At 47.8% G+C, this 72,089-nt stretch overlaps 1 pseudogene; it reads right to left on the bottom strand.

The window, feature by feature from the left end:
- Positions 1–34,469: 34,469 nt before the first annotated feature.
- On the bottom strand, positions 34,470–36,092 carry LOC144105469 (uncharacterized; annotated as a pseudogene).
- Positions 36,093–72,089: the final 35,997 nt, after the last annotated feature.

Consider the following 72,089-nt stretch of genomic DNA (forward strand, 5'->3'; position numbering starts at 1 on the left):
CGGGTAGAAAATCTCCTCGATCGGCCAGGGTTTGTACAAGGAAGCTGATGGCTCCTTTCGGTGACAAAAGAAATGATCTGGACGCCTATCTGCAAGGATTCGAGCGGGTAGCTTTGGGGCAAGGCTGGGAGCGCAGTGAATGGGCCACGGTATTAAGCCTGTGTTTAGTTGGAGAGGCGCTGAATGTGTTTCGAAGGATGCGTGCTACTGATTCCATGGACTACGAGAAAGTCAAAAAGGCGCTCTTCCAAAGATTCAGGCTTACGACAGAGGATTTTTGTGAGATTTCGCATCGCGATACCTGAGGATTCTGAAACCGCTAAGTATTTTTCCTGCTGGCTGACTAACTATTTTGGTAGGTGATGTCAAACACGGAAAAGAGTTTTGAAGGGGTGCGTGACAATCTGGTCACAGAACAATTTTTAGCATGTTGCAGCTCAAAGCTGCCGCTATTCCTGAAAGAAATTTGTGTTCATTGGAAAAGTTCACCGACACTGCAGACCAATTCCTCGAAGCTCAATGCCTGAGAAATTTGAGTAAGGCAAAGGAGGAAACCCAAAAGCTCCTAGAGATTGATGGGACAAAACCAAGAGCATATGGCGGTGCATCTAAGGCGCCATTAAGGTGTTTTCTCTGCGCCAAGGTGAGACACCGTGCTGTTGATCGTCGGACGAGTAGCGTTGCCCAAAAAACACAGGTTGTGTGTCAAGGTTGTAAGAGGAGGGGTCATACTCTGGATGAGTGCCGACACAGAACGCAGGACCGAGCTGCATGCGTTGTCGATTCTAGGGTAGAACTTCTAACGCCACCTGAAGTTTCGTAGCTGAAAGGAGAGCAAACGCCGCTGGGAAATGATGCGGTGAGTGGAACACCCAAGTCGAAAGCAGCAATGCCGGTGGTGGTTGGGCAAATAGTTGACCGTCCTATATTGGTGCTTAGAGACAGTGGAGCCTACACAGTTTTGGTTCGGAGAAACATGTCGAAGGACGAGGATCTTACAGGGGAAGCGTCGACCGTCATTCTTGTAGATAACACAGTAAGGTACCTTCCTGAAGCCAGGATTCTAGTGCCCACGCCATATTAAACTAGACAGGTAGTGGTAAAATGCGTAGACCAACCCATCTACGATCTCATCTTGGGAAACATTACGGGTGCAAGAAGTGTCGAACACCCCGATCCCGAGTGGAGGATGCTCGACGGTGAAGAACATCCAAAGGAGGAAAGGCCTGCGACAGCTCAGACGGGTGCGGTCCGGTTCTCGTCGGCAGTGGAGACAAGAGGTCATGTGACAGCACGAGCAACGCAGCGTCCGCTCTCTACTCCTGTTACGATGATGCCTGAGCGTATTACCGGGCGAAATTGCAATTAGGTAAAGAGAAACCCGAGGTTGAAAGTCTGCTTCGAAAGAGTCGGGGAAAAAGTGAAAAGAAAGAAATATCATACGTCATTCGAATATCAATTGGTAAATGGTCTTCTGCACAGGGAATGCATATTTAACTCAGGACGGCGGGTATAGCAGCTGGTTTAATCGAGAGATATGCGTGAGACAGTGCTATGCTTAGGACATGACACCATTATGGCTGGACACCAGGGTGTTCAAAAACGGTGTCTAGGATCACCGAGGAGTTCGTTTGGCCGGGTGTCCAGAGTGACGTTAAGCGCTTTGTTCGCTCATGTGACGTGTGCCAGTGCAGAGATCCAAAAGGAAGAGTTGGTCCCGTACCTTTGGGTAAGATGCCAGCCATCGACCTAACGTTTCAAAGAGGGGCTATTGACATTGTGGGGCCTATCTCTCCAGTTTCCGCCAGAGGCAATAGATATGTGCTTACTCTGGCTGACGTGGTCACTCGCTATCCTGACGCTATTCCATTGAAGGCTATTGACAGCACCGAAGTGGCGGAGGGTCTTGTAGAAATGTTTTCGCGTTATGGGTTCCCGAGGAAAGTTTTGAGTGATCGGGGCTCGAACTTCACATCGGAACTAATGAAGGAGGTTAACCGCCTTTTGTCTGTAAAGCAGTTATTGACAACGCCTTACCATCCCATGTGTAATAAGCTTGTAGAGCGGTTCAACGGCACTCTCAAAAATATGATCAAGAAAATGTGCCAGGAGAGACCTACTCATTGGGACAGATATCTCCCAGCTATTTTTTTTCGCTTACCGCGAAGTACCGCAAACGAGTTGGTTTCTCGTCCTTCGAGATGTTGTATGGGAGAACAGTTAGAGGCCCACCTACAATACACAAGGAGCTGTGGGCTAATCGGGAGATTGCATCAGATCTCAAGACAACATGCACATACGGTAAGTTGCGGGACAAGTTGGAAGAAACATGCAGGCTGGCAAATCAAGGCCTGGAAAGGGCGTGCGAATGCTGTAAGGGATACTATGACAAGAAAGCCACTCACAGAAATCTGAATCCGGGCGACAGGGTTCTTATCCTGCTACCAACGAATCATAATAATTTACGGATGCAGTGTACGGGCCCTTACTGTGCGACGCGCAAGAAAAAATGACACGGATTATGAGATATTCATAGATGACACAAATAAGGTTTTCCATGTAAATATCTTGAAGAGTAATGAAGAAAGAGGTCACGTACGGCGGTACGCCCCCAAGGTAGCATGCTCGGTAGTGGCCCAGGAGACAGATGATGTTGCCCAGAAGCCCACGTGCAGTGGGAAGAAAACGGTAGGATGGGGTAAGGCAATAATGAACTCCAATTTGAATGAAGACAGACGATCACAGCTCTACTCCAAATCAAGGGGGGAGGTGTTTTCAGATGTGTGGGGCAAAACGGAGGTAATATGATGCAAATTATACCTCAATACAGAAAGATCCAACTAAACGGCTCTAGCTATCTCTGGAAAGTATCTTTTGGTGTTGTTGTTGATTTGGTGTTGTTGTTGCTATTGTTATGTGATTATAGAAGGGAGCGTGTTGTGGACATGAACATGTTTATTGGACACCGTACTGACAACGGCAGTGGCCTGTTAATGTTCTGAAAATGCAGTTTGGTGTGCTGTGTTAGTGGTGTGCTTTTGGTGTGTGCTGGACATCCGGGGTATGTTGTGTGCTTGGTCCAGGATCGCCACAGAAGATAGTCGTTGGCTGGATGGCTTGAAGATCAGGATGACGTGAGCTGTTTTTCATGGAAAAGCTCTTGAAAGAGGGGCCCTTATCGCATATAATAGGGAGCCTAAAATAAAATTTTGAAGGAAAGAGGTGTGAAAAAGACGAAGTGGATTAACCTAAGAATAAAGAAGAAGACGCATTCGGTGAGGTGGAGAGAGATGATTGGTAGAGAAGAGAAGGAGAAGACGACGACAAGGCTTACATTGAGTAGCGCCAAGGCTGTAAAAGGGCGAGTGAGAGCGAGGCACGGTTGAAGAACAGAGAAGCGGAGGCTCTGGCGGATCAGGGACGCTTCGGCTGGAAGAGAGCGAAGCCGACTACTGCTCCGGTGAGCTTGCGTTCTACGGCTTCGCATCGTGGATTTCCTGCCGTTCCTGAGCCCGTTCCGCGGAGTTAATTGAGGACGCTGCCACCTCCTACGGCCAGGGCTGTCTCCAGCGCTGTTGCCACCCATCCGGGTGGTACCCCCAACGCCAAAAACACCGGCATCAGCTCCACAGGCGCTTGGACCGGGAGTTTGTACGACGCAGCCAGCGACGCCAGCCCAAGCACGTTGAACGCCCTCTCGACACTGGCTACTGGACCGATACAACGCCGCAGCCGCACCGAACCAACCGTGAGCACGAACGCCGACCGCTAACAGTGCAATGCTAGTAGTAAACGCTAGTAGCAGTGTTTTTGGGTCGTGCGTATTCATAGTCTGTGTTTTCTGTTAGTTTTGTGTGCTAGTCGGTGTGTCACGTAGGGTGTATTAAATGTGCGTCTGTGTGAACACACGTGTCGCCTAGTCTGTTCTTTCGGTCCGAGTGTTCTCCGGGGAGATCCGTGACGCATATGAAGGCCTGAAGGCGTGATACATGCACACCCGCAATGCTGCGGGATGCGGTGCTACACTGACTGCACGGAGGGTGGCAGGACGTCGCGATGGGTTGGAAAAACTGGCGCTGAATTCGGGGCAGGGCGTCGCAGAGCTTCAGAGTATGTCAGGCGGCAGTAGTCTGACTGGATTGGCTGTGGTTCGCCGCGTATTAACGGAGGCGTGATAGCTTGCTGGACCTGTTCACGGATAACGCTCATGAGGGAGCTGGCCGCTGGCTGCGACGTACCACAAATCTTCTCTAGCTCGTCACGGAAGATAGCACGGATCATGTCGCGGAGAAAGTCTGCATTGCTGTTGAAAGCCGGGAGGGACTCCGTAACACAAGCAGCAAGGACAGGCCGGTAGTACTCTGTGGAACGCTGCCGAAGTACCTGCTTCATCGTGACAGCCTCCGCTAGAAATTCGGTAACAGTGCTTGGGGGGCTGCGCACGAGGCCGGCGAAAAGCTGTTCTTTTAACACCGCGCATTAGGTGGCGCAGCTTTTTTGGGTTCCGACATGGCTGGGTAAGCCCATCGGAAGAGCCGCATCATGTCTTCGACGTACATGGCAACCCTTTCGTTGGACATTTGCATGCGGGACTGCATGTCGCGTTCAGCTCGCTTCCGGCGATCAGCGCTGACATACGCGGCGAGCAGTTTACGTCGGAACTGAGGCCATGATGAAAGAGTGTCCTCACGGTTTTCATACCACGTACGAGCACCGCCCTCCAAGCTGAAGAAAACGTTCCTCAGCTTGGCGGCGTCATCCCATTGGTTAAATGCGGCGACACGTTCAAACTGGAGGAGGCAATCTTCCACGTCCTCCAGCTGAGTTCCGTGAAAGGACTTTGGTAGCCGTGGGTTCTGGAGGGTGTAGTACGCCGCGCCTTGCATGACTGGATGAGGGCTAAGCGCCGAGGGAGAGTCGAATAGCCTGAGCACAGGAGGCAGTCGGCCAAGCGTCGAGGTAGTCTCCAATAGCCCATGCTCAGGAGGCAGTCGAAGATTTCGGCTGCTGACCCGGTGAACTGGCTTGTAAACAGTAAAAGGTCTGGGGTCCTCGGTGTTAGGATGGGTGTGTGACATATTCCAGAGCGATTTACCCGGCGCACTCAGCCACAAAATGTCACAAATAGGTTTCAAAACCAAAAGGGCTAGGCACAGGTCACAAGCAGTGAAGGAGTGTCCCAGCTGCAAGGGCACGCGCGTCTCTCAGTTCTTTTTAATCAAGGTGCCGGCCTGGGACACCTGGCGGTAATATAACGGCCTTAACCCGTTAAGTAATCGCGTCGTACCCTTAAGGCGAAGGATAAGCGTCCCCTTCAATTTTTTATCTCTCTTGGGTTGACTCTGCTTCTCTTGCCTTGATTTGCGGATATCTGCGACAACTGCGACGGACTTTAGTTGCACAACCAGAAGGGGTTGGGTCCCAGTAATGACTCTCGCCGTAAAACCGAGCAGCTTGCAAGAAAATCTGCAGAAAATGTTGAATCAGGCGTTGGGAACGCACTCTGCATGCTTAAAGTACCAACAAGGCGACAAGAATACGCAGGTCCGGCAAATCGGTAATATCTCAGCAAGAGCTAAAGTGCATGCTTAACTAACTTGGTAAAAGAAGCAAAACATGCCGTACCAGTGCCTGCGAACAAGACAACTTCTTGCCATTCACTTCGGCCGCCTACTAGATTCCAGCCGCTCGTCCACGATGTGGCATCTATGAGCGCGGCTCACGAACGCACTTAGTTGCTCATGCGCACGCTCCCAAGAAGCGACCAAGCGCAGGGTGCGCATGCGCGCTTAAATCACGGGAATGACTTGCCCATCAACGACAAAAAGTCTACAATTCGGCCAAAAAAAGGCATGCATTAAGCGCTTAACTCAATACGACTGCCCTAGGTATTTTTTTGTGTGTGTGTCACAGCACTATTTGCCTCATAACCTGGAAATACCAGTGTGCGGTGAAGCCTCTGGAGTTAGTTACGTTACACTGAAAATGGCGAGAAATCAACGACATTTTCAATGAGGGTGAACTTGGCCTGACTGGAGAAATAATGAGCACACTTAGGCAGTCCTCAGGAGCTAATCATCGGCATGTTCGAAAAATTATACTGTGAGCACTTCTACATCACAAGTTTTAAAAAACTACCGTTAACTATTCACAGGCTGCCATTGAAAGGCTACAGCTTCAGCTGTAAGTATCTAGCACATAAGCACAACAAAGCATATACGCATTAAACTATCTACAGCCAACTGTCGGACAGAAGTGGACAATAAATGACAATTTTTCCCTAGATGTGCTACACTAAAGAAAAGGCCCGACATATGCATTTCGCCTTGAGATGCTTCACGGCACTGTACAAAAGGATGAAAAGATGTAACACTAGGCCCACTTAACGTGTCTCTCTGGCTGCTCTCTGGCCTACAAACTGACTACCGTGCCTCTACTTGGTTCGATCAGGTGCCTAAGCCGCTCCACGAGACGGTCCAACCTGCACAATGTCATGAGCGGAATGAAACACTTGGCTGTAAAATAAATCTTAATATTGGCATGGACATCAAGCATTTTCTGCAGACAAATACCGCATATGCGGAGCTGAATGGTGCACCTAGCAACGAGATAGACGTGTCGAAATGGACTGGAATGCACGCTATAGCGCCCGCGTATCAGCCCACATTTATTAACAACTACTGAAGCCGCGGCACTGCTGAACGCACGATGATGTGTCTCCACAGTCAAGTCAGAAAAATTGAAATTAAAGCAACAAACTGAGGGTACCGCTGTCAAATCTGATCTTTTTTCATGAGGCCCACTCTCGAGCCTGCCAACGCGGTGTGGGCTCCACTGAAGTAAACGATGCGAAGACGTCAATGCCCGTGTAATAGAAATGTTTACCCGCGTGAACGCGTTTTGCACTCTGGGCCTGCTTCTTTATAATAAACTAGACTAGTTATAAAGTGTTCACATGTTACGGTCGCGCGAAAATGCGCTTCCCCGCTCCTGCATTATCGCGAATATCAGCACCTGCACCTGTCGAAAGCGTCCGCGTGGCAACAACGCGAACACGCGTACGAAAAAGGCAAGAAAGATATGAACTTGCGCACTGTACCTTTACACAGACATCCGAAAGTACTGAAAGGAGTCTGTGCCATCTCCATCCCTCATGTCCCGGACTAACGTGAAGTACGCGGTCAGCAGACGTCGATCTCTCAGAAGACGTCGTATAGGCTAGCGCCTACACCTACGCTGCAGCTGGACGATTGCGTCGACAGCGACTAACTGTGCGACTGATGGCCAGTCCGCTCTGTTTGCGTTGGCCATGTAATCACTCAAAACCTCTACAGCAGACCTACTCATCTGGAAGCTGAGGGGAGCCGCCGACAACAGCAAGAACTTCAAAACGCAGGCCATGGTGATGACGAGGCTCAGTTTTGATGCAGATAACCGAGGAGCAGAAAAATACCACGTGAAAACGTTTTCGCGCCAGTTAGGTTGCCACCAGCGGTACAAGCCTCTTGTACAGACGGAAATTCCGGACGCGCCAATCGGAATTCTGGAACCATCCGGCTCACTCGCAAGCAGCACAGTGATCGCACACCTTTCCGCCCCACGTCTGCGCGGAGGCCGAAAACGGGTGGTCCCAACGCTTGCGGAATCCGCTCAAAAAAGGACCGCACGACGGGCTTTATGCCCCCGTTAGTCGGTTCAGCGTCCTCACAGGCATTGTTGGTGCAACTAATTGTCCAAGTACAATGAGATATGCCACGTGGAAGGCGGCTGCCACAGGAAAATCCGAGAGGGTGGCACACTAAAATACGTGACGAGCTGCTCTTAAACATCGCATTTCCAACTATCTTAATTTTGTGTCATTTTTTTTCTATTTGCCTCTATCGATATACGGCTCCCCAGGTAGGCTCGAAACCTCCATCTTGGGACCAGCAGCCGAACACCAAAGCCGTTTTGACACCTTAGTTTGCCCAGAAGCCGAAGAAGGGCAGTCTCATTCGCAGATGGAGATCCCACAGCGGGCAGGATTGGTCGCAAGAGCCTAGTCCGTCTATGCCTGAGCGTTTTGCTCTATATCTATATCAGCGTTTTTCTTATGGCTCTCAGGAAGGAGTGCAGTGCACTTCGCACCTCTGGACTCCACAATCTGAGGACCTTTCTTGTTTAAGAGGTCTCGCTATCCTATCGTACTCGCCGTGAGATGATAACTCAGTGGTTAACAAGCAGGCAAATGATGGGTTGCGAATCAGCACTTGTGGGTGCAGATGTCCTATTAGCCCAGGTTGGCCGAAGCACATTGCAATAACCACCTCCCACAGGAGCACGTCCAGTAGCGGCGTGTCGGTGAGTGGCGACACCGTGGGTTTCCGAAGCTAGTGCGCGCTCCACCCATGTTCGAAACAGGGCCCCGCAGGAACACCTCTGATGGCACTTGGGTGTCGGTGCGTGGCGTCACCGCGGACTCCGAGCGACGCCAGTGTGTTCCCAACCTTGGCCCAGGGGGGCACCCCACAGGAGCACCGCCAGCTGATGGTTTGCAGCGGGTGTCGGTGAGTGGCGCCACCGTGGGTCCGTCCAGCTAAGCCAGGGGCGTTCCGACGACTGCGATGGCATGGCATCGTCGGAACAGTCCCCGTTCGCAGGAGCGCCGGTGATGGCGTCGGTGAGTAGCGCCACCGCGAGTACCGAGCAAATCGGGCCCTTCTGAGCTCTGGCTGGGAATGCACCCCACAGGGGCAGCGTGGGACGCCGCGGCTGCCGGTGATTTGCGCCACCGTGGGTACCGAGCTGAACAAGGTCCGTTTCGATTCCGGATGGAGCAGCACTTTGCAGGAGCACTTCGGCTAGCCACCGTTGATGTCGGTGTCTTGGCGCCATCGCGAACTCCCAGCCAATGGAAATGTTTTTAGAGCACTGTTGTTTTATTTTCCGCAATCGCAAATCGTTTTCACACCGTGTTGATGTGTTTCACCGCGAACTCCGGGCAATGCTTGCACGAAGTTCGAAACCTGGCAATTACATTTTCCTGAAGCGGCCTCTTGATGGCAGCGCGTGTTTGCAGCATGGGGTGGGCGCAACGACCGGCACCCCACGCAGACGTCAGCCCGAATAGCTGCGCCTAATTTCCCCATTTCTGTATAAAACTTCACTATTTGGTGAAGTATCAGATGACATCATAGACTACAGTATCAAACGTTAAGTACGTTTCAATCGTGATCATCCCTCCCATCTTCACACTTTTCCTGTTTTCCTCATCCCCGCTTCTCCTGAACACAAGGGAGGCGATTGGAGCAGAGCGCCACAGTATAAAAACAGTAACAAAACTATGGAGACGCTTAAGTCACCGTAAGATTGCAATGGCAAGGCATTAGATTTCACCTCTATTGCCGGTTCGGTTGTAACGTGTGTGTGTGCGTCACTCTCTTTGCAATTCTCTGTCGATCAACCGCAATATTCCTACTGCTAGATCCCATATTTGCTATACCGGATTCCTAGGTGGTGGCCTCAGAACCATTGAAGGGGTGCAGATCTTCATGCATCTTTTTATCTGTTACTGGTGGCGGTAGTGACCTGATCGTCATTCTCCATTAACAATTAATTCTTAATTTCGTTCTTATACCCCTCATTCTTCATTCCTAATCTATATATTTAATCCCCGTTAATCAAAGTACTAATCTTTTAATCTGCTTAATGACGAATAATGCACTATATACGTATAAATTACTGATTGTGGATTAATTTTTGGCCTCGCCTATTCTCGCTAGCGGCCTGTAATTTTTTCCTTTGAGCTCACCTGAACTTGTGATGTCATATCTCTTTCGAGCATTAAGTGAGTTCATGACACCGGACAGCCCTGGGTTGATTTTAACGTGATCTCTAAGGTTATCTAGGTTGCTGTCTAAAAACCTGGTTACTCACGTTGCGATGACGTCACACGACAATAAGTGCAATAGTTTCAGAGTTACTCATTATCAAAACATTCCATCAGTGTCAACGAGCTGATAAATCGGCATTTGTTTAGTGCCATGGGCGACAACGCAAAGTACCGGTTGCTCCTCCGGGCACAAAAAAAAATAAAGCAAACATGAACTATGGTACGGTAAACCGATCCATCAAGAATGTGTCATTCAGCTGTTCGCATTTCCATCTAAAATAATACTGGCGCATTTTTAGTTTTCTACCATTCAGCTCTAGAGGCAGAGGTTTGGACATTTTACGAAATGAACAGACCTATCGAGGTATCACCATTTTGGGATGAAAAGCACCCAATTGTGCCGAACGAACACGCAAAATAAGTGCCTAATTCATCAAGCTTACATTGAGCGTCAGCGATTCGGTACAATAACACTGAATACTGTGCGAACCATATGTATCAGCAGCGCGAACACAAAACAGGAAGAAGGTAGTACAGAGCGCTGTACTATCTTGTTCTTCCCGTTTTCTGTTCGCGCTGCTGATACATATGGATCGCAACCAACTATTCCGGCAGATGGTGTTATACCGTGCGAGTCTGTCTTATCTGTGTACTAAAGCCACCCAAAGAAAAAAAAAAAGGCTCAGAAGAGCAACAGATGGACACACTGGCCCTATCAACTGCGATATTATCACAAACACTGGAATTTACGCCTGTTAAAGGGACAATGAAGACAACTCCAGCTATTTTTTGTAGCGATAGCTACACTACGCCAGCCACTTTGCGAGGTCAGCGTGACTGCGAACTGAGCCGTGGCACCACCGCTCCGCCAGCTGTGCGCATGCGCGGAGGGACTTCATAGCCCGCGCCTCGCCGCTGCGCCGACGGCGGAGCGACGCCGCCCGCCTACTCAGCTGTGCGCATGCGCGGTGTGATGTCAAAGCACGGAGCTGGAGTGCGCGCCACGCGTCTACATTACGCTATCATTTCGAACCTTCAGCATGGTGGCGCCGTGGCCACCGTGGCAGCTGCCGGAGGCGCGGCGTGCCGGAAAAACCGAGTTGGGGAGGAATGTAGAAGAGGGCAGGTACCATATAGCCATCAGTGAAGGCATGTAACAAAACGATGAAGGGAGCCATAATGTGGGTAATAAAAACATGAATCCCAAAGGCGACGCCTTGGAGGAAGTCCAAGATTGCAAGGAAAATCTGCCCACGGCTGGCTGTTTAAGCTTGGATACACTTTAGCGCTATTGGATGCAAGTAAAAGCACTAGAAGGCCAGCCTTACATAAGTAAGCGAATCACATGCTTTCTCGAAGAAAAGGAAAAAAGCATCGAGGGTGATGTTGAAGTTAAGCTGCATGTCGTGAAGAACAACAGCAAGTTGGCTATTGCAGGAATAATTTCTACATGTTTGCCAATTTGGATGAAAAAACTTAATGGGCCAAAACAATCTAGAAGGGCAAGAGTACAAAATGTGTTTGGTGATTTGCAGCACATAGCTATGGCACAAACAGGTTCATAGGTGTTGGGCAATGACGGTAACAAACTAGCGGAGATAAGTTATGATGAGGCAGGAAGCTATCCCGCACAGCATGCACTTGATAAGCGTGCGCCCTGTTTCTTGTCCTGTTGTTGCTTTCATTAAATTTCCAAAACTTGATCCGAGTGTCCTCTCGGGTGAACCGATGTCAAGTTGGCATGTTGAAACTGCAGAGGTGTTGTTCCCGTCGTCTTTGTTCCTAACGTAGCTTTACTAGCTCCATAGGGCTCATTTTGCCGTCTGCTGTTTAAAAGTGGTGTCAGGTTAAACCAACTATTCGCCATTCTTCAACAAACAAACTGCTGTCCCATACAACACATCCTTCTAATTATATTCATAATTTGCTGCAGAAATGTACATCGCAGAAGCGAAAAAAGCAATGCTCCTGTTTTATACATACCCAGCGGTCGAGAACAAAACTTGGCACCGTTGCACAGCATGGCATCTGCTAATGCAAGCAGCAACAGCCTTTTCGTTGAATCCGAGGGGTAAGGAAATGATTTCAAATTAAATGTGATCTCTGGCTCGGCAGATCAATGGTTCCAATGATACTACAGGACTCTATGAAACCGTTCATCATCGGAATTGCAGAGCCAACTACTATGCACTAGTGCTTCGCACATTTCAAAGAACTAATATAAGCCTTGTTATGGTAGCTTTGGAATGTGTGCAGAAATGATACTGTCATGAGCAGAGAAATGTGAATGAAAAAGTGTGCCTGCGAACCTAGTCGATCACTGAGGAAGGCGCAAATATGCAGCTGTATGTGGGAAAATAAATTTTGCACGCGAAAAATGCAAGGAAGACTAAGGAAATGTGAAAAGTGTTCTAAACTGCCGACACACAACTGATTGTGTTCACCATCGCAGTCACTCAGCAGGCAAGTAATGTTCGTAGCAAGTAGTCGCAGGCTAATGAAAGTAGCAGATAGGAGTGTGCATGTCTACTGTTGACATCTCTTTCTCAAAGCTTCGAGAATGTATTGTTAAACACAGTGTTGAGGCTCACCTAGGGAGTGCTGATAAACAATCGCTTAACACCAGTAAAGCAGAGTTCGCGAGAAAGACTGCAGCAGTAGCAATGTGCACACACCATCCATTTTCGTACCACTGATCTCACGATCAAAGCGGACCGTAAGCAAAATCAACAACAAACACTGTCATGGCCCATGAGGCGCTTCAAATCACCGCATTTTTCTAATTAGAATGAAAACCAAGATTCCACTTCAGCTTCATATTGCCAAGCATTTGTCAAAGCAAAAAGAGAAAAAAAAGAAATGGGAAAATTTTATTGATATTTTTGTGGTTTTTCATCAAGACTCGTTATGTCCTTCTTGCTCTCTGGACAGTTTTGATCGCATAAGCTGCTGCCAACTTTTGTTTGCATAACATCAAGTGAAATGCTCATTGAAAAACAAACTCATGAGTCGGCACATATTAAGAGATCTCTACCCCCTGAACCAGCTGTGATTTAAATGCAGCAGTGATTCTTATTTGTAATCGCGTAAAATTATGTTATCACAACCTATACCGAAGTGGCTAGAGGAAGCGTTCAGTCATCCCTTTATCACTCAAATATTTTTTTCAGAGAAATGTCCACACAGCCGGCAGGAAATAAAAAGAAATGAGGCTCCCGAAAATACATCTACACAGCACACCGATGTTTTCACACAGGTTACACAGTACCGCCGGCCAAACGTAACCACGAGCAATCATCATCACATAATGTATTGAATAGAGCACCAAAGCGCAGAAGGATGGCGGCGTTGCTGTTGTCGCCGCAGAAAACAGTCTGACGGCTGTGCAGCCAAGATCATGTTACGTCGCACACACGGCAGTTCTCAAGCGCAGTGCCATCGCGAATCACGATTGAAATGATACCTAGCAGAAGCAACGTCGTGCGATCACTCCGGTCGCGATCTCTCCAACCATCGCAACGAATGCGACTAGCTGCACAACGCCGCGATCATTTCAGTGTTCCGAAAGCACAGCGTACATAGTTAGATTTCGCAGGTGCACATTTCGCTGCCTTGGCGTAAAAGCACTCGCTCCGGTCGCAATCAGGTGCATTACGCGGACACTTGTCACTGTGCTATGCAGCTCATGCACGCACAAGCACATCACAGTGAGCAGCTGTTATTCGCCGCCACCCCTTGATGATCCTAGAAGAATTAGGAACGCTTGCAACAACTACAAAGCGTTCATATAAACACTTCGTGACACCACAAACGCTTACGTCATACGTCGGTTTGAAGAGGCGCTCTGTCAACTCCATTAGTGCAGATGATTACAGAATTCAGCTACAGTGGAACTGTCACTCGCCGCTGCTGCACGCAGCAAAGTTTGCAGTCGCTCTGAACACTCGTAATATCAACATGCGGCCATTATAATATGCTTCGCGACATAGCTGCCACGGCCCAGGCCGCGCTCCCCAGTTGTTTACAGACGGCCATCTTACCACAGCAGAAGCGAGGCGGAGGGGTCCGAGATGTCACTGACGTCACGTAAAAAGCAGCCAATAGCTCCAATCTGGTCGCCGGCCGGATCCGCACATCCGTACAAAAGTTGAGGTTGAGCAACTTTCCATCCGGCCGCCGGACGTGGCGGACGCCAAATGACTAGACTGAGTATACCGTCGTCCGCTCGCCGTGCGGAAGGCGCAAAAAAGCGATCGTACAAAGGCCCTGAGCGGATCCGACCGGCGACTGGATTGCAGCTATTGGCTGCTTTTACGTCACGTCTCGAGTCCCTCAACCTCGATTCTGCCGGGGCATGATGGCCGTCCGTCTATTGAACTGGGGGAGCGAGGCCTAGGCGGTGCCAGCGTTGTCGCGAAGCGTATTATATTTTCCACATGTTGATATTACGAGTGTTCAGAGCGACTGTGAACTTCGCAGTGTGCAGCAGCGGTGAGCGACAGTTCCACTGGATGAATTAGGTAACCGTCTTCATTTATGGATTTGACGGAGCGACTCTTCGAATCAACGCAATACCTGTGCAATGGCGGTGTCACGGAGTGTTTATTTGGAGCTGTTCGTGGTTTTTGCAAGCGTTTGTAATTTCTGCGGCGAGTTTTTTCCTGTGCGTGCGTAAGTTTCACAGCATAGCGACAAGTGTAAGCGTAGTGAAAGTGATCACGGCCGGTGCGAGTGCTTTCCCGTCAAGTAAGCGATATGTTTACCTGCGAAAAACTTGCGACGGACGCCATGTTTTCCGAATGCTGAAAAGAATTTGGTGCTGTGCAGCTGGACGCGTCCGTTGCGATGCTTGCAGTGATCGCGACCGAGGCGAGCACACGGCGTTGTTTCTGATACGTAAAAAACTGAGGTGTGTGCGACTTCACAGGGACTTGGCTGCACGGCCGTCGCACTGTTTTCTGCTGCGACAACAGAAGCGTCGCCAGTATTTTGCATCTTGGTGCACCATACAGTAGTAGATTTTATGATCACGGGTGCTTGGCTTAGGACAGTGTGCCAGCGGCCTATGTAGCCCGTGTGAGAACATCGCTGCGCAGTGCAAATGTCAGTTAGGGGGCTTTGTCATTTTGTATGCGTGTGTGCGTGTGTGCGTGCCGGCTATGTGGGCATGTGTCTGCAATAAATATCTGCGTGACAAAATAGCGACTGCACTCAGCTTCCTGTGCACGATCGTGAGCTGAGCCAGAGTTATACTTTTCGGTTTAGGTTGTGACAACATGGTAGCAAAAGACGAACGAAATACTTTTTTTTTTATTCGAGAAGTGTTCAAGAATCATAGCCACAATTATACCACACCTGTCTCACAGTGTGCAAATCGCTAATATGTGCCCGCAGCTTTTGCTTCTCAAAGTATGCAGCCACTCGTTTCAATTTGAAAGGACTCTGTGGTTCCCGATCAAAACTGACCACAGAGCAAATTGCTCAAAATGAGTGGTGATGAAATAGAAACAAAACATCATAGGAAAGCCTTTCGGATACCTTTTGTAGCGATAGCTACATTGCGGTTGCATTTCGAGCCTGTCACGTGGTTGGTCACGTGGCCAAGTTCCACTCAGCCCGCTGTAGCTATCGCATCACTCCAGGTTTAACCACAGCTATACCACCGCCAATTTTTTCTAATAGCGGTATGAAACCAATATTAGACAAATGCTTTACAATTTGATGTTGATCTTTAAACTGAAGTGGGATTTTGGATTCGACTGTCATCAGAAAAGCGCAGTGATCTGAAAGCAGTTAATGGGCCATGACATGGACCACTTAGCTATGAAACAGCTTAAATTTAATCATTGACTGTTACCATGTTTTTTGTTGACGGTCTTGCTGCCAGTCCCCTTACACAGAGAGATCAAAGGTACAAAACTTGACTACGCGTTCTCTATGCTTCTGTTGGAGACCTGTTTGCCAACTCGATTTTGTGAGCGCCGTGCAGTTGTTCAACAGCAGCACTTCCTGGTACCAGCTGCATTTGTTTATTTGATGAGGCACTCTCGAAGCCTTCAGAAGGAGATGTGAGCCATGCACCTTTGCATGTTTAGCTGCTGCCTTCATTTGCCTGTGGCTGCCTGCTATGAACACGATTATTTGCCTGCTGAGTGACAGCACTGTTGGACCTGCGAGAACTTGGGTGTCGGCAATGTAGTATGCTTCCGAGATTTCTTTGCCCTCCTTGAATTTTAAGCATGCAGAAATTTATTTGCTCCTCCGTTCACAATTGTTTCATGGTCATGACAGCATTATTCCTGCGCCTGTTCTCAAACAACAGTTACAAGGTTTACACAGCGAACAGTATGAATTACCAAGTGCAACAAATATATATGATTTATTCTGAGTTTGGCTTGTTAACTCAAATCCAAACATAGGTTGCATTCTTTGTGCTGTAGATTATTGTCTTGTTAGCAGAGTTGATAATTTTTTCGCGCTGCTGTGCAGATTAGAACAAGAATACACTCAACAATGGGCTGTATGCATTTTCTCTGTGTCCGCTGTGTGAACAGCGGCTTTCTGTCGTAGCGAGGCGTACATGCATTGAAAAAGTTTAGTCCCCAGAAAAGCTGACCTTAATTCCTGTCTATATTTATGAGCTCTTTATTACCAAGCGTGAGTGTACAGTTGAAGTTATGGCTAATTATTTAGTTCTCATGATGTCAGAAGCGATAATTTTTTTACTCTACGTGACACAAGAAGTAAATTTACCCGGCCCGGACAATATTCAGTACGAGGTGTGCAAGAACCTGAGTAGCGCTGCACTCCCTCAACTGTTTGACACCATAAACAAAGTATGGCTGGATGGCGTCGGGCCCGAGAGCTGGAAGTCCGCTGTCGTTATTCCTATCCCGAAACCAGGAAAGCCTCCGACGGACCTTGCAATCTTACGACCTATCTCCTTAACTGCTACGCTGTGCAAGCTGGCGGAGAAAATGCTAGCCACACGATTGTCGTGGTGGCTAGAGCAGCACTGTTTTTATCACCCCGCACAAATCTGCTTTCGTCTATATATTCGTACAGAGGACTTGTTGGCTCTCTTTGCATCTGCAGTTTTGTCATCTACCCGCAGCTGCAATGTGTGTACCGTTTTAGCAATGGGCGTTGAAAAGGCATAAGAAAACATCCGTCATGCAGCCATTTTGAACTCCATTGACATTGTTCATCTCCCTCTGAGAGTGCGTAGTTTTGTCGAATCATTTTTGGAAGGCAGAAAATTTGCAATACGCCTAGCGGCGGAGCGGTCGAATCCTTTTTTCCTCTCTGCGGCGTGCCCCAGGGATCAGTATTGTCGCCGACCTTTCTTTTTATTGCTTTCATCCCGCTGGCTTGGCGCTTACATGACATCTGTGACATAAAACTTGTTCAGTACGCTGATGACATCAGGGAGTGGAGTACTCACCAAGGTCTCCGTACTCAGGAGGCTGCCCTTCAATCTGCCTTGGATGCTACCTCTAATTACGCATCATCCATCGGACTTCAGCTATCCGTGCATAAAACTACATAGACGTTGGTAGCTAACCGCTGGGGACGACGTAAACTTGCTGCAAGTCCAATCCGTCTTTGTCTATCAGGCACCCCACTACAGGAAACTCCAAGTGTTAGAATCCTTGGCTTACTGATGCATCAATCAGGATCAGTGACTGCATGGCTGGCTTTCTCAGGCAAAAAAGGCAAGCTATTCAGGCTTTGGGTTGGATTAGAAGAATGGCTCATAAAACGGGTGGCGCAGGCTTGTTCGTTGCACGGCAATTGGTGAGAGCAGTTCTGCAGACACGCATTGTTTATCAAACCCAGTTTCAGCATCCTACAAGAGCCCTATGGGATCGCCTTGAAGCCGTGAACCGAGAGGCTATGAGGACCATTACGTGCCTTCCGCGCATCACACCGGTCATAGATTTACAAGAGAATGCGCAGCTCAATACTATTAATGAGCTGGTGCAGCAGCGCCGTGATGTGCGCAGCCTTAAGGCCAGTCTATCGCACTCCACGCATGCTCTGAGGACTTATGCAACGTAACACTCCATTCTTCAGCCGCCAGTTCTTCCCCATGGAAGTTTGTACAACTCAGCGGAAACAAGCCTACACATAATCGCCGACCAACATTTACTAATTCGGCACCGTTGTTTCGCCAGAAGTTTGAGGAACAAGGTGCTTGCCTGCCTGAAGGATCCATTGTTGTCTACGTAGACGCAAGCATACAAGCCTTCGAAGCAGCAGCAGCAAGCTACTGCCCGTGCAGACATGCCCTGAATAAAACCTCTAGGTTTCAGCTCACAGACCCCCGTCGTCCTTTTGTGCTGAGCTCGTTGCAGTTCAAGAAGCATTATGTTCCGTGGCCGACATAACTACGCTCCCTGCGGCCCGCGTTGTCATCCGCACTGACGCCCTTAAAGTTGTCCGGTTGCTAAGACGTGTTAGCCGCTGTCCAATGATATATTAGGACATCCACCGGCTCGCGGTTCGCATCCTGCAGCCAGTATGTATTGAGTGGGTCCCATGGGATCTGCAGACCTCTGAAAGCCAGGCAGATTTAGCGACCCGCCTTGCGAATCCAGACTCATCACTGCCTCGGCTCCTTCATTTAGACAACTTTACCCTCCTTTCATCAAGAAAGAAACCACTCCGGCGGCGCAGGCGTGTTCTCATTCCTCCATGTGCTGAAACCCTCCCCCGCGGTCTTACCCGCGCAGGGGAGGTTGCGCTTAGGAGGATCCGGGTCGGGGTTGCCCTCGCACCTGCCGTCACTCGGAAGTGGCCTCAGTACCGAGATTTGTTTCCTCGGCCAGGGTGGCCGATATGTAAACATGAGGACATTGAAGCCGACATTCATCACTTACTGTGGGACTGCCCAGCTCTCAAGCCTACAAGAATCCGGCACCGGAAGGTAGTGGGTCTTTCACCAAGCAACCCTGCTTCATAATTGCCTGGACGCAGGTACCGTACCATCGTTCTCTACTGGACTTCATCAAAAAAGCTAGCCTTTTTCTATTTATTTAATCACTGCTACGTCTTTCATCACACATACACCCATCATTGATGCCCTGGCGCAATAAATTTCGCTTAAAAAAGTAGCTAGTGTTTTGTTTGCCACATGTAGCAAACAAAACAATAAACCTATGTGCGCCGCCATTCACTGGCTTCCAATTGTGTTGAGCGATTGCTTTATTTTAACGCGTGACGGCTGGGTGAAGCAGGGAAAGGCAATGATCTTCGATTATTTCATCAAGTGTTTTTTCTGCTGCCGTCTCTTTAGCTGAAGTGCACAGCAAAAAGAAGTGGAACTATCTGCGTGACAAGCTTTTAAAAAAAGCGGAAGAGTGGCTCAGCTGGCGGTGCAAGCAAGCGCTGGGCTTACTTTCACCTGAAGTCTTCCCTTTAGTACCACGTCACTGGTCGGAGGTGCGTAAGTAAATGGAGAATGAGACCTAGCATTTTCGAATATTTTTTATTCAGTTACAACTAAGAAAATAGTGCATACACACAATATAAATATGCCCTTACCTCTACAGCGCCGCGCTCATTGCAATGCGCTCGTAATCTTTAGGCAGTTATGTGTCACAGTGTCTACAGCATACTCAGAATATAAGTGCAGTAGTCATCTCAAGTTCTAAGTGAATTTCAATATAGGTGCACAGTGAACAAAAGGCATGACAGCAGCACCTTGAGCAAGTCAGCTTTGCACTGCAAAGAAAGCTAACATGGCCGCCGTCATGTTTTCTTTAGGAGAGACTTGTATGAAAAAGTGTGCGGCCTGCGTCTCTCGACGTCAGCGCTGCCTCAACAGGAGAAATGATTAACAGTTAAGAAGTTAAATGCATTTCTTCCTTCCTACAAATTGCAACGTGTCAATGCACTGTTTGTTTGCATTGTTATAGAGGCTGGCACAATCCAACTCTTCTGCAGCTGTCATTCCTGGCATGATCACACATTGTGAACCATCGAGTCAGGGCAACTCATTGCTCAGCTGCAGCAGTGACCAGCCACAAGACGCCAATAGCTTAGAAGACCACAGCCAAAATGAGGTCACCTGCGATGGCCATAACGTGGGTAACCTAACTTTAAACATCATGAAAGAGCGAGTAAGTGGATTTCATTCAGCATGAAGAATCGTTTGCCTCTGTGTATATAAAGCTTTGCAATACTAATACGACAGAGAGAAAACTGTTGGGCTGGGGAATCGTGAACACCTGCTTAAATAAAACCGTGACAGAACCACTAATATGTAAACATTTATTCATTGAAACCCTGTCATCAGAATAACATAATGCGTTTCCTTGGTTCTATTCTTAATCAAGCCCCTATATTCATACTCTCTTCCGAAACGAAGAGCCCAAGTATGTCGATAACTTTCAACAGGACAGATTGAAACTGGCAGCAGGTCTTTCCAATGACTCACCACAAGCTGAAAAGAGGCTCCCAGACCAATATGGTGCACCTGGACGGCGAATTCAGAAAAGGAAGCGGCAGACCCCGGAGCCCAACCATGGCGAAGTGCTCCTCCCCTTGTGTGCCAAGCATATAGTCCAGGAGACAACACAAAACAGAGAAGTGTGCACAAAAGCGCCCATTTTGTATTGCACTAATCTTGAATTGATCTTGTTACCGACAACCCACCACCCTCCGGAATGCTCCACAGAGGAAGCAGGCACCGAATTTGGCCCAGTTCATTCAGGTAATTGCCGACCACCAGGACGAACTGCAATGAACGGCAACAGTGCTGTAGTTCCGCTGCCTGTACCAGGTTTCGGCTTGAGTCTGGTTCAAAGGGCCCTTTGAGAGGCACTCGGAGGGCTCAGGTTAAGACCAGGCGGCCACATTTGGGGCCCTCGCCTAGCTGGAGAGCTCGTACCGCATTGTAGCAATTGTTCCGTGCGCTGCATTTAGGAATTCAAGCAATGTCTGGCTTGCAGTGGCAACACATTACTAGGACGCTACATGGGTTAAGCACTTGTAGGCTGGGTTCCCAGTTCTTTAATCCCTAACGGTTGCTCTTTTGCCGCCACCAGTATTCGGCCCGAGCATGGTTCATTGGGCCCTTTCATAGGTGCTCGGATGGCTCAAGTTCAGACTAGCTGGCCACACTTGATACCTTGGCCTGACTGCATAGCTCTCATCGCGTGTAGATGCGCTTATCAGTCTGTCTTGTGAAAGTCGCCTGTAGGTTTTCATCTTTTGCGTGTGGCATGCCTGATAATACCACTTAATTTGTTTCATTCATTTGTCTTTTGGTGCCTGCGTCTGTCGGTTTGTGCCTCTGTTTCTTCTCAGGCTTGTGGCAAAGGTTGCTGTGAAGTTGCATGGAGGGGTTGCAGGTCACAGTGCAGTTGTCTACATATCATTTTCTGAGATTGTTGCCAATGTATATGCCACCCCTGTTCATCTCTGGGCGGTGTCGACTATCACCTCTGTCCCACCATTGTTTATGGGGTTTAATTATGTGTTTGTATGTTTAACATTTCCACATTATTAAACTTTCAACGGCTAGGAAACGACCCCATGCAGTAGCACTCTGCCTGCAGTAGCAGAGTCTGCCTGCTAGAGAGCGCGGTTTCCAGGTGGCGGAGAGGGGGCCCGCTGTAAGGCCGTGCAAGCTTTTTATACATCAGTGGTGCAGGCAGGAGGTATCAGTTTTGAATGTTTTTTAGTTTGGCCCAACCTAATATATGCAAGGCAGTGCAGTAACAAGCAGTCAACAACACGTGCTTGCACCTCGCGGACCAACAGGCGGATGCAGTTTTCCTTAGGAGCGCCGCGGGCGACCATCTTCTGGAGACCTTTCAGCATACTAAGTGAATAAACATGCAGTTTTAAACACATATTGCTCATGTTTCAGATTGTTTCTTTCTGATGAAGCCTCGTGCCATGGTGTGCTTTACTGACACCCATGTAGTGTGGCATGTGCACATAAGCTCTGGAACACTTCGCACAGTGAAGGTTTCTTATAATGAGTGTGGACCGTAAACACCAATTAAAAGAACCTCCTAAATGCAGGCAACAAGTTGAACGCTCCTGTGAGTGTATACTTAACACGTGTTCCAAGGTGCTGTGTTGTGGACAGGGCACGCTTTTGTGTGCCTCAGCAGCACATGAACCTCTTAGTCATATTGGTTGCTATCTGGCCACCTTCTGATGCAGCTACTCAAGCTGATGTTTGACAGTTGCATTCGAGGTGTATATAAAAGTATTGTAATGATCCTAGGCGTGTGTGTCATGCAGTTTTTGTACATGACCATGTATTCCCCTAAAACATTTGACAAAGGCCATGCTGTGTGTTGAATGTACAGTAATTCCAGAAATCTGAATGCTACTGTTATCCTTTTGGCTTCTTTTTGAACAGAAGATATTGCTGGGTGTCAAAATATCAGGTCTCATACTTGGGTAATGCATCAATGCTAGAAATGAGAGCGATACAAAATAAGTGGCGATGGAATAAAATTTATTCCGCAATGCTCCTCCATTACCCAAGCTTTCTTGCATGTTCTGGTTCTGGAGAACGATAGAGGACTACATTACCACAAGTGGTGCCATGCAGGCTTCAATGAAATGCTATTACCAAGTAAAAGATCGCCAGAGCACTGAAAACACGATGCATCATGAGGCTTCATCAGTTCATGTCATGACAATCGAGGCAATACCTTGTACAGTGTTGTAACCATAGTGTGTATGCGCATGCTCGAGGGATTAAGAAAATATGAAATCCGTTGAAAATAGACGCTTGTTTTTTATTGAAAACCAAAGCAGGGCAAACAAAAGAACACCAGAGAAAGAAAGACAAAAACACGCTGACTGTTCGCGCTGCTGTGGTTTTCACTTTGGCCATTCACTGCAAAGGGGAAAAGCAGCGTGTAACGATCAGGTAAAAGCAGGTCTGTTGAAGGACGGAGGTGAAAATGTGCTAGAAAAACTAGTCACCCTGTATACGCAATGCCTTATGACCTCGGCTGTGCCAGAAGCTTGGAAGAACGCAAACGTTGTTTTAATTCATGAGAAAAGAGACGCCAAGGATTTGAAAAATATAGACTGATCAGGTTACTGTCCGTTGCCTACAAGGTAGTTGCGAATGTAATCGCTATTATTGTCAGTGCAACCCTATACTTTAATCAACCAAATGATTAGGCAGGTTTTCGTAAAGGGTATTCAACGATAGATCATATTCACTCTATCAGTCAGGTAATAAAGAAATGCGCTGAATATAACCAACCCCTATATATAGCCTTCATTGATTACGAGAAAGCATTCGACTCTGGAAACCTCAGTTGTCATACATGCATTGCGCAATCAGGGTGCAGAAGAGCCTTATGTGCAAATACTGGAAGATATCTATAGAAACTGAAAAGCTATCATAGTCCTCCATGAAGTCAAATGAAGTTTCAATAAGGAAGGGCGTCAGGTAAGGAGATACTATCTCGCCAATGCTATTCACCGTCGGATTTCAGGAGGTGTTCACAGGTCTGAATTGGGAACAGTCGGGGATAAGAGTTAATGGAGAATAATTAAACAATCTGTGATGGGCTGATGACATTGCATTCCTGAGTCGCTCGGAGATGAACTGCAGTGCAGTGAGTTAGACAGGGAGAGCAGAACGGTGGGTCTAAAAAATAACATGCAGAAAACGAAAGTAATGTTCAACAGTTTAGAAAGGGAACAGCTGTTCACAATTGAAAGCGAGGCGCTGGAAGTGGTAAAAGAATACGCCTACTTAGGGCAGGCAGTGACAGCTGATCTGGATCATGAGAGGGAAGTAACTAGAAGGATAAGAATGGGGTGGAGCGCATATGGCAGGTTCTCCCAGATAATGAATAGCGGTTTACTTATATCCCTCAAGAGAAAAGTGTACAACAGCTGTATCTTGCCGGTACTCACCCATGGGGCAGAATCGTGGAGGCTAACGAAAAGGGTTCAGCTTAAGTTAAGGCATCGCAGCGAGCCTTAGAAAGAAAAATGATAGGTGGAACGTTAAGAGACCGGAAGAGGGCAGAGCGGGTGAGGGAACAAACGCAGGTTAATGACATCCTAGTCGAAATGAAGAGGAATAAATGGGCTTGGGCAAGGCATGTGATGTGAAGGTAAGACAACCGCTGGTCCTTAAGGGTAACGGAGTGGATTCCAAAAGAAGGCAAGCGTAGCAGGGGGCGGCAGAAGGTTAGGTGGGCGGATGAGATTAAGAAGTTCGCAGGCATAGGGTGGGCGCCGCTGGCATAGGACCGGGTTAATTGGAGAGACATGGGAGAGGCCTTTGCCCTGCAGTGGGTGTAGTCAGGCTGATGATGATGATGATGAATTAGATAATTAGCTAAGTTTAGTAATGTAACATTTTCAATATTCATTTTAGGGTCAGGTGCAGTTCATTAAACTGCAGCGGGGATAAAGAAATCATCAAGTCAATTTTTTCTAGCAAAGTATCTCCAACATGTCTTTTTTTTCCAAAATTTAAACAAAGCCCGCGAAATATGCAAGAACCTATATAATTGCGCTCTTCTGCTACCATATTGTACCACAACCAAGCATGTTGTGAACGAATGAAGCATGCTTGCTCACCATCAGAAAGTGAGGGGTCAATGCCGCTGCAAACATTGTAATAATAAAACTTAAAGGAGGACGCCGACCAAAAGTAAAAAACAAAAAAACAAACAAAACAAACTGACGTTTCGGCTCCCGTACGGGAGCCTTGTTCACAATGAGAAGGATTAGGAAGTGCATCAAAATTAAATACGTTTGAAAAGAGGGCGCAGGGAGCGTGCGTAAACATTGTCTTGAAAATGTGTCAACACGTGCTTCCAAGGCAAAATGCTTGCCATGATCTGTGGTAAGTGATAAGCTGGCCCCTGACAGCCAATTCGGACAGAGTTTTTAATGAGACATAGCACACAAAAACAAAAGAAAAAGAAATCATTGAAGTTGCGTAGTTCGTGGTAGCCTCTGTTTTCATTATTTGTGCACTTCGTAGACCTGAGTGGCGGCCACTCTATTGGCCATGGTCAGCATGCACCTTTCGTTGGTTCAAAACACAGAAGGGCTAAAATACGGTAGCGCATGAGCATGGTCTGTTTTTTTAAATTTTTTCCTGGACTTTCTTAAAATGCCGGAAAAAAGGACCACGCAAGAAGGAAGTTCACACAAAAAACTGAATCAGTTATCTCTGGATCTCCACAAAACTTTATTAAATGCACTTGGACCTTAAGTGAGCATTAAAAATTGCATAATTAATCGCACCTAATTAACCAAGTAAGCACAATATGAAAAATACTCTGAGGAGCGTCTCATGACAGAATTTTTATGTGTCAGAATCATTGTAGAGGCGCTCTCATATTGAAGCTGTTGTCAAGGCGTTTATTTGAAGCACAGGTCGGTTGGTCTTGGTTGACCGGCGACACGACGGGCACACTCACAGGCGTCGTTCGAAAAACCCAGGTGCACTTCGTCTGCTACTTCGTTGTCCCGCTTGAACTCGTCCGCTTCTTCGCTGCGCTGCGCCTGTCGGTCCCATTACAATTACTCTCCCTCCGAAAAAGGAGCCATCCTGGCGACTTACGGAGAGGAGAGGATGGGCGGGTCATAGTAAGGCTTGAGGCGCTCAACGTGCACAGTTTCCCGCCCCCGGCGACAGTGGTCCGAAGAGGGAACGAGCGGCTCAACGATATAAGTCACCGGAGAAGTTTGGTGGACAACCCGGTAAGGTCCGTGAAAGCGAGACAGTAGTTTCGTGGCGAGGCCGGGAGTGGAGGAAGGCACCCAGAGCCAAACGAGGGCGGCAGATGGGTATGACGCTGGAGGGTCCGGGGAATCCCGACGGTGCTTCTGATCCAATTGTTGCTGTGTGGTGAAAGAGCGGGCAAGTTGCCGGCATTCTTCGGCATACAGGTGAGCTTCGGAGAGTAAGGTGGTCTCGGAAGGGTCAGGGTGATAAGGAAGGATGGTGTCCATGGTGGATGTAGGCTCCCGGCCATATAAGAGGAAGAAAGGAGAAAACCCCGTTGTTGTCTGAGTAGCTGTGTTATACGCGTACGTGACGAACGGGAGCACTTGATCCCAGTTGGAGTGGGCGGTGTCAACGTACATGGCGAACATGTCACTCAGAGTGCGGTTGAACCGCTCAGTCATGCCGTTGGTCTGGGGGTGATAGGCGCTGGTGTAGCGATGAACGATTTGGCATTGCTTGAGCAGGGCCTCGACGGCGTCCGAGAGAAAAACACGGCCGCGGTCACTTAGAAGTTCTTTCGGGGCGCCGTGACGAAGAACAAGACTGTGTAGAATGAAGTGAGCGACATCGTCTGCGGTAGCAAATTTGAGAGCCGACGTTTCGACGTAACGGGTGAGATGGTCAACGGCAACGATGATCCACCGATTATTAGCCGAAGTAGTTGGAAGCGGGCCATAAAGATCAATGCCGACGCGGTCAAAGGGACGGCCAGGGCAAGGTAACGGCTGCAAAGGAGCGGCGGTGGAGTGGGGAGGTTTCTTGCGACGTTGGCAGGCGGTGCATGACCGAATGTCCTGACGTATGTAGCGGTACATACCTCGCCAGTAGAATCGCTGACGAAGGCGAGCATATGTTTTCAGTACACCGGCGTGGCCGCATTGTGGAGCGGCGTGAAAAGATGCACAGATTGTAGCACGGAGGTGTCGAGGGATGACCAACAGCCACTTCCGGCCGTCGGGGAGGTAATTACGGCGGTATAAGAGGCCATCACGAACAGCGAAGTGGTGGGCTTGGCGGCGAAGGGTCCGGGTCGAATGATGCGGCGAGAGAATGTTCAGGAAGTTTAGCGGCGAGGTGATCCAGGGATCCTTCAGTTGTTCGGAGAGCATATCAGGGATGTTGAACGAAGAGAATTCGTAGGCACAGACGAGGGAAGAGGTTGACTCGCATGGGAGTGGTGAACGAGAAAGGGCGTCGGCGTCCGAGTGCTTGCGGCCGGAGCGATAAATGACGTGTATATCAAACTCCTGGAGACGTAAAGCCCAGGCGAGTCGGCCAGAAGGATCTTTGAGGGAGGATAGCCAGCATAGGGCGTGGTGGTCTGTGACGACATAGAAGGGCCGGCCGTAAATGTAAGGGCGGAACTTGGAAATTGCCCAAATGATGGCGAGACATTCTTTTTCTGTGACCGAATAGTTTGATTCCGCCTTGGTGAGGGCGCGGCTGGCGTAAGCGACGACGTATTCAGGATACCCAGGCTTTCGCTGGGCAAGAACTGCGCCCAAGCCCACACCGCTCGCGTCAGTGTGAACTTCTGTCGGACAGGCGGGATCAAAATGGCGAAGGATGGGGGGAGAGACCAGCAGGCGGCGTAAAGTGCTGAACGCGGTATCGCAGGCGGGGAACCCAGACGAAAGGTTCGGGCTGCCGGCAAGAAGCTGCGTTAAAGGGGCGATGATACTGGCGAAATTTCGGATGAAGCGGCGAAAATATGAGCATAAGCCTATAAAACTGCGAAGTTCTTTTAAGGTGGTTGGTTTGGGGAAGTCAGCGACGGCGCGAAGTTTGGCAGGGTCAGGAAGAACGCCGTCTTTGGAGATGACATGGCCTAATATTGTGAGCTGCGTTGCACCGAAGTAACATTTTTTCAAGTTTAGTTGGAGGCCGGCGTCAGTAAGGCTAGTGAGTACGCGCTGAAGGCGGTGCAGATGGGAAGGAAAATCTTTGGAAAAAACGACAATGTCATCTAGGTAACACAGACAAGTTTCCCATTTGAGGCCACTGAGAATAGTGTCCATCATCCTTTCGAATGTGGCTGGAGCATTGCAGAGGCCGAATGGCATCACATTGAACTCATACAAGCCGTCTGGGGTGACGAAAGCGGTTTTCGGCCTGTCGTTCACTGCCATCGGGACCTGCCAGTAGCCGGAGCGTAAGTCGAGGGATGAAAAATACTCCGCTCCCTGCAAGAAATCCAGTGCGTCGTCGATTCGGGGTAGAGGATAAACATCCTTGCGTGTGATCTTGTTGAGACGGCGGTAGTCCACACAGAACCTGATGGAGCCATCTTTTTTCGTCACCAAGACAACAGGAGAGGCCCAAGGGCTGTGAGAAGGCTGCATTATGCCGCGCCGAAGCATGTCGTCAACATTGTCACGGATGACGCGGCGCTCGCTCGGCGAGACTCGGTACGGTCGCTGACGCAAGGGAGCGTGGGTACCAGTGTCAATTGTGTGAGAGACGGCCAATGCGCGCCCCAAGGAGGGCTGGGAAAGGTCGAAAGAGTTGCGGAAGCGGCAGAGAAGTTCCAAGATTTGGTCACGGTAAGCGGACGGAAGGTCGGGAGCGATGTTACGACGAAAGACGTCGATAGAAATCGGATCGGGCGCTGTCGCACAACAGGCTAAGGCAGTAACTGGGGAGCAGGCACGGGTATCGGAGAACTCGGAAGCAAGAGCAGGGTCCAGTTCTTCAAAAGGGCCGAGGCATTCGCCGCGAAGAACAAACGACGGGCAAGAAAATGGGTTGGTGACATAGATGGCGCAGTGGTCATCGGAAATCGAGACAACGGCGAATGGAATGAGGAGGCGCTGATGGCGAGTGGCTGCTGCGGTAGGTGTGAAAAGAACAGGGCCGCTGAGGAAAGAGTCGGGGCGGAGCGGAACGAGGGCTGAAGAGGAGGGAGGTATGTCGGTGTCGGCAGCTACAAGAAGCTTAGCGGAGCGCACAGGTAGGTCACACAACGGAACATCACACAGGGGAGAAAGCTCAAGTTCCGCACGGGCACAATGAATCACTGCACGGTCGGTCGAGAGGAAATCGCAACCGAGGATGACATCGTGAGAGCAGGCGGTCAGCACAACAAACTCGATGGTATAGGCGACGTCGTTGATAGAAACGCGGACCGTGCAGGCTGCGATGGGGTGGATGCGCTGAGAGGTGGCCGTACGTAGTGAAAAGTCAGACAGCGGCGTTGTCACCTTACGAAGTTTGCGGCGAAGAGCATCACTAATTACTGACACTGCAGCACCCGTGTCGACGAGCGCGAGAACGGGGACGCCTTCAACAGACACCTCAATCACGTTAGCAGGAGAACACGGAGGACTTAAAAAGTTGGCAAAACACGCAGTTCTTGCCTCCTGAACTGCGGCAGTCAGTTTTCCTCTGGGAGAGGGTCCGGGTGGCGGAGCATCGGAGAAATGGAACGTCGACGAGGGGAAGGCGAGCGGCGAGTAGGGTACTGGGAGCGATGTGTAGAGGAGGCAGAAGAGACATTAGGCAAGGGCGGCCCGGAATCGTAGCGGAAATTGCGCATGAAATCGCCAGAACGAGGAGATCGCTGACGGCAAAAGCGTGCGACATGGCCCGGAAGACCGCAGGAATAGCATATCGGTCGATTGTCCTCGGTACGCCAGGGGTTCGTAGGGTTTCGGCGGGGTCGACGAACCGGGACCTGCGGCGGGGGTATAGACGGCGGTGGAGCATAGAAGGCCAGGCTGCTAGGGTAGGCGGCAGAGGTGGGCGAGCGCCGTGTACCGGTGACTGCTTCAGCATAGGTGAGCGGCGCTGCCACAGGAGGAGGTGGGGGACTGGATGGCAGAACTGCAGCGACCTGCTCCTGAATAGCACGACGGATAGTGGGCGTGAGAGATGGCGCCAGGTCGTGCGGAGGGCAGACGGGGTCGTGAATGTGATGCAGCAGAGAAAGCTGGCGAGCGATCTCTTCGCGGATGAAGTCTTTAACCTGCTGCATGAACAGGGACTGCTCAGCAGACGAGCCACCAAGGGCCAAGCCAGCAAGACCCCCCGCAGGCGCGCCGGACTGCCGCGTAGATGCGCGTTGCTTGCGGAGTTCGTCGAAGCTTTGGCACAGCTGGATGACGGTAGCGACGGAGGTGGGGTTCTTCGCCAGCAGCATCTGGAAAGCGTCATCGGCTATGCCTTTAAGTATGTGGTTGACTTTATCCCCTTCGGACATGGAGGGGTTGACACGCTTGCACAGGTCAACGATGTCCTCGATGTAGCTTGTGAACGTCTCGGAAGGGAGCTGAGATCGAGCACGAAGACGTTGCTCGGCGCGAAGCTTCCGGACGGCGGGGCGGCCGAAAACGTCGGCGAAGCTCGTTTTAAAGGACGACCACGTGGGAAGATCGGCCTCATGGTTGCGAAACCATAGGTTGGCAACGTCTGTTAGATAGAAGAGGACGTTGCTAAGTTTCACGGAATCGTCCCACCGATTGTAAGTGCTGATGCGCTCATAGGAGGCCAGCCAATCGTCGACGTCTTGGTCATCGGTGCCACTAAATGGAGAAGGGTCACGCTGGCGCTGCACCCCGTGACAGAGTACGGTGGCAGGGATGGGCTGCGATGGTTCACTCGGACCTTCCGGCATGGTGGCGGAGACGATGAGCGTTCCACTTCGAAGTTCCAGGATGAGGACCGGGACGGGAACCGAGGCACCTCCACCAAGTGTCAAGGCGTTTATTTGAAGCACAGGTCGGTTGGTCTTGGTTGACCGGCGACACGACGGGCACACTCACAGGCGTCGTTCGAAAAACCCAGCTGCACTTCGTCTGCTTCTTCGTTGTCCCGCTTGAACTCGTCCGCTTCTTCGCTGCGCTGCGCCTGTCGGTCCCATTACACTGTAAACATACCTATACCTCCTTAATATACCTGGCTGGCCTTTTCAGATGAAGATAAGGATAAAATAACACACACGCAAAAGTCATATGCGTATGAATACGAACATAACATTTTCACCGAATCTCGTTATTTAAGTCTGTGCGTTGCATAGCTTGACAAAGGAAACGAGACAAGCACAAAGAAAATACTGCGACATGTAGGCTCGTAATTGATATCTAGCTATATATGCACTGCATGAATTTAGCCATACAGAGATGCCTGTGCATTATGTTCAAATTAACCGAAACGCAACTCTAGTGTTTGGCTGCCTTGAAATTGCATTAAATAGATTATCAGGAAAATTCTCAGTCGACACATTATGCAGAGAGGATTGTTACGGTTTCCCGTGGGTAGTGAGTGCATAAGCATGGTATTAGGCAAATTTGTTTTAATATTTATATAGGCTCAACTGCCGTAAATGACAATACGAGGCAAGCTCTGTAACGCTATAGCAAGTTGACGCTACGCAGCTCGTCATTTAGAGCATTGGTCTCTGCAGCGATTAATTAGAAGGACAAGAGGCGAGAAGCACAGCTGTGCGAAAGACCAGGTCGAAGGCCATTCCAGCCATTCGTGGTGTGGCAAAAACTGGAGTTGAAATCTTGACGCGAGACATAACTGTGTTAGAGCAGCTAGTGTTGAAGGAACCACGGCTTATAAAAGATGATTTGGTATTGGCGTTATACGGAGTACAGACAGCTGGTGTTCCAAAACGTATGGAGGAAATTTTAAAATTTCACTTTAGTGCTGCGACACTGGAGCTTTAACAATAGTTTGAGAGAATAAAACAAGCATCTTGGTTTTCAGCGAAGTTAGATATGTGTTATATATGGCTTTGGAGTACGCAGCTGAGTTCGGGTTGGAGTTTTGAAATCGAGTAACTTACCAGGTGATTCAAAAGAGATGTTACAGTGTAAATATCCTACTATGTGGGTATTAAAAGAAGCCAACATGCAGTTACTAAAGACAAGAAAAGCATAGTGAACGCTTGCATTTTTCTAACTAGCAGTGCTTTCCTACGCTCTTATTGGCCTCAGTGACTTTTGGCTTTGTTCATATATGTGCTGACACGAGCCCCGCAATTCCCTCTTGTCTCATCGCACTGATCATCGTCACAAGGGCGGCTTTGTAAAACGCTAAACAAACGCCTGTTTTTCAGTCTCACCTCCTCCAGACTTCCCCGGAAACAGGATATGTAAGGAATTTAACGACCTGAAAGCATAAATTATTCAGCTAAAAAAAACAGAACAAGCGTTGAGCGCTGAACTTAAATTGGACAGGCTGCAGTCACAAACAACTGCCGATAAAAGACCCGAAACCCAGCCAAACTCACTGTCAGTTGATGAGCGCGTCATTGCAGAGCTTAGGGCTGACAGAGAGGAGCAGGATCAAAAATACTTACAAGTTATCCAGATGGTCAAGAACGAGCCGCCAACACTCGGAAATATATCAATTCTGCCACTGCCAGAGTGCGAGACGAAATCAAATCTAAATGTAACGGGTGTTCCGAAATAGGAGATCAAAATACGTCGACGGGAACTCTCTTCCAGGTGAAGATGAATCAGGTGCATAGCATATGGGGGACAGGAATCAATAATTTAGCAATGGAGTTGTCGGGGGTTTAAAAAGAAAAAGCAAGCCTTCAATTTTTTATCGACACGTCGGTGGCGACAACTGCTGTAATAGTACTTCAAGAAGCAAGTACTGTCATCAGCATGAAGGGGCAAAAACCTTTAAAAGACGGGCATAGCCTAAAAATACTTGCTCATAAGGAGTTTACCGCTAGGCTACAAGAACCGCTAGACAGAAATATCGAACACGATTACGTTGAAATTCTTCCCAAACACCGGGGAAAATTTCAGGGGGCACTTTGTTCACCGAAAGTGTGGTGATGCGAAAGCCTTTAGGGTGGTGTTTCTGCTTGTGTCACGGATGTGTGGTCAAGTTGTTGATTAAGTACACAATTGTTTGTGATTCTTAAATGCGGGATACACTGGCGGGCGTTTGGAAGGCATCCGTCTGATTCGACGCCTTTCCACAAACACTGTTCAGAGTACTTGCCAAGGAGAACTATATAAGCGTTGGCAGGAAGTAGCGTATTCGTTATCACGCTTGTCGGCGGAACGGAAGGATGGTGGTTCGAATCCCATCGTGCGCAAAGATTTTTTTCTTATCGAGTTGCTAGAGAGCGCAACGGGCGGACGGACAGGGTCGTGGCTGCGAGTATGACCCTTTCAAGGCTTCCGCCTGAAAGCGCAGTTTACCATACTGTCCGTGTATAATCGCCCCAGGGAGTCAAGTTGTCAGATAACACGCTATTTAAGCATTTTATCAAGAGGACAGGTAAGGACCCCCTCGTCATAGGCGGTGATTTCAATGCGCCCCATCAAGCATGGGGATATCACTTTAACACCCCGAAAAGTAGGAGGATCCTTGAAATCGCTAACAGAGAATGGCTCAAAATCTTAAAGGGGCTGCGAAACACCGCTTGAACGGATGCAGATTACGCTTCAGGTGGATTCTTTGTCACACAGATGCTGACTCAGCAAGAATTACGAGAATCAAGGCAAAGGAACGGGAGTTATTCAATGAAGAAATTTCAAGATACAAGCAAACAGAATGCTGCTCTCAACTCGATTTTCGCACAGATTCTCATTCCCACTTCACCCTCGCAATGACGACACTTAGTCCGACCAATCAAAACAGCCTATCTGAGCACGCGGCGGAAGGTTGCACTCCATGGTTGCCTGTTCTCTGTAACTCGTTCATGCCAAGGCTGGCAGCGCCGTTTGCATTGTTACAACCATGTGAACGCCCAGCTGACCCAGCGATGATTCACCGTCACGTCGACGGCGCAGAAGGGAACACTGATCAGTGACGTTCCTTTACTTACAGATCCGAACTCGAGCGCAGGATACTGCGACGGTGTGACAGCCTTCGCCAAATATCAGACACATTTAGCATAGCGCGTACCGCTACTGCTTACCGCCAACCATCGCTCGTCGCTCCTAGCGCGCTGGTTGGTCACGGCGAGCAAGGAGCGCGCGCTGTCGACGGGAACGTGGCGCCATCTGGCGCCGCCGCCCGGTGATCCCCCACAAGTTGACGATGCGCTCTGCCTGCTAAATGCGAAACGAACGCAACCTTCCTTGGAACCGAAACAAACGCTAATAGAGTGCAATGGCCCGATCGGATCGATTCCGCAAAGCCGCTCTCGGATACATAGATAGTAGCCATAAGTGATGTGAGCTAGGTCGTAGGATGTTTACAGAGAGGCGCAAAGTCCTTCGATGCAAAAAGTAGGCGAAGCCCCTGGTGGTGTATTTTTGTTTTACTTGCTTTACAGCGCTTTTATTTAGGGCAAACAAGTTGATTTTGTTAATGAATTATGAAACAAAAACTTGACAAAACGTATCTGCAGTTATTAACACAATTTGCAGTAATTTACTCTTTGTCCAATCATCAAGCTCGCACTAAGTGATGTCATATCCGCTGCTAGAAACCGCCACTGTATGGTGACATCGTCAGCGCCACGAATTTGTTTTTAGGAGCTAAATAAAATATTAAAAACCGCAGCATACGTGGTACGACCGACGATAATAGCATCACTATAACTCATTCTATGCAACCAACAGGCAAAACAATGCACTGAAAATGTGTTTCGGGGCCCCTTTAACGGATCCCCTGTAACCCACCACAGTGGGCAATAGCTTCAGCAGAGACACCTGTCCAGATCTCAAGGTTGTGAGAAACTGTCTGCAGGCCACCTTGTCTAACACTGGCGATCCCCGGCGCAACAATCACTTCATCGTCTTCTGCACTGTTCAGGGAGTCAAATGTAAGAAACCTTTTGGCAAGGTGGTGGTGGAAAACATTTATTTAAGACTATTTACAGGAGAGAGTGAGGCCTGGCCTTAAGGGCCAGCCCCTTACAAATTCTAGGAGGGATCCCTAGTCCGGGACAACTGTGGCTTCCGCAGCAGCTCGGGCCCTAGCCACGAGAGCTCTCTGGCTCTCTAAGGTAGAGCAGCCGAGCAGGGCAGCCTCCCAGCTCTCTCGGGTGGGTGAAGGGAAAGGGGCTAAGCGGGGTTAGAGGGGCATGCCCACACCATGTGGTACACGTCCGAGAACGCGCATCCACAGTGCGGGCACTCCCCGTTGAAAGCCGGATTAAAATGTTGCAGCACTGCCGGGCACAGTACTGTGTTGGTATATAAGCGAATGAGCCAACGCTCCTCGATTTTCTTTAGCCCTTTCGCAGGGGGATGAAAGCGGCTATGCTGGGTTTGGTATAATTGAACGACCTCTTTGAAGGTAATAGCCGGGTTAGGTTTCGATACCTCAGGCGGCAAGAGTCGAGGCGATGCCCGGTGTTTGAGCGCGCGGGCTGAGGCGTCTGTCGCCTCGTTCCCCTCTACTCCCGCATGTGCTGGGGTCCAGATGATGGCACGTGTCTCCGGGCGATCCCGGTACTCGCATCTGTGTAAAATTTTGGCGGCGCGTCAAGAGAGGCGGCCTTGTTTTAGATTCCGACAGGTTCCCCGGGAGTCGGTGATGATAACCCGGGAGTCCGGTTCTGCAGCGGCGAGTGCTATGGCGACCTCTTCCGCATGTGTAATGTTTGGGGCACGGAAAGTGAGTCCCTGAACGTGCGTGTTTTGATAGATTACTGCGGCCGTATACCATTCCCCGTTGTGTGGACCAGCAGCATCCGTGTAGAAGACTCCGTAGCGAGAGCCGTAGCGGTCGTTAAGGGCCGTCGCGCGCGCGATTCGACGGCCCTCGTGAGTCTCCTTTGTCATGTTTTGTGACAGAGGTTGGACCTGTAGCGCGCAGCGCCAGTCCTCTGGAACATTGGTCCTTTCCTCTGCTTGTGCTGTGTAGGCAATGTGCAGGCGGTATAGGAGGCTTCTGCCTGCTGACGATTTGTTCAACCGCAAGTATTGGTTGTTTAAGTGCGCCTCGCGTAGCTCCCCAAAGGTGTTGGTCATCCCAAGGTCGATGAGCCGTTGATTGGACATCGTTATGGGGAGGTCGAGGGCGCGCTTATAGATTTTGCGAAGGATCACCTCTAGGGCGTTCTCGTCGCATTTCCGCAAGTGGAGATAGGGTGCCGAATACAGTATCCGGCTGGTTACGAATGCATTGGCCAGCCTCAGGCGGTCTTTGCATCGTAATCCCCCCCCGTTTGTTAGATACCCGGCGGACCATGCGGCCCACCTGGTCTCCAATCTTGCGGAGTTTCTGGAGGGTTGTATCAATCTTGCGGTTGCGATTGATAAAGAGTCCCAACACTCTGACCTCATCGTGTTCAGGGATGGGGCCGCTAGCAAGGGTGAGGTAAATTTTGGTAGTGCACTTCGGGTTGGGCCGAAGGTGCACGAATTTTGATTTGGTCGGGGAGCATTCCAGGCCACATCGGCGAGCGTATCCGTCCACGATAGTCGCCGCTTGTTGCAGGTTGGCCTCGATCTGTCCCAACGACCCATGTGTTGCCCAGAGCGTGATGTCGTCAGCATACAGGGAATGCCTGATGCTTGGGACATCATTAAGCAGAGGGGGGAGGTGAGCCATGGCGAGATTAAAAAGGAGGGGAGAGAGGACTGCTCCTTGCGGGGATCCTCTTGTACCCAGGCGGTACGGGCCATGCTCCTGGTCTTGGATACGTATATAGGTTTGCCGATCAGTGAGAGATTCTTGAATGCACCTAAACGTATTGTGGCCACAATTCGTCTGTGACAAATGTGTGAGGATGATGTGGGTCGCGTTGTCAAACGCCCCCTTGAGGTCCAAGGCGAGGACCACCTTGTCGTCACTGGGGCGTTCGACTGGATCCAAGACTTCCTTGTGTAGTTGGAGCAGGACATCCTGCGCGGATCGGTGTGGGCGGTATCCGTACATGGTGTCCGCAAAGAAGTGTTTCGATTCCAGATGTGTTGAAAGTCTATCTCTGACCATAGTTTCCATCTATTTCCCCACACAAGAAGTCAGTGAAATAGGCCGGAGATTCTCAATATTTATGGCTTTTCCGGGTTTCGGGATGAAAGTAACTAGTGCAGTTTTCCAGTCCATTGGGACGGTTGTACCCCCTTCCCATATAGTGTTAAAGTACTGAAGAAGGCACAGGTATGCCCGGTCAGGGAGGTTAGCAAGGAGCTTAACCGTCACTCTATCCCGTCCGGGTGCCGTGCCACGCTTCAATTTTGCCAGGGCCGCTTTTAGGTCATGGAGCTGGAACGGTCTGTCCATCTCCTCATTCTCAGAGCCTGCATATGAGTATGCCGACCCGCGGGAGTCCTAGATGCTACAGAGATATTTATCTCTGAGAGCTGTAGCCAATTTTGTAGTGTCCCCGTCGAAAGCGTGAATAGCTCTCTGTAGGTGTTTCTGGGTTTCGTTGCGTGTTTGAGTCGCACCGATCAAGGCGCGGAAGAGGCGCCATGTGCTGCGATTCGACATTTGTCGAGCCGCAGTATTACAACGGTCCACCCAGTTTGAATCAGCGAGTTGGGCCGCATACTCGGCTGCCTCCTAGGTGAGTGCCGCTATACGAATTTTGAGTTGGCGGTTGTGCTTCTGCCGGCGCCATCGGCGGATGAGGCTATGCCGGGCCTCCCAGAGGTGCAGAAGGTGGTTGTCCACCGCCGGCGTTGCCTCTGAGAGTTGAACCTGTTGTTCAGCCTTACGAAGCTGGGCCACCAACTGTTGAGACCAAGATTCATAACCCTGTTGGGCTATCGGTTCAAGGTTAGTGTACTCCGAGCGAAAACGAGTCCAGTCTGGGAGTGTAGCTTTTCGGTGTGAGCGTGTGAGAGGTTTCGTGCGGAGTGTTGTAAGGAGGATGCAATGGTCGCTACCGAGGGTTTCCTCGGCGTTGTGCCAATCCGCATATTGTATGTTTTTTGTAAAGGTAAGATCCGGACATGTGTCCCGTGTTACGGAGTTACCTATTCTGGTGGGGTGGGCAGGATCCGTGTGGAGGGTTAGGCCCAACGTGGACATAAGCTCCGCCAGCTTTCGTCCGCGTTTCTCCTCTTTACGGTAGCCCCAGAGAGGACTGGGGGCGTTGAAATCCCCAACTATGATGAGGGGTTCCTTTACTGCCACCTTGAGGGCTTCGCTAAATATTTCAGTGTATGTTACATTGGGGAGTTTGGGTGAGCTGTATATGTTGAGTACGTGCAGTGAGGGATCCTGTTTCCTAAGCGGAAGGAGGGTCACCATAACGTACGAATAGTCTGCGTTACATGCCAGATCGACAGCGGTAGCCGTTAAGTTTTTGTTCACGCAGAGTGCGGTCCGCGCGTCCCGCTGATAGACCGTATCACTGGTCAGTGTGACATTCTCTCCGGGCTCCTGGAGGGCTACCACTGCGGGCAGTTCTGAGAGCGTTGTTAAGTGGAGTCGGAAGGCGGCCCGCTTAGTGCGTGCGCGGAAACCTTGACAGTTCCACTGAAGACTTGTGGTTGAGGTCGAATTTTTGTGCGAGTACCGGCGTTTGCTTGTGTCGCCCGCCATTGTGCTCACTTAGATTTTGCATATCACCCTGGAGGAGAGGGCAGACGATGGGGCCTGCCCCACGGACCACTGCCGTGTGTGGGGCTTCATTCTCTGTAGTCAAGTCCTCATCCTCAGAGGGGGTTTGTACTCTGGCAATTTTGCTGCTCGCGCTCGTGCTTGAGAGGCGCTTAACAGAGGCCGACTTGCGAGCCTTGCTGAGTGGTTTCGGGATCTGAGCTGCTATGAGGCTCGGGATCCTGTCTAATAAGGTTTGAAATGCAGCTGTAAATTGCGCCTCTAGGGCGCTAAAGCGTGCCGTGAACTGGACTTCCATGGCGGCGCTCAACCTCGCTTCGATTTTGCCCTCATCTGGTCGTGGAGCCGCCTGCTCAAAGGGGGTGCTCTCCATTTCCTCAGTCGTCTGAGAAGGAGGAGGTGCATCGGATTTCATTAGGCGTTGTTCGGTTAATGCCAATTTACGGGTTAGGAGTTCGACTTGTTCGCGTAGGGCCGCGATTTCAAGCTGCTCTGGCGTTTTGAATGGCGTTTTGGGTGGGGGGGGGGGGGGGGGGTGAGAGAGGGGGCTACCCTGCCCGTACCGCTTACCTGTGGCCCGTGCTGCACTCTAGTTGCCCATGACCGCTGGTCCCCTAGGTTGGATGCCTTGCTTGTGGCACCCTCTCGTCTTTGAGTGGGTGGAGGTGGCCCCTGTTTCCCATCTGTCACCTTGGGGGTGGGTCCACGATGGTTTGGCCCGCGTTGAGCCGGCTCCTTGGCGCCCGCGCCTGGTTGCAGGTCCTGGGATTGAGGCGGGTTGAGTGGGGAGACGTCTTTGGTGCGCTTCCCGCCGCGTTTCGATTTCTTTTTCTTGCCCTTCTTTTTTGACCCTGGTGGTGAGTACCGGGGCGGGGGTGGGGGTTCACGGTATCGCGCCTTGCACATACGGTCCCCGGTGACGTGAGGACCGGCGCACAATGAGCACCGTGGCGTGCACTCATGCGGCGCACGCACACCGTCGACGAGCTGAGCGGCAGAGCCGCAAAGTCCGCAAATTTCAGTTTTCGGGCCTGGGCACGCATCCTGGCGATGTCCGACAGCTCCACACAGTCTGCAGGCAGGCACAGTCTTCCTGTAGGTTTGGGCCGGAATCAGTAGTGCATCGTAATGCACATACCTTGGCTTCACTTTGCCGGCGAAGGTGAGCCGCGCTTTGTTGGAAACGCCTATTTTCCGGATTTCTATGATTTCACCGTCGCGCCAGTAGAGGCTCTCACGGAGCATGGCTTCAGTGTCGGTGCTTCGGACGGTGACGACCCCGTAACAGGTGTCATGCCCGTCCGAGCGGAGGTGACCGACGAGGGGCACCGCACCGCGTGAGGAGTTGACGGCGAATTCGCCGATGATTTTGTCCGCAATCTTCGGGTCAGCGGTATAGACTAGGATGACGTTTTGGTCGCTCACCGGAACAACAGTGATGGCGCGAGCCGTATCCATTCCAAGTTGAGCGACGAACGCACGTCCAAGGCTGTTTTCCGGGAAGACGGCCGTGAGCGAGACCCGGGTGCTTGGCTTCACGACGACAACGAAGTCCATAGCTGCCGGTTTCGGTAGAGGAAGCGGTCTCCAGGACACCAGCCGCTTCCCCTGGGCGCCCGCGGAGCGCGGCGCAGGCGGTGAAATTTTTCCGTGCCGAGCGTCAGAGACGTCCGCGGCCGGCGATAGGCGCCATCAGGGCATTGTTGCCCCTCGCTCGGCGAGCGACCGCGGTGGCGAGCGCGGCGCTCTTGAAGTCTTCTCGCGGCCCCGGTGTGCCGCTCGTAGCAGGTATGGTGGTCCACACCATTCTATCGGGGTCGTAGCCCAGTGTCTCAGATTGAGAGTCCGCCATGGCTGTCGCGCCGGCACGGAGCCGGGCGCCCGCTCGCCGGGAGCCGCTGCTGCCGTAGGCTCAGCGGCGCCGGCGTGAGCGAGAGGAAAGTGGCTCGCAAATGACGTATAATTGGCCCACCTGCCTAAAAATGATGTCCGGTGATGCCGAAACACATTCCGGTACTGATGAGCGTAGTTTCGTAGGGGTCCGATGAGGTACTCCGGTACTCCGAGCGAAAATCGACGGAGCCGATGCACTGCCCGTCCGTACCGGACGCGCGCTCACAGCGCCCCCCTTTTGGCAAGGCTAAGGTTGTGAAATGGGACAAGTGGAGAAAGGAAATAGCACGTCTCCTGGAAGAACATATCACAGATATCGAGGCATGAACAGCGCTGAAGATGAAAACCGTCGCTAGCCACTCTGCGACAGTGGACACCACGGAGGAAACACCGACGGTTGACCTGCACCTGTTGCATCTGTGGGAAGCCAGGACATCTCTGAGAAGGAGGTGGAACAGGCAAAAGTTAAATCGGAAGCAGAAGATCAGGATTGCAGTATTTACCAAGGAAGCGGATGACTACGCACATAACCTCGCTAACCAAAACTGGCGCAAATTGTGTGGTGAGCTGAACGGTAGAATGGGAACGGCAATACACGGGGACTCCTCAGATTCCTTGTCCAGCCGAACTCAAACCCGAAAGAGCCGACAGACACGCTCTGTAAGGCCCTGCACAGCGATCAAGGGGACAGCGAAGCGTTCATTGCAGAATTTGGACGGAAATTCCTTGATCTGGGATGCGGCTACCCTCTCCTTGCGTACACCGGCGCACCCAATGAAGTGATGGACCAAGAATGTGACGGTTGAGGAACTGAGGGCGGAGCTTGAAGTCATGCATAAGAACACCGCCCCTTGACTGGACCAGGTAAACACCAAGATGCTCTTTAACATAGACGACTTTTCAGGAATAGTGAAATGCATCGATGGGCAGTGTGCTGGAACAATGGGCCGCATACCCGACTCCTGAAACCTGTCTATAGTACGGTTTATTCCCAAGCCCAAAAATCTATGCGACATTGATCATTTACGACCGATCTCCCTGATGTCGTGTCTGGGTAAACTGTTTTTTTAATCAAGTAAAAAGTTATTCGTTTGTATGCGCACACATTTATAAATTCTGATCTGCCTTAAGCACATTTTGCTCGTTTGCTGATCAGGCGGCAGGTGGAGAAATAACACTATTTGCATATGTTTTTTTCTGAGCAGTCATGCTAACATAGAGAAAAAGTACGTGAACACAAAAAGCACATACGAAAGAACTCAAGCTATACACAAGGCAATACATTTGCACACCAATTTCTCATGTCCGTCATCATGCTACGCTTGTTATTTGGAATACATAGATTTTCGGGAATTTTATTAAATACAGCACATACGTATTAAGTGTGCATCTTTTTACCATAGTTTATAAAGCCGGTGCTTAACAAAACGTTCCGTTTTTCTCATGGTGACATCTTTTTTTTACCTGAGTCTTATATTCATTTCAATAATAATACCCTGTTAACACAACAAAGTGAAAGAGTTCACGAATCTGAAGGATGCCTGACTCATCTTATTTTCCTTTCATGTCAACCTAGCGTAGTTGGGTGACATAAGGTATAGTGTTCGCCATTATTTTTAGAATATCATTTAATGCTTCTTTCTTGTATTCGGAGCAGTTACCATATACGGTAATGCCGTACTTTAAAGCAGGTTCTACTTTCTTTCGGGGCATGGAAGCACCGAAAGAATGGGAGGCTCACGCGCGCTCTTCTTCGTCATGCAGTTGCTCTTCTTTCCGGCTGCCGCCTGGGTGGACCATGGCCAAGTGCATCCTTTGAGCGCGCTCGCCATCAACGCCTCTGCTTCAGGGGCATCCAGTATTGCCGCTCCACCAGGATGCGACTGGTTGACAACTTGCCGACATGAACAGCTTCAACATTTCCTGCCTCATCACGTCCTGCCACAGTCTATCGCAGCCGCAGGATCATCGACAGTCCCCACTGTGCACCATATAAAAGCATGTGCTGCGCAGCCGCCGCTCATAGGGCATGGAAGCACCGAAAGAATGGGAGGCTCACGCGCGCTCTTCTTCGTCATGCAGTTGCTCTTCTTTCCGGCTGCCGCCTGGGTGGACCATGGCCAAGTGCATCCTTTGAGCGCGCTCGCCATCAACGCCTCTGCTTCAGGGGCATCCAGTATTGCCGCTCCACCAGGATGCGACTGGTTGACAACTTGCCGACATGAACAGCTTCAGCATTTCCTGCCTCATCACGTCCTGCCACAGTCTATCGCAGCCGCAGGATCATCGACAGTCCCCACTGTGCACCATATAAAAGCATGTGCTGCGCAGCCGCCGCTCATAGGGCATGGAAGCACCGAAAGAATGGGAGGCTCACGCGCGCTCTTCTTCGTCATGCAGTTGCTCTTCTTTCCGGCTGCCGCCTGGGTGGACCATGGCCAAGTGCATCCTTTGAGCGCGCTCGCCATCAACGCCTCTGCTTCAGGGGCATCCAGTATTGCCGCTCCACCAGGATGCGACTGGTTGACAACTTGCCGACATGAACAGCTTCAGCATTTCCTGCCTCATCACGTCCTGCCACAGTCTATCGCAGCCGCAGGATCATCGACAGTCCCCACTGTGCACCATATAAAAGCATGTGCTGCGCAGCCGCCGCTCATAGGGCATGGAAGCACCGAAAGAATGGGAGGCTCACGCGCGCTCTTCTTCGTCATGCAGGTCAGTTACCAGTTCAAACTACCTTACCACTGCTTTAAGTCAGATGATGCCTTTATAGTCGTGCTTCCATGCCCTGGAGCCTTGTTCGAGCCTTTCTGTTCACTTTTATTGCTTTTGTGTGGGGACGTAGAGTGCAATCCGGGTCCTGACAAACAGACTCTTGCGGAAATTCTTAATACACTCAAAGATTTAAGCGAGCGCTCAATCAGGATGGAAACAGTGCAAAAATCGGTAGCCGAGACGGTGACTGAACTGAAAGACCAGCAAAGAATCGCTTTTCAAGCTATTTCCGACATAAAGACCCGGTTAGACGTTGTTGAAGGCCAGACTTCAATGCTTCAGCATTGGCAGGCCGATTTTAATGAGCTAAGCGATAAAGTTAACCGTCTTGAACTGGAAGCCTGCGCAATGCGCCACCGATTAGACGACGCAGAGGACCGTTCTCGACGCGACAATCTGCTTTTTTACGGAATAAAAGACGATGAAAGTGAAGCGTATGCTGATTCTGAAGAGAAAGTTTTAGGGGTCATTGCCGATAAACTAATTTTACGTGCGCACAGGATCGGTCGGTTTGTAGAAGGAAAAACAAGGCCGGTTATTGTCAAATTTGCTACCTATAAGCACAGAGAATCAGTTTTCGTAAAATGTTCCATGTTAAAAGACACTGGCTTTGCTCTCAGTGAGGACTTATGCGTTGCCACACGCAACATTCAAAAAAAGCTAAGAGAATACGGTAAAAGCCTGCATAAACCATATAAACTTGGGTATAAGAAACTGCATGTCAATGGAAAATGCTACAGTTATAATGAAGTAGATGACATTGTTTTTGAAATCGCATCCTCGAATACTGCACCGATGAATGCTTCTGCATCACCTAGATTTCTTCGTTCTGGACGCCAACTACTCCCCGATAAGGATAAGAAATAGGAATGCGCGAGGGGAAGAGATGCCACATCATCGAATTCAGAATTTTGTGTTTGTTATACTAACATTCGAAGTATTTTTCGTAAGAAGGATGAATTATGCACCTTGATTAACGACCTCAAAGCAAATGTTATTGCATTAACTGAAACGTGGCTCAGCAGCAAAATATCTAATTCAGAATTGTTTCATTGCGATAAAAAATATGTTGTCTACCGCAGTGACCGCACTCAAAGAACAGGAGGTGGTGTTTTGCTCGCAATTGACGAGCAGTTTGATTGTCACTGCATATCAATTGTTTCTGATATTGAATCTGTGTGGTGCTGCGTGAATTTAGGTTTCAGGAAAGTGATCATCGGCGTTTGCTATCGCTCCCCTTCCAGCGATATGTCATTCTGTGATAGCTTGCATGACAGCCTGAATCAAATCACTGTTCGATATCCCAGCGCACAAATTCTACTTTTAAGGGACTTCAACTATCCCAACATTATCTGGTCACACACGTTCCCTTTTTCTAACCCACCGAGCGCAGAAACTAACCAATTTATCACCATCTGCGCAGACTTTGGCTTGACACAAATCGTCACTTCACCCACACGTGTTACTCAAAATTCATCCTCTCTTCTAGATCTTGTATTAACGACTGCAGAAGATTGCACGTCACCTGTAATACATATGCCTGGCCTGAGCGACCACGATGTATTACATTTCACGTTAACTCATGAACACGTACCTTCATCAAACCGCTCCAAAAATATTAGGGACTACAACAAGGCTAATTTTCTTGCTATTAATGATGAACTGAGCTCTTTTCTAGACATATTCTTGCCTAATTACCTCGAGCGCTCGGTGGAAACTAACTGGTGCATGTTCCGAAATAAGGTATCTGAATTGATTAACCGACATATTCCTCTTCGGCGCGTCTACTCGAATAACCAAGCTCCATGGTATAATCGATATTTAAACCGCCTTTCTAACAAAAAGAAAAGACTTTTTCGAACTGCTAGGAATTCATTAAAACCTGAGCGATGGACTGCATATAAATCAGCTGCCTTAGCCTATTCCCGTGCACTAAAGACTACTAAATTTTCTTTTTTTAATGTAACCCTCCCGAACATCTTAAAGTCTAATCCTAAACGCTTCTGGAGCATAATAAAACCTAGCACTAACGACAAAGTGTCATTACTTTCAGCAACTGGAAATCCCATTCCGGACCATCTTTGTGCCACTTCACTAAATGACTCTTTTGTCCAGTCATTTTCTTCCTCATCCGTTGATCGCCACCATCCCAAACTCCAATCGTGTAACTACTACTGTATGGATCCAATTGTGTTTGACTCTCATGGCATTATACCGATCATTAATAATTTAAAACAAACATCTTCTAGCGGAATCGATGGCATTAATAGCAAATTTCTTCGGAATACTGTTGAATATACCTCTATCATTTTGGAAAGCATATTCTCACAGTCGTACCATGATGGCGTACTACCCGAGGACTGGAAAACTGCTAAGGTCATACCTGTACATAAAGCCGGTGACAAACAGAACCCATCTAACTATCGACCCATCTCTCTCACATCAATACCCTGCAAAATAATGGAACATATAATTCTCACTCACCTTGTTAATTTTCTTGAAGATAATAGCTTCTTTTCTCTGACTCAGCATGGCTTTCGGAAAGGTTTCTCCTGTGAAACTCAATTACTTTCCTTTACTAATGATCTGCACTTCTACTTAGACTCCGCGTTTTCCACAGACTGCATATTTCTCGACTTCGCTAAGGCATTCGATAAAGTTAACCATTCATTACTTCTATATAAACTAGCATTCTAAATATTGACCCTTCTGTTCTGAACTGGATTCGCGCGTTTCTTTTTTCTCGCCTTCACTTTGTGCATGCTAATGACACTAATTCTTCTACCGTGCCAGTTGGTTCTGGGGTTCCTCAAGGATCTGTCCTTGGCCCTTTACTGTTCCTGATTTATATTAATGACCTGCCTGCTACTGTTAACTCTAGGATTTGTTTGTTTGCCGACGACTGCGTGATTTACCGTAAAATAACTAACGATTCCGATATTCGCTCTCTCCAGGTCGATCTGAATAACATACTAGACTGGTGTCATAATTGGAAAATGGAACTAAATATTAAAAAATGCAAATCTATGAGAGTTTCACGTTCAAATACTACTTGTCCTCCTTATTTTCTTCACAGTCATCCCCTTGAAAGCGTAAGATCGTACCGGTATCTTGGCATACATATAACTAACACCCTGTCCTGGAAACTTCATATAGAACATATAGCATCTAAAGCAAACAAAACGCTTGGTTATCTTCGAAGAAATTTTACACTTGCTCCATCTTCATTAAAATAATTATTATACATGACCTACGTACGACCGCAAATGGAATACGCTTCATCTATATGGGACCCTGGACAGGTCTCAATGACACATGTTCTGGAAACTGTCCAGAATCGTGCAACTAGATTCATTTTAGGCAATTACCATCGTACATCTAGCGTCACCCAAATGAAAAAGTCTTTAAACCTCCTGCCCCTAGCTACCCGCCGTAAGCACTTCCGCATCTGCCTATTCCATAAGATTTTCTACTCCAATTTTCAACTTCGCTCTCGATGGATTCAACCAGCACCGTTCATTTCTCACCGTCGTGATCATCAACACAAGGTCACAGTGCCTCATTGTAACACAGTGACATGTGCGCAATCATATTTTCCGCTAACTTCTAAAGAATGGAATTCCCTACCCGCATCATTAACTAGCATCACTGATTCAACTCAATTTAGAAGAATACTTACCACTCTGATTACATAATGATCGCTTTTATATTTTATTGGAGTGTTGTGTTCTCCACGTATTAGTATTGTTCTTAAACTATTTTATTAATCTGTTCCGTGTTCATTTTGCTCACTTCTTTTTATCCTGCCTCCGTTGTTCTATAGTTTTGTATGAATTGTGCTTTGTTTATTTTTCTTGTTAACAACTGCCCTTCCCCTCTGAAATGTACTTTGTACCTTGAGGGTATCACAAATAAATAAATAAATGCTGTATAGATCAGTCGTATAAGACAAAGCGGAGATTTGCCATGAAGGTGATGCGTAATAGCCGCATTGGCCCTCATCTTTCTAGAGAGGTAGACGATGTAGTTGCTCCATGTAAGGTGTTGGTCAAAGTGGATGCCCAGATAGAGAACTGTTCGCTCTATTTGCCTAGCTCTACAATTACAGTGGTAAGAAAGGGATGTGCGATGATACAGTGTATGGTCTAAAGTTATTATTTTTTTCGCGGTTTTTTAAAGCATGTCAGCTCTGTTTCGCTAACGTTTAAAAAATGAAATTTTGCGATAACCAGTCAACGACTCCACTTATACCTATTAAAAAATGATTCAACTCCTGTACGATAATCAGTAACTTCAAGTGCTAGCGCTGTATCGCCAGCGTATTGAAAAACGTTTGAAGTAATCTGTAATAAAGCAAAATCGGATACATATACGTTAAAAACCAGTGGGCCAAGTGTACTTCCTTGAGGTACACCGAATTTAATATTTTTAAATCTCCATGTTCATTAACAAGCATCACGCACTGTAACCTATCTGTAAAATATTTGACAAAAACTTGTTAGAAGGACCGCGGAAACCAAGTGACCTTAATTTTTAAATTAGTAGCGTATGGTCTTTTGGGTCAAATGCCTTAGGTAAGTCCAGAAATAAGGCAAAAACAATGTGAATATTTTCTACTGCATTGTAAACATAGTCAGAAAATTCAAGAAGTGTAGTCGTACTTCTATTACTTGTGAACAAAATTGCTCAACATTCTTCAAAGTGTATTTTTCACAGAATGATTACATGACATATCCAACATGCTGTTCCATAATATATGTTGCTGAAGACAGTATTGGTATTGGCCTATAATTTTGTGAAATCACCTTTCTTCCCGCGTTTCTAAATCAGCCTGACAACAGATATGTTATGTTCTTGAGGTATTTCACCAGTTTCGAATACACCATCCGTTATGTGCATGAGCATATCTTTCAAACTGTCAAAACTTCTTTAAAGATCTCTTAAACGAATGCCATCATAACCAGGTGGCTTCAACTGCTTCATTCCGCACATAATGATCCATAGCTCGTCAACTGTTATCAGTGGCAGATATATGGTATGCACACATGCCTGTTTCGGTCGATGTGGTAGAAGCCTACTGGCTGCTATCTTTCGCAACTTTTCTGTTGTGTTTGTAAACACACCATTAAAATTAACACAAAGCACTTGCACGTTCTCCTTTGCAAAATTCTTTTTTACTGCTTCATCAACGGAAGTCTTTTTCTATCTACCCATCAGTTCATTGGCAATTCGCCACATTTTCTTTCCGTCATGTTTTTTCAGTGAAAACTGTCGTGCGTAAAAGAATCTTTTCGCCAGTCGCATTTTCGCCGTTACTTGATACCTCAATGCACGATATTCATCTCTTAATCTTTATCTTCAGGTTGCTTCCTACATTTTTGCCACGCTTTGTTTTTCACGCAGCAGACTTTGCTATCACATGAGTTATCCACTTCTAAATCCGGTCTCCTGATTTTGATAACAGATTTAGTTGACTGTGCATAGACGTTGCGAAAGAGTTCGATAGTTTTGGTATATAAGCTGATCTGATCTAAATTTAAAAGGTTTATGGTTTATGGGGGTTTAACATCCCAAAGCGACTCAGACTATGAGAGACGCCGTAGTAAAGGACTCCGGAAATTTCGACCGCCTGGGATTCTTTAACGTGCACTGACATCGCACAGCACACTGGCCTCCTGAATTTCGCCTCCATCGAAATTCGACCGCCGCGGCCGGGATCGAACCCGCGTCCTTCGGGCCAGTAGCCGAGCGTCGTAACCACTAAGCCACCGTGGCGGGCAAAATCTAAAAAAGAACTTCCAGTTAACATAACGAATTAATTGGTATACTTTTCTGTTATCTAGAACAGAACCTGTAATAGTGTCTCCAACAGTTGTATAATCGTCAGACATACTTGCAGCCGTTACAAAGTAATGACCAGTTAGTTTTTGCTTTATAACTCCCAAAACATATTGCTGGTTTCGCAAACGAATCATTATGTGGTCAATGCATACTTGGTAATATTAGCACTTAAGTATTGCTCTCTCGTACATCCATTAATTACGTTCACAACTCCCAATTGTGCAAGCAAATTGAGGTAATCTTCTGTGATACCTTTTGTCTCTTTCATGTCTATGTTTTGATCCCCTGCAATGATGAAGTGTTTTTCATTCATGTATTTATGAAAAAAAAGTATACAGCTGATCTAGAAATGCACTTTCATTCCGATTTGGTGGCCTATATATTTGTGAGGCACACAACAAATCCTAGAGGGATTTTTCAGTGCGGTACGTGCGTCGACAGTGGTGCGTCGGACAGCGGGGCGCTGCGCGTGCCAGCCTGACGTTGCGCGTGTGCGCGTGCGAAGGGTGTGTGCGAGGCGACGGCGACAGGGCGCGTGGCAAGCACGAGGAGTGGAGAGCTGACGTGTCAGAAAAGAGAGGTGTGAAGAGAGACAGTGCAGCGGAGGCCGTGTCATTCAAGCGTGGAGGTGGAAACCTTCGGACGTTGGGTCCGTGTTACCGTCGACCTCCCTGGGATCACCGACGCAAGCCTCCTGAGTTCCTCGCAAGCGTGGAGGCGGCAGCCGATGAACTTAGGGTCCCTGCTGCCGAAAGGCACTGTTGGATAGGCCGCTTTAAGCCTCTGGTGTTTCGGGCCGCCGCCGACAGGATCTGGCTTCGATTCCCCTGCTGCTGTCAACTTTCCGGGGCTGCTGACGGGGATCCACGGGCGTCCCCGTGTTCTTCTCCGATCCTAATACCGCCTGACTCTCTTTCGCCGCTTCCGTCGACGCAACGGTAGCGACACGGCGCAGTTCATCAACCCGCGTTGCGTCCCGTCTACAAGGCATCCCCGCTTCACCTGGGACGCTCAGTACGTGGTGAACTCTTTCCTGTATTCTGCAGGGTTCTACGCGTGTTGAGTGTGTGTTCTTGTTTTCGTGTCCGTTTCTTATTTTCCCCTTTTCCTTTAAATTATAAATATGAATTTGTTTTGTTTTCTTTGATCTGTTTGTTCTCTTGCTCGAACCTGCACGCGATTGGGTTGCCCTTCGGAAAGTCGGGGACGCACTACCGAGTCGCGAAAATATTGCGCATAAAGTGTATTCTATATTTCCTTTGGAAATAAAGAGAGTGATCACCTCTACGTGAATAAAGCTACCTTAAATTCTATACGTCATCCACTGACTTTTTATGAACAGCATAACATCGCCTCCTTTACGGTTTTCACGGCACAATGCGTATAAGTGTTCCCAGCAAATACAAATGCACATTTTGTCGACACATATATATTAATCTCCGTGAGAATAATAGCATCAAATGGAACTGCCACAGTCTTTAAGAGAATCGTAATTCATCCCAGTATTTATTCAAATTTGTGATGTTGACAAGTAGCAAACCGAGTGCATGCTTCGAACCTGCATCACTTTTTGCAGTTTCAACATGAGCGTTTCAATTGCAAAATGAGTCAAAGAAATCCATTACGTTAGTTTGTCGAGATCTCTATCAGAGTTGATACTAAAGATCGATGCACTTTCAATTTTTCGGGCGAGAATTTTCCCGTTGCTCACCCAGACAAATTCGAACCCTCGATCATTCTCTAGCTTCTTGCAATCCGAAAGCAGCCTTTTTGGAGCTTTTGTCAGGTTCTCATTTATGTAGATTTTTTCGTTTGCAGTGCGCGCTTTTTCGCCAGTCACATTCCTCGCGTGGCTTGGTACACACAGCGAAAAATAATCGGGGAATCTTATCTTTTTGTGCCCTGAGTCAATGCAGCTCTTCTATCCTCTGTCGCTTCAGTGTCTGTATCCTCAACTTTGCACTCAGGTCAGTAAGAACTTGGCAAAGGTCCTTGTTACGGGCTTCAGCTATCCCGTGTATTTCTACGCTTCTGCGCCTTGTGTACTGCTCAACGCTTTGAACACAATCTTTGAGCCTGGCAAGCTCAGTGTCCTTTTCAGCCAATTTTTCATTCAGTTCTGTTTTTTTTTTCAGCTGTTTCAGTAATATTCACTGTATTTCATTCATTGTTTTCTTTTATCCTATGTAACCCACTCCCCTCTTTAATGCCTCTGGCCCTGATGGTACAATAAAAATAGACAAATAAATAAACTAATACAAACTATATTATGATTGGTTGCATAACGATTATGATAAGGCCATGTTAGATGGTAACTTCAATGGCTCAGTATTTTGAAAAGTATCAAGTATCAATCTTTCACAGGCCCTATAGGTAGGAAAATGTGGTTATGCTGACAGTAAAAAAAATAATAATCAAAATCATCATCATCACCATCATTAGCCTGACTACGCCCTCTGGAGAGCAAAGGCCTCTCTCATGTCTTTCCAAGTAACCCGTTGGCTACCGTACCTCCGCAAACCTCTTAATATCATCCGCCCACCTAACCTTCTGCCGCTCCCTGCTGCGATTGCCTACTCTTGGAATCTCCTCTCTTACCCTTCATCATCATCAGCCTTACTACACCCACTGCAGGGCAAAGGCCTCTCCCATGCCTCTCCAATTAACCCTATCATTTGCCAGCTGCATCCACCCTTTGCCTGCAAACTTCCTAACCTCATCCGCCCACCTAACCTTCTGCCGCCCCCTGCTACGCTTTCTCTTGGAATCCACTCCGTTACCCTTAAAGGCCAGCGGTTATCTTGCCTTCGCATTACATGTCCTGCCCAAGCCCATTTCTTCCGCTTGATTTCGACTAGGATGTCACTAACCGGCGTTTGTTCCCTCACCCATTCTACCCGCTTCCGGTCTCTTAAGGTTACACCTATCATTTTTCTTTCCATGGCTCGCTGCGTTGTTCTTAACTAAAGCTGAACTCTTTTCGTTATCCTCCACGTTTCTGCCCCGTAGGTGAGTACCGGTAAGATACAGCTTTTGTACAGTTTTTCTCTTCAGGGAAATTGGTGAGTGGGAGGAGAAATTGCCCTTAAGGAGCAACAATTATCTTGCTTTCGCATTACATGACCTCGCAAAGCGGGTTTCTACTTACTGATTTCGGGTAGGAACTCATTAACTCGCGTTTGTTCGCTCACCCACTCTGTCCGCTTCCGGTCTCTTAACGTTACACCTATCATGTTTCGTTCCATGGCTCGCTGCGTTGTCTTTAATTTAAGCTGAACCCTTTTCGCTTTTCTGCCCCATAGTTGAGTACCGGTAAGATACAGGTACCGTATACTTTTCTCGTGAGGATTATTTGTAAATTGCCATTCATTCTAAAAGGAAACCTGCATTATGCGGTCGACCACAATCTTATTGTTCTAGTTATTTCCCTCAGAATATCTTGATCAGCAGCCCGTACCTGCCCTAAGTGGACGTATTTCCTTACCACTTCCAGCACCTCGCTAACACTTGTGAACTGTTGTTCCATTGCGAGACTATTCAGCATTACTTTGTTTTCTGAATGTTAATTTTAAGATGGACCGTTCTACACTGCCTGTCTAAGTCATTAATCACGCTTTGCAGCTCATCTGCTGAGTGACGTAGGAAGGCATTGTCATCAGCAATGTCACGTCACCAATGTCGTGAAGGCATTGTCAAGGTGACACTAAATATGAAATAACTTCATGCTATGCGCTCACCCTGGCATCGTGTTGGACGTGGAAAAAAATATTAGTGCATTCCTAACAAAGTTGGCAAATAGGCCATTTTCCAGAATGCAGATAGTCGCTGTGTAGGGTAGAATGCTGATATTAATTATAGGATGGCATACCACATTGTCATCAACGAAGACTAGTTAAATGAAACACTGAAGGGAAGGTCATTGTTGAATGTCAGGAAAAGGGATGGTCCAAGGAAATACCTTCTGGGTAGCCTGAGATTTCAAAAAAAAAAAAGAAAGACAGGACGAGTAAAAAGTTAGCATGGGCTAAGTGCTGACAGCGGGCCAGGATCACGTGCGTCCACTGTTATAAGCGATTTTATAGCATGCTTTTTTAGAGATCCTGGTTCAAGTGCGTGCCACAAAAGACGAGCTCTTGACTTCATAGGAATGCGTAAAATATCGCACAAGCTTGGACGGCGCAATTTAAAGGGTCACAAAAGTCTAGCAGAGCTAGAGTGAGCAGTTTTTTTCATGATTGGGAACACATGCTAGTCATAGAAATAGAACAATAGTTTTTGAAGGATGGTTGGCAAGACGTATTTGAGAGAGGCAGCAAATTACACTGTAAACACTATATTTAGAATAATGTACACACAGTAGGGGCGGCAAACGACGAGACCTCTGTCTCGGCTCAGTAGCCGGAACGGCGTCCTGGCACTTATGACAACAGGACGGAATGGTCACACGCACGCAACTCAATTACCGAAAGACCCGCCCCCCCATCCCGAAAAGAAACAAAAACAAAAAAACGATAATATACGTCGAATTTTACCGCCAAAATTCTTTACAGCCGTGGAGCTTCTGCGTAGGTCGCGACATCGCAAGAATCCTTTCACGTTTCCGATGGATGGCTGGATGGCTGGCTGAATGGATGGATGGAGGGATGAACGGATAAGGCTTACCTGCTTAAATCGGGTGGTGGCTCAAGCCACCTAGCCATGACTTGTGAAATTTTACTCGGCTTGATTTTAGCCACCAATCAGAAAACCTTCGCTTGGTTACTCTACCCCCTTAAACTCTACTTTCCCTTCACTGTCGTTCAACCCCAATGCTTTGTATAAATCGGCCCTTTACAGAACAGTAACAAGTGTTCAGCTGTTTCCTCCTCCTCTCAGCAGTCGCTAGCGACGGAAACGCGGTGGCTTTGAGCAACATAGGAATTGTCTCTATAGCGTTACGGCGTGCTTTCTTAGCCAGAGAAACTGCTGAAAGACTCTGACAAGGCGAATAATACGTTGTCTGCACACCGATCTCTGGCCTGCCTAAATAATATTCTCAGAGTTTACTTTTGCGAAGCCGACTCTGATGGCGATGGTGACAACACTCATCCCTCAGTGGAATCTTCGGTGTAGGTTGCTCATACTAACGAAGTTAATAAAGCGCGAATTGAAGACAGAATTAGTGATATGAAGGAAGCCCATTTTCGTTTTCATCAGAAAGACGACTATATTCCCGCTTATTTATTGGGTGCGTAGCGTGCCTCTGCAATGTCACAGGTGCCGCGATGCCTGATCTTGGCTTCCAGAGTACTTTGAGCAGGTATTGCAACAGTTCCGAGATTGTGGAGGAGCATTTGATCAGCAAAGAACGAGGGGAGCGCATCAGTGCGGCATTAGTTAATGATTTTGATAGATGACGTTCCTGGACTGCATAGACGCGTGTGCGTTTTCCTTTATTCTGTATGCTCGGTTGTGCTCGGATGCCTCCTTGCTGCTAGTGAGATTTAGTTTCAAGTAGAGTGTATCGTCACTCCCTTCTGTCTTCATGAAATCGGGCCACAAAATCTTTGTCACCATTTACTCCGAGGAAAGCCTACTGCACAGCTATACTTGTAAATATAGCTTGTAAGGGGCAGCTGCCTGTTCGACATGCATGAAGACACCAGCCGAAATGCATGGACTAAACTCAGTTGGAAGGAAGCCATTTGCCTTTTGGACTTCTGCATTGCGCCCGGGAGAGCAGATGAGTGTATTTGCTTACAGCCTTGGATATAGACCGAACTGCTACATATCTACACATTGATGGTATAGAGCGTGAAATAGCCTGACACCTGGAAAGTGGGGACTCATTCTTTCTATGTGGAACATCGAAGCGTGGCTTGCCTTGTGGTAGAGCATCCGCATTCGGAAGGTGCTGGGTTAGATCCTCAGTGCCGCCGGGTACCCATCGGTTTTTAATGAGTGCAAGATTTCCACGGGCCTGATGCTCGGTTCTTCTAGGGTGAGATGCTTGGGAAAAGGGTCTTGGACCAAACCGTTGCCTTCAAAGATCAGAGATAAGTTCCGCCGTCAAGAAACCCTAAATCCGCCTTGTGCAATAGAATGCGATTTCTGGCCTTTGGCTACAAAAAGACTTGGGCGCATTGTGCATCCGCGACATGCATGTCGCCCATATTTCCCATGCACCGCAAGCACAGAAGAGAGACTCAAAGAACTATGCCACTCCCGCCACCTCCTTCCTTCTTCTCTCTCATCGCTAATCTAACCTCATTATACATCATCATCATCCTTACTGTGCCCACTGTAGCGCAAGGGCCGCTCTTATATAGCTCCAATTGACCAGTCTTGTGCCACGTCAGGCAACCTTATCCTTGCAAATAATCTTTTTTACCCACATAACTTTCTACGCTTGCTATCTCTTGGAGGCCAGCGTGTTACCCTCAGCGACCGTCGGTTGTCTTGATTTCCGTATTACATGCCCGGCCTGCGATCATTTCTTCTTGATTCGAATAGGATGTCATTAACTCTCTTTTCTTCTCTGTCCCACTCTGCTCCGTTCCTTACTCTTGACGTCTGACAAGCACTGACTACACATACCCTGTAAACTCTAGAACCCCAAAATAGTCAGGCACTGTGATAACCCCCACTGTTAGGTATGTGCGCCCACCCGTTCATTACACACACAATTAGCACCTGTCCCTCTCGTGCCCTATTTCTTGGTGCTGAATCTGGTGCTTTACACCCAGCACGGTGGCTAGTGCTCGTTGCTCACATCACCCATCTATTGGGTAACTATCATACCGTGCCGATCTGCAGCCTCTGCTCACTGACTTAAAACAGTGACTGAAACCTGGGTCGTACTATTGTCAACGCATTAGCGTTAGAACATCATTTATTGTGAAAAGTGTCTGCCGTTGACGTATGGTCTCGGTATATAAAAGCCCTCTTCTCCACTTTCAGGAAAGGTGAGGGAGGGAGTTGGAGAAAGAAGTGTGTGGCAGGCGATGGGTGGGGAGAGGAAATCCGCCTTTGGCAATCAGAGCCGAGTGGTGGACTGAGTGGCGAAAGGGAATATTTTGGATCGGGTACCTCGTGTTATACACTGATTGATGAACTGGGTCACGTCATCCGCTAGCACGGTTTTAATACAACGCCGCTCAGTCTTGGGGAGGGCGGGGGTAACTCTAATGTTAACGCATGCTCTGCGCTCTGATAGTCAATGAATTCTTTTCAGCCTCGAGGCCTGATCGGTAGCACGCCCACGTCTGGCGCCAGACGAGAGCAAGGAAGTGAACCCATTCACTGTTAAACTCGAAGCTGCACTGTGCCACGGGTGTTTCATTCCAAACTGTTGGAAGGTTTCCGCCGAGCCTTGCCTGAGAGAAAGTATTCTGGGTAAATATTATTTGAGATGAAACTGTAAATATGTTGCAGGCCAGCGCTCGATCGATCTGTTTAGTCATCTGGGGCGCGTGTTTGCTCTTTTTGTGGCGCTAACACTCTCGCCCACGCAGTATGTGGCCACATATGCGAATTTATCATCACAATGGCATTGACGGAGTGATTTTGAGGCGGCGTCATCAAGGAAGGTTCTATCCCGCTATACAAGCCCTGGCTCAGTCACACAAAGGTGTTAGCTTCAAGCATAAGGTCCAACGCGTGAGCATTTTACTTGCATTAGATCGCATTGCGCCTCCCGTCTATCTGAGGAAGACAACAGCGGGTGCACCGTCCCAACACCGCGTAAATTTGGTGCCTCAGCATAAAACTGTAGCTTCTGTAATGGCCTGCGTCTTTGTGTTACTGTTCATCTTAGGACTCTCGGAGAGCGCTCCCCCCGAAGAAGAGTATTTTCGGTGGTGCGGAGGGAAGCTAAGTGCGTTATATTCAATATATTTGTTTCACAGAGCAGCCGAAAGGCAAAGTCTCAGTTTAAGCAGTACCTAGTTCTAATACATGTGACGCGGGGTTTATAAAAACGTAGTTTTGTTCAAGTAACGCACCTCATAACGGAAAAATGACAGTGTAAGGGGGGAGGCGCCAAATGGTTATTTTAAAGGATCATGTGGGAATAATAACGGCCATGCCTGTCGTAGAGGCAGTGCTGTTAGGACAGTTATGAAAAGTTAGCTCAGCCATGCACTTTCGTGTGCACTTCACTCGGCTGATGATGACAACTACTGAACGTCGGGTAAGGGATAGGGCGGTACTGCACACAAATGCGTCTTTTTAGCTTCATAATCTCGACAACGACATGCTTAGACCTGACACCGTAATTTCACGTTCAAAGCACGGAAGCAGTCAAAAGTGTCCTCAGTAGTGTATATATATATATATATATATATATATATATATATATATATATATATATATATATATATATATATATATATATATATATATATATACTTGTTTTAAGCACCAGCAGGCTAGTATGTAAGCTCCTACTGCTTATGAACCCATTCTGAAGTTCTTACAGAAACATATTAGCTTCTATGCATGTATGCACGTTTAAATTCTTTAATTGCTTGTCAGCCGTTATGTAACGAAAGTTATCGTAATCGGTTTGAAGGATTTTATGTTGGTACTCTCCCTTGTTGTTTTATAGATTTAATGCAATCTACTCTGTCGTCAGCGGTCCGGAATTCGTTCATTTGATATGACGGTCACGAATGCTTTTAACAACGTTTTCTTGCTGCTTGGGCCAAGTTCAAGAATTACCTTGAGAGGAATTTAGCCTTTCTCTATGGGTGTGTGTTTGAAATATTTGCCTCAGCATTCTTCCAGCTATGAATTTTAATTTCTAAACTTCTTTACGTTACGCTGTTCTGTACAGTGTGTCCATTGAGGTAGATTACTCTGTTTTCGCTCTGAAATGGCTCAGGTATAACTGATGTAATGTACTTCATAACGTCTTCCCCCTCTAAACAGCTGCAGTGAGCCTCTTGAATAATATAAACAAGTTGAACAATGGCAAAAGGCGCCGCTGCGAGTCTCGGACTGACGAGAGCGGTACCGACCTAATTTGTGTCTCCTTGCGAAGGCAAGAATTCTGGCCGCTCAGAATCTTTCAGGGTGGCAGGAATAATGTTGAGATACACTTTTTTAAAATTCCAGGCATGATACAACGCTCACTCTTAGAAGTGAGCAGCTGGCCGATTGAAGTGAGCTTGCAAAATAAATTCGGATAAAAGAGTTTTTTTCTGTGACATTCGGATTAGAGACAGGACAATTGCCTATGCTCGCAGTGCAGTATGCGAAGTATATAAAATATCCCCTGTTAACAGAACTTGTAACATTTGCTGGTGTGTAATTCTCACTGGGGAAAGAGGGATAGCAAGAGAACCCAAAGATCATAGTCGTGGCAGTAGCAGTGAGTATAGTACAGTAGATATTTGTTGCCAAGCTATAATAATACGGATACATCATATAAAATCAACCAGCTTAACTTTTTTGCAATGAAAACAAAACGAGCTTGTCTAAAACGTTCAGTACGGCTAAGAACCTCGCCAACTACAAAGGTCACAGACGCGGTTAAAATCTTGTAATTAATTACAGATATCGGGCTTCAAAATTGCTTCACCCCTGAAGCCCTAATTACCAGCGTACAGTCGAACCTACTTATAACGGACGCAGTTATAATGAACGCTCGCTTAATACGAACGATAGTGGTGCTACCGTCATATTATGTAATGATGCAATGACACTAGGTGTCATAAAAAACGCTTGCCACAATACTCCTGCGTAGGGAATAATGATGTGCCTTAAGCTCGCCCAGCCAGGCGAAGAGCACGTCATGGAATCACAGCGCTGGCAGACAAGGACGCAGCGAGAACACACACATACAATTGCATAATTGCATGTGTGTGTTCTCTATGTGACCTTGTCTGCAAGCGCTGCAATTTCATGATGTTCGACACTACCAGCTAGCCCAGCAACATACCCTGCAGAAGAGCACGTGGTTCCCACCAGCGCGGACTGCGAAGAATATCCTACAGATTTCATAAGCCCCCCCCCCCCCCCCCCCCCCCCCTTTCCCCCTTCGCTCTGTCTGGTAGTAGTGTGACGAAAAAAAAAGCCATAAAAATGCAAAAAAGGCAGCACTGAATTTGCATTTAACCACCAGGCAGGCGACCGTCGACGGATGTAACATCAATCGCGTGTACGTGAGTAGCTGCTGTAGAAGGGAATAGTGGAAGCAGCGGCGCAGTGGGTGCTTCTCAAAAAAGGGAGACTACTGGAAAAGTACATGGGTGCAGATGAAATCACGTCTGTCCTGTTTTGGGAGCCATCAATGCATTCGTTTCTACATGATCGGCGCTTTTCTTAGTTTCGGCAAAGCTTAGGTTTTGTGTTACCGCTGTTCTGCTGGCACGTTGTCGCAAATTTTTGTCTTAAAAAAGTACAAAGACCCAGACTACGCTTTCGTCGAGCCCAGAGGTCGCTTTACCGCAACACCATTCTCTAAACTCAAAAAAAGATTAGTGACTCGAGAAAACGTGCGAGAAAAACCAGTGTGCATAATCCTTTGCTCAAGTGGCGCTGCTGTGGAGACGTTTGAATTTAACGGGTCTTCAGATTGTTGCGTGCCAGGTGCCAAGGGCTGGTGTAGAGAACGAGGGAAATGCTTTAATGAAAGTGGAGACGTTAGCCGGCGTTTAGATACCACGGCTACGCTACTGTCAGGGGAAACAGAAATTTGGGAGATAAAGCCGGAAGGAGGGGACACGAAAAAGGTGAAAATGAAAGGAAATTAGCTGGTGTGAAATCAAGCGTCTCCGTAGAACTTCTCACTTTTTTTACCCTCCGGGCCGCAGTGGCAGTTTCACCTCGACTACTTCAGGGATTTTCTGGAACTGGGTTTCGCCTAACCAGTGTTATGTGGTTGTGCGGAAAGAACGAACAGGGAGCAACTAGACTTGAGAGGAATCAGTTCCACTCAAGGTCCACTTCGGAAAGAAAAAAGGCCGCTGCAGAAGCTTAGGTTCCGCATAAAATAAGCTCACCCATCACTAAACAAGCGTCGTTTTAGATAGAATGTAAGGAGCAAGCAATTTTCTTGAATCTTCTGTAGACCCAAGGTTAAAATTTCATGGCACTGCTTTATCCGTTCGACTTCATGTTACATGCAATGTTTTGACCTGTACAGATGTTTGGAGAACTGTTTCAAAGAGCAACACTTTCCAGATCCTTTGGACCAGGCGAAAGCAATGCGACTGTCTACGGAACTTATGTACTCATGCAAGGATGACATCATCCGGCTTGATGTGAGCCCCGCCATACTAAAGGCGAGTGTGCTTTGCCATGGGGCAAAGTGTCGGCATTGACAGCAGCGTTCTCATGGGAGCAGTGTTTCGCGGGTGGCGGGTTCTGGGCCAGGCGTAATGGAAAATTCTGTCGTGTCATGTCTCCGGTATTCGCGAGATAATTACAAATGGAGCATTTCAGTGTTCAGTTGTCGCACGCGATAATAGGTCATGCGCGATCTGCAGTAGAGAAGAGCAAATGGGGCATTCTGAGGCCCAAGCCCATGACTCAAATCGAGAGCCCGGATCAGGCCCTGGTCCGCTACTTTTTCACTCTACAGAGCACGGGTCCAGCCCCCAAAGTTTGGCAAGAGGCTCGGCCCCGGCCCGTTCCCGCAGCAGCTACCCAAGAGATTTCCCACTGAGTACAAGTAGTCTCCTGCTACACAAGTGACGTGCAGATGCGCTGAAATCACAATAACAAATAAAAAAAATTGTCTGGTCGTTGAGAAGGGTTACATAGACACGCAGTCAACTTTACGTTATTTCCAGGGTTTTTACAGCCCACAATGTGTAATGAATTAAACGTAGTAATGACATTTCTTTTTTTTTTTTAGTGAGCACGATTTGGCAGCACAAATTCACGACCGCACTGACCGCTTTTGTATGGAGAGAAAAGCAAAAGCGAAAACGACCAGATGCGCTACGCCTTCTGGTAGATCTGACTGCGTGCGCTCGCTGCTAGCTGCAACAGCGCAAGCCAGCGGGGCTGTCTAATTTAACAGGAGAATGCACTTGTGTAAATGAGCTGTGTGCCAGGCTTTATGACGCTCAAATAAGAACGCCTCTATTGCGGTTTTTTTTTGCCCCGGCAAACTCAGGCTGTCGTAGTACGGGCAGAACTTTGTGCAATGTCTTTTTAAAGAAATCTCTTCTCTGGGGTGGCGACACGTCGCAGAGCGTGGAAGCCGGTGACGCTTACGCGATGATCGCATGTTTGTGTATTTTTAAAGACACCGCCATTTTCATTAATCTTCCATGTTTTCGCAAGGCCATATAATAGAATGCAAATTAAAAAATGAACTAATGAATAAAATGCTGCATTTATGGCGCCACATGCTGGCCAGCACGGAAGCCATGTCCTGAGTTTTCTGCGATGCCCGCGAATGAGGGTGTTGATTGCTCAAGCTCTCTGAGAACGTGTTATTGATGCCAGTACGTTTTCGCGTGGTATTATTGCTTAGCGAAAATCAGTTTTTAGGTCGTCAGTTGGCAAAATGTGGTTGCTGTTTAATCATAATGAGATGGAGGCAAAGTTCTTGCCGACATTGAGTGATTAAATAAACAAACCGTACTTACATTTTATGATTGGACGAAAATTTACCTGTTGATGTGTAGAAGTAAAAAAAAATAAAGGTTTAAATTTACAGGACATGTAAAAAAAAGCCGTCTTGGTCGCTGCGTGTAAATATTTTGGAATGTCTAAATTATTTTTAATTTGTTACTGTGTATCTTATTAGAAAACGCGAATTTATCGCCGTCAATTAGGACCGTCAGACTGTCGCAGTTATTTTTAGAGGTTGTGAGCAACGTCATAGAGGTGTGCTTAAATTGTTGCTTCATAAATTCAGGCCTGACTCAATCAGGCCCAGTTCTGTTCTCATATGCCAGACCTGATTTTACATGCGCAGGAGCTGAAGCGCCTGTGCATCATGTTCCGTGCTTGTTTTGCCTACGGGAGCTACTCCAACGCAGTGAGTACGAGTGGAAATCTTAAATGCTTAGCTATGTCAAAATGATGCGCTTCAGTTTCCTGGAAAAGTTCAACTCCGCTATGAGATAAAAGAAGCTAGCACTAAACGTTCAAGAAATCTGTCCCAGACATGAACAGCTTAAAATTTTGAGGAAGGCGGAAATTAACAACTTTCAGTATTACTAGGATTTGTGTTCATTACAGGGAACTTGTATGTTACAGATTGCGTATTGTCAGTGGACGCAATACAAAAGCAAGTGATAAAATATTTTTTCTGCCGAAGCGTTATTTACTTTTAGACGGATTACCTGATATTATTCATGAGAAACATGAATGTGTAATTAACAACTGCACACAATGTGCTTTAGCAAGATTCACTTACTGTGATTCGCTTCAATGTGCCTTGGCCTCGAGTGCGAAAAGCCGCCCGTATGCTGCCCAGCAGATGGAGGTTCGATACATTTTCATCGTCCAGTACAGCGTGTCCACACTGACACTCATCGCTCTGTAGTACTAATGCGACAGCATGAGAGCTCACATCACAAGCGAAATCCGTCATCTGATGCAAGGAAGTTCGCTGAATAGTCGAGAGAGTTGACGCGACCTTGTGACGTCGTCACAACCTGCCAACAGTGGCAGGTCGCAAACTGGCCATTGGATTGTGAGCCACCTGAGGTTATGTAACCTTATGACATCATCACGACCTGACAACCGTGGCGGTGCAACTTGTCTGTCTGGTCGTAAGCAGCCGGCCACGATAGGCAGGTAAAGTGAGGTATATAATCATCTATTCCGCATACGTGGGAATGTAGGCAAAACCTAAGTGGCAGAGAAGTACTGGTGCAGGAGAGATTTCTAATGATATCTAAGGATATCTAAGGATTGGTTAAGCATCGTCGAAGTTTTTCGTAGCTCTCTTCTGGTTGCATAGAAACTTTAAGAAAGCAATGACAGCGGGGTGAGAATGATGACTTGTACCTCGAGCATGCATGAACCATCACCGTTGGCGTAAACCAAGCAGCGTCTGCTACAGTACTGAGGTTTTAGCACTCCCACTTACCTTAAAATCAGCCATCTCCTGCGCCAGCAAAGGCAACCCTATACCCGCTTATTTTCTAAGTTATCATAGCTCTGAGCTCTTTACTGGCCCCGACTGTGTTTCCTGTCCATTAAAATTCAATCCCATGATCTGACAGACATACGGTAATGCGTTTTTCGCATCAGATTTCCCGCCTTATTTCTTTAAGCCGCAATTTTTCAGGCAGGGTTAGACCATGGGACCTCAACGGGCTTGGTTGTGTCTCTCTCACTGCCACAAGTGTTCAGTAGTACCACGTTTCATGTGAGATGGGCACTCGACTTAGCTGCCGCTGATCTTCAGAATGCGAGTATGGACGAAATAGGTGCATTTGTTTTTCTCCGCTCTCTGCCCCCGGTTATCTATCAGTACTTTAAAACAAGTTAACTGCGCTAGCATTTCTGAGCAGCTTCTGCGATATAAAGCCTTTTAGTATTTCGTATTTTGCAACTTTTTGCATCACGCGTATTCGTTAGTGCTGTTCTTGCAGCAGTTCGTAGTATGGTACTTTTTATCTTCCTGAAAGCAGGGACTTGATTATAAATTTCGAAAACACATTAGAAAGTTTTCGAACTCCGACGTAATATTTGTGTGGCACACAAGTTACATACCGGTACCGAATTCTTTCTTCTCTCCTCTTGTTTCTTTTTGTATTGTATAAGTTCTTTAGCTATATACTACTTATATAAGCCCATATTCTCTTGCACACACCCTTTCATTATTATCTGTACCGCTGCCGATGGCGAGAAGTGCATAAATATTCAGTGAGTTTTTATTGCATTTTGCTGTGTTTTATTAGTCACTACTGTTTTACTTAATGATGTAGGAGGTCCCAGTGCAGCCACTGACTACGGGACCTCCTTGTGTATAAATTTGTCCACCTTATATTTTCTTCTTTATGCCAACAAACTGGCAACACAGCCGTCTACTGTCACAAATACGCGCGAACGTGGCAATTTTGCGCGATTTGTGATGGTGCTTCGGGAACAGTGCGCTCGATAACAATAGGTTACTTGTGTGAAAGAAAATGAAAAAAAAGCATAAATGCTAAGACATGTAGGAAACAATTCTCAATGTATGCGGAAGAATCAGATGGGCGGTCTGCTGCAACGCTTGCAAAAAGTGTTGATGCTACAGTCGTTGTGACCTCAGAAGAGAGTTATTCGTGATCTGTTTTGGTTTCGTACTTGCCCGAGAGTACTCCAGATACGACTTTCTTGCTGCAACAGAAGCAATATTTTCTTTTTGTGTTTTTTTTTCAGACCGTCAAAGAGTTTCGGCAGACGTACATGCAGTGCCTCAGAACACTGCTCTACACTGGGGAAACACTCAGTCCGGTATGTTCTGTAAACAGCCTTGACGGAGTGTCAGTTAAAAAAAAAGAGTCGATACTTGGTACTTGGAGCAGTAGAGATCATTTGGCCTGCAAACAAAGGCCTTGCTTTTTTACAACCTGACGCTGAAATTACAAACTAACATAAAAGACCCTGATCAGAAACGCTTTCGAGGCCTGTAAGTTAGCATTTTGAACTTATTTCTAGAAAGGATTAAGCGCCTTTATTTTGTACAAGCCGCCCTGTAAGGAATCGAGAACCAAAGTGGGGATCTGAAACTCCATGAGCTTCGGAAGCATTTCTGTCGAGTTTTTAGAGCTTATTACTCGGGCGGGCTTAGCCTTCAATGCGTCTCATCTCCATAGCCAGTTTGCCAGCGACTACTTGGGAACTGTATGGGTATTAACGTGGTCACACTATGTTTTTGGAGTAGGGACACAATAATCTGGCAAAATGCGAAAAATGTGGTATTTTTGCCTTTAGTGGAAAAATTAATTTCACAACTTGTCTTGCCTTGCACGTAAAAGATGTTTGAAACTAATAATAGAGTCTGAAAAATCAGCAGGTCCATCACGATGTGCGCAACAGACTTTGTACGTACTGCGGACCTCCTAAATGTCTGCAGGACATTCAAGGAAGATCCATTGCACATTGGGAGTCAACCGACACCTCCGACGCAAATGGATTCAGAGAAAATGTCCCTTCGTGTTAGGCTCTGGTAGATAGATGAATGAAAAAACTTTATTCACGACAAATTTAAAGTTTTCTTGGCCCTGACGGTTCACTGGACGCCGTTGTCGATCCTTGGTCCAGGATGCCGCTGCCACGTTGTCCCTCATCCCCTCATGTCCCGGAACCCATACTATATTATGCTCAGGGTTTATGTGTCTTCTCCTCGTGTGTAGAATATGATAGGTGATGCTGCCGATCCTGCCTCTTGTGTAGATTGTAGTTTCTGCATGCTTGTTTGGGGTCCGTCAATATTATGAGGTTTTCTCCTGTTGCGTCGCCGTGCAACATTGCCACTGCAATGGCGTGCTCTTCAGCTACCTCAATGCTTGGGCTGTTTCTCGTTCGCTGGTTATTTCTTTACCTCCTTACGACGGCGATCGTTTTGCATCGGTATCGGTAGTTTGCTACGTCCGGGTAGACTACGCTGGGATTGCCGTTGAATTCCCTGCTGAGTGCTCGGTCTCTGGCTTGTCGGCTTTCATGGTGCATATTGGGGCCCATTTGTCTGGGTATCGGTCTTACCCGAATTTTGTTTCTGTCTTCATTATTATATGGTTTCTTGTCTTTTTGTGTGTGCAGGGGTAGCCCTAATTTCTCCGTTACAGGTGTTCCCGTTCTGGTTTGACTGAGTGTCTAGTTGCGCCCTACTTTGCGCTTCCCGCAGTCCGTCGAAGGTGTTCGATACTCCTAGTACCATAAGCCTTTCGGTTGGTGTTGACATTGGACGTTTAGGCGGTGTTTTATAGGCTTTGCGTAGTATGGTGTCGATTTGTAGAGTCTCTTGCTGGTTTAGTTGGTGGTAGGGGTGAGTGCACGTTACCCTGCTCGTGACGAGACTGTCTATCAGTTTTAGGGTGTCTTGTTCTCTCATCCCCTTCTTTTTACTACTGAATCTTCGCATGATTCTGGCGACTTGATCTGTCGTTTTCTTAAGAGATGCAATGGTTTGGCTACGTCAACCTGTGCTCTGCAGCCACATTCCAAGCACTGTGACTTTCGTTTTCTCAGGTATTGTCTCGTTTTCGAGTTTTAGGGTGATTTGGGAGACTTATTTCCGTGCACGTTTTTGATTGTTACGTATTCTGATTTTTCTGCTGAGCACGATAGTCCTCAGGCTCTGACATATTGTTCAGTTTGATCGATCGCTCTTTGGAGGTGCTCTTCTTTTGCTGCTAGGGCGCCTGTGGTTGTTTGTATTGTTATGCCAGCTGCATACTTTGCGTAGCTGATCTTTTCTATTGCGTCGAGCACTTTCGTGAGTCCTATCATCGCTACGTTGAATGGAGCGGTGATATTACTGAGCCTTGCGGGGCGCCCTTTTTTGGCACTGTGAAGCTCTCAGGTCTTTAGTTTCCGATGTCTATCGTAGCCGCTCGTTCCGCCAAGAAGGCTTTGACATATCGGAAGGCTCTATTTTCTCAGTTTATGTAATTGAGACCTTCCATGATGACCGCATGTCCCACGTTATCGAAGGCTCCATTTATTTCGAGCGCTAGTACTGTGTGTACTCCACTTCTTGGTATTTCAGTGAGGACTTCCTCCTTAAATTGTAAAAGTGCGTCTTGCGCGGTCACTCCTCTTCTGAAGCCAAACAAGGCATCAGGGTAATATCCCTTGTCCACCATGTAGTTTGTGATCCTTTCATAGACCACTCTCTCGTATTTCCTCCCTAGGCAGGAGGTTAGGGAGATTCGTCTGAGGTTTTCGATTTGGAGTCTTTTGCCCGGCTTGGATATTATAATTACCTTTGTATGTTTCTATTCCGCCGGCAGAATTCCTTTTCCCCATATTTCGTTTAGGTACTTCGTAAGTTCGGCGATGGCCGTGGTAGCGTTATTTATTCTGTCCTTTCCGGCTGCCGCATTCTTTTTGGCTTCCCTTATGGATGCCCTTACCTCCTCCTTGGTGATTGGCTTCAGCCATCTCGGGGTTGTCGTCTCCTGTGTATTCTTGGTCTTGTTTTGGTTGCGTGGTTGTGCCGTAGCATTTCTTCCTCAGTGTCGGTCTTAGTTGTCTTCCGCTCCGAGGAAAGTGTGTATTAGTGGTTACATGGACTTGCCGCTTTCCGTTTTGGTTTTTGTTGGGTCTCTCAAGGCTCTTAGTATATTCCATGTTCGGGCCATGCTTAGTCTTTCTCTAAGTGTTTCCGTAAACTGTTGCCAGTTTTGCGAGGCGATGTTGCCTGCGTGCTCTGATGTCTTCATGGCTAATTCGGCGATCTTCCGCTTGAGTTTCCTGTTGTATTTTTGCTGCCTCCATCTCCTGATAAGGCTTCTTCGTGCTTCCCATAGGTGAAGAAGGTGGCTGTCTACGTTGGGTTTTTTCCGTGCGAGTTATTATCTTCGTGAATTTTTGTCTGGCTGCATAAGCTCCGTGCACCGCCCTTCTATGTTGGTTATCGGCTTTGTTGTTTCGTCGCTGTGGTTTCTGGAGGCTTCATGGTCTGTGATTTTGGCAGTACCTAGGCATCTCTTCATTTCTCCTGCGACTGTTTCTAAGCTAATGATGTAGTGGTCGCTCCCTAAGGTTTCCATTGTACTTTCACATTAGATACACTCGTTTTTTGGGAAGGCTAGGTCAGGCGTGGTGTCTCTGCAGACGCAGTTTCCTATCCTCGGCGTAGCTATGGGGTAGTTAGCTACTAGGTCCATGCAGTATTTCTCTGCGCTTTCTGCCATGCTTTTACCTTTGGCATCGAGTGTTTGGTACCCCCAACTGGGTTTTGCCGCATTAAAGTCTCTTAGGATCAACAGTGGATCCTGCCCTGCCATATCGCTGGCTTTTTCGATCACGTCGTTTATTCTGGGGCTCTTTTGTTTTGGGGGGCTGTGCACGCTTGTGATGAAAGCGCTGTAATCCACTGGTTTTTGGGATACAATTTCTAGAACCGTGTGGGGTACGTCCGTATCCGTTATGTTGGTTTTGCAGATTGTCGTAATTGATTTATGTACTAAGGTGACGGCCTTGCCTGTACCTTCTCCATCATACATCTCGTATCCTGTTTGGCTTGTTTTGGCCTGGCGCCGTATTCTTCGATGGCAGTGATGTCCGGCTGTATTTATTGGTTCTTTGAGCAGTATTGAGTTTGATTTTTCTTTATTCCTATAGAATTCCATTGCCAAACTTTCAATTTTGCTTTCTTCTTTAGCCTTGTGTGTTTGCCGTTAGACATTTTGAATTCTTGCTTCCTGTTCATCAGAAAGGATGGGCCTATTGCTCATGGGTTCTCTCAGGCGTTTGCTGCGTGTTTTCTTCGTTGTAGTCGGAACTTTTCCTTTGATGTCGTTGTATTTTCCGTCCAATTTCTCTAGGTCTTCACTGACTTTGGCATGGCGTTTCGTTATTGCGATTAAAGTTGATCTCACCATCTCCTGATTTAGTTCTTTGATTTGTTGTAGTTGGTTTTGTGCCGCTTTTACGGCGGTCACTTCTGCGGATTCTGTCCTAAGTTGGTACGTTCCGACTTGTTCGCCTTCCGTGATGGACATGGGTTTCCTGGCGTGTTCGAGGTTTTTTAGTGCGTTCATGTATTGCGCTTTTTGTCTTTCGATTTCTGTCTGAAGATTCGTGTTTTGCTCCTCGAGTTCCTTGGCTCTTCGATCACTTTGAGCAAGTCTTTCTTCTAGAGTGACTATTCTGCACTCAAGTTGCAATGTCTTAGACGGTGACACAGAGGTTTCACAGTTATGTCCAATTGGCCAGCTCACCTTCTTCTGCGGTCTCTGCTGTGGCTGGTTGAATTCTTGCTTCTTGTTTTCGCTTGCCAGGCTTGGGAAGTCCCCTCTGTGTTCCTGGAACCCGTTGTTTTCTTGGCGAGTTGTCGACCTGGATCTCGATCGCATCGCTGATCTTGATCTCGATCTCGTGCACTTGTCGGCGTTTCTCTAGAGCGTTGCGTTCTTGTATGAGCTGAGCAGTTGCCTTGTTGCGTCTGGCCCTTTTTCTCTCGATCGCCTCCTGCGTGTAGTACCGTCCCCGTTGTCTTGCGTTCGTTGTCCTGGCGGGGTCTTGCCTTTCGGTTGCCCCTTTTGGTACTTGGCTTTTTTCCACCGCATCTCGCAGTCCTTGTCTCCAGTAGTGTGGTCACCACCGCAGAGCGCACATTTTCGTTCGTCGCAATGATTGTTTTCAGAGGGTCCCGGGTTACATATGATTTGCATACCTCCGCCTTGGGGTGGTGCACACGTCTGTTCTATGTCCAGGCTGCATTCATGTGTGGCACACCTGCCTTCGTGCTCGGTACGGGTAGCATTGGTACTCTGCCCCTGCAAAAACTACTTGCTTGGGGAGGAATTTGCCGTCGAAGAGGAGCATTGCTGAGGAGAATTTAGCCAGCATTCTCGCCCCGATGATTTTGACTCCATGCGTTCTGACTCTGAAGTTCCGCCTGTAGTTCTTCGGTCTCGAGGCCCGGCTCGATTTCACGAATGACTCCCTGGATCACATCATCCGGCGCCGCAACGTACGTGTTGACCTCGTTGTTGACTCCCCTGATGCTGAGTTGTTTTATTTGCTTGATTTGTCTTGCCGTCTAGTCGGATGGCGTGCTCGTGATGATTATATTGCATCCAAGTGGAATTCTGGTGATGAAGCTCTCTTTTCCGCATGCCGGGTGGTGGCCGGTCGCCGCCTGTATTGCTTTCGAGATGAGAAACTCTGGAAAATTTCAGTTGCAGCCCCTGCTTAGGTCTGAGGATGACTTTCTCGCCGGTCTTGGGTAGAGGTGGTTTTCTCCGCGATGACGCTTTGCCGCTTGTCTTCTTCCGATTTGTCCAATTGCCAGGAACGCGCGACCGACGCCAACCCGGACGCGGCGGAAAACAACTGCGACGGCACGGATAGCTCGACGCCAGTTATGCGGGCTATGGCGCGACGACGAGAAAAGCTCGAAAAAGCAACAGAACACAAGAAATCGAGAGTGGCAGCCGGAAGCTAGAGATGCTAGCTGGACGGGACGTAGGCTCCCGTAGAGAAAACGACAATGACGTCGTCAAGCAATCCATGCTACAGTTTTCTAGTACAACCAGTTATGAAACTGAGACTCAAAGTGCGACCAGAACGACAGGCTACTTGCTGAGATAAGGTGACGGCGCCACCTATGAGCAAAACAGTAAACTGAATGCACCAGTACAAATGTTTTCAGAGCTCGTGCTAATTCATTCGAACTCCACATGTAGCGTGACAATGTGCTATTCTTCAAACACATTGGCCATATGGTTTATTCATGGCTAATACAATCAACGAAAAAGCTTTGTCCTACTTCTGTCGTCTGTTTTGTAACATGAATTTTCGCTATTGGAATCTAAGAGAAGGAAGCGAAATGCCATCAACACTCTACACACACACGTTGCTAACAATGAAGGTAGAAAACACGCTTGTAGATAATATACTTGTATACCTGCTCTGGAAGGAAATTGTTTTCTTGGAAATCAATATCACTAGAAGTTGTCTTTTTGGAACATTAAAAAAATTCTTTCTCATCTTGGAGCAAATTAAAAGCACTGCACGTCGCATTTAACCGATGCTCCTATATTAGAAAGAGGTTATAATTTCGGGGATCTTATCTCTGCGAGCAGAAAAAGTTTGATGCAAAACAGCTGCAAACTCGACATGTGCGATGAATATTTCCTTGCTTTCTTCTTTCGGCAGGAGCTATTCAAGAGATACCGCGCGAACGTGACGACAATATTGGAAGCCGGGGAGGTGAATATCTGTGTTTCACTTTTGGCCTATTCCTTGGGACGAAGGAATCAGAAAAATTGTAAATATTGACTCCGCTCAAGCTTTGAACTCATGGTGGCAAAACAGCTGAAACAATGAATAAAATTAGTACGCTGTGCAACATATATATTATCAGTTTCAACATTGGTGGCGTGTATCGACTTAGAAATAGCGAACGTTTGGTTTAGGTTAACGCCGTAGTGAAGGCCTCCGCAATTTTCAAGCACCTAGAGTTCTTTAACGTGCCCTGACATCGCACAGCACACGGGCCTCTAGAATTCCGCCTCCATGGATATTCGACCTCTGCGGCGGGGATCGAACCCGCGTCGTTCGGGTCAAGAGCCGAGCGCCATAACCACTGAGCCACCGCGGCGGCCAAAGAGCGATTGTAAAGTAGTAGCAGGTGTTTTTTTATTAAGATAGTAATAGAAAGGAAAGAAAACATTTTTGCTAGCCCCGGCATTTGCCATCGATACTGAAGCACCTGAGCTGGGGCAGCGGAAATAAAGGATAGCTGGCAGAATGCAGGAATGAAATGAAAGAGATGAGGGGACAGCAAGAGAGGGTAGGGGAGAAGTAATATATACAAACTGTTTACACAATAAGAAATGTGTCTAGGTTGTGCGCGTGATTAGTTCATGATGGAGCATGGTGCTCGTTCCTTAATGCAGGAATGCATTTTGCCTCTACATTTTCGCGTCATTTTTCTTGTAAATGTTGGTTCACCATATGGTGAATTTGTGCTGCGCAACGGTGGCTTTTAAATTATCACTGACAATAACAATGTTGCGAAAGCAGATACGCAAGGAATCACAATAGGGATTTTTATAGTAGAAACAGGAGGCAGCGACACTCGTATATCATACATGAAGTCTGGCATGAGAGTGCAAGATTGCGCCTTGTGGGCGACATGAAAAAGGGGTATATGCTCTGTTCGAGAGATATCTCAGCGATGTAGAAGGTCCACCGCTTATTGATGGCTATGTCAGTGGAGGGTGCAACTAAAGAAAAAAAGGAGAAGACGGGGAGGGGTGGGTAATATAATACATCGTGGAACAAATTCTGCAAAGATTAAAACCAACTTGCAAAGAACACGCCTCGGTATCGGGAATAGTTGCCGTTAAAGGACTTTGACATGGGTGCAGCAGACAAGGGAAGGGAAAATAAGGGGCTCGTTATGACATGCATGAGAGAATACAAAAGCCGCTGAAACTTAGGTGCACAGGAAATGTCTATTTTTTTATTCGTTATTATTAGTTATGGTGTTGATCAATGGGAGATAAATAAGGTAAATATTTTTAATGATAATTGATTAAAAAACTTGAAAAAATGCCATATGCCCTCTTATGCCACAGGCAGCATGCCAGGGTTCTCGCACAGCTTTCCGCCCTCAGCGTTCGATCGCGTTCATGCACGGCACACGCGGTAATACAGGACGTTCTATGTACGCCGCTATGGATGAGGGTAGCGCTGGTGAACACTCTTAAGATTCGCTTACACTACACATAGATGCCACCGAAAGGAGAAGGCTGCTGTCGGGATTCAGGTAGCAGCATCCCACCGCTGCAACCAGTTGTTGGGATTCAGGTAGCGGGACTGGGCCGGAGAAGAGACGAGGACTATCGGAGGAAGAAAACTTGGAAAACTTTTTACAAAGACTATTTACATATTGTACAAGTA

This window comes from Amblyomma americanum, chromosome 9 (genome assembly GCF_052857255.1).
Source record: "Amblyomma americanum isolate KBUSLIRL-KWMA chromosome 9, ASM5285725v1, whole genome shotgun sequence".
Classification (NCBI taxonomy): Eukaryota; Metazoa; Arthropoda; class Arachnida; order Ixodida; family Ixodidae; genus Amblyomma; species Amblyomma americanum.